Consider the following 72,089-nt stretch of genomic DNA (forward strand, 5'->3'; position numbering starts at 1 on the left):
TATTTAAAAAGCCGAATGAGAAATAGCAGATCCACCCTTTTGCTTGCCTTTTATTGACATTCATTTCCAGTAATTGATATTGAATTTATGGGAAAAAAAAACATTTTAAATGTTTGTTTATTCCATTGCATGTAAAAGCTTTCTTTGCTTCAGGCTGACTTATCAAAATTGTTTTCAAGCTCAAATAAAATAAGATAAACTGGGGTTGTTTAAAATTGAGTTTAAAAAGTGAAAAGCTTGTTCTCTGCAAACCACTCCCCAATTATATTAAATGAAAGAAACATGCTTGGATTCCTAGGGATGAGTTTAAGAATAGTCAAAAGTAAAATCTAAGCATATTCTACACAAGGTTCAGCCTGAAGTTAGATTTTCATAAACAGTAGGAAGTAGCAGAAGCAGGGAGGTTTAGGTAATCTTTGGTTTCAACATTTATTGACCCAGGACTGAAAGTAAATAAGTCAAGTTTAACTGGAAGTAGGGACTAAATAAATAGAATTAAGCATGAGACTGGGCCAAAAATCTAAGGAGAGCCAAGCTAATTCACAGTATCGTTTTCTGAAGAAGGAATTAATGCCTGTACTTTACAAGCTAGCATAGTTACTACATTTGTGATGATGCCCGATTCCTAGTAGTGTAGTGGGGATGATAGCTGACCTTGTGGTAGTAGACAGGGAATAAGTAGCAATAAGGTAATGATGCACTCAATTCATTTATGGCAACTAGTAAAACACAGCAATGCATTTTACTCACAAACTTTGCTGTAGATGAGGGCATTCTGGAACACCTCCAGAAAATTAACTTATACTAAAATCATTTAAATCAATCCCAGTTTTCTTTGCACAATGTAACATTAAAATTTGAACTTTGGTTATTGTCATGGAGGCCCTAGAAATGGAGGGCTGGATTTAATCAGCCCACCGCTAGGACCGTCGCCCCATTGCGATCACATAACGGGCGGCCATTTTACATAGGGAGACACGGAGCCCCCCAATCATATGGCAGTGGGGTTGGGGGGGTGGGTGGGGGGAGGTAGGTGAGTTGCTGATTATGACATCAGATGACTCTAGGGCAGGTGCTGGTGCCATATTTAAAAGCCTGCCAGCCTTGCATTCACTCCTGCCTTAGAGTCATTGCCAGCTTTGTGCGGCTGATAATGTTGCTGGACTGATTCCTGGACCCACCAACCCCTCGAAGAGGACAGCACAGGATGGCTGAGGCAAGACACAGGGTGGCCCCATGGTTCAGTGATGCCTCCCTGCAGATTCTCCTCCAGGCTGCAAGGGAAAGGCGGGAGGTTCTCTTCCCCGTGATGGCAAGAAGAGGTCCTCCTGCCTGGCCAAGCAAGCCTGGGTGGAGATCGCAGACGAGGTCAGCAGCCATGGGGTCACCCACTGGAACTGGGTGCAGTGCAGGAAGAGGGTCAACAACCTCCTGTGTTCAGCCAAGGTGGGAGCTCCATCCTACTCGCCTTTTTAGGGATTGCATGTGACTACGCAGAACGGTGCGCAACAGGGGGAGGGTGGCACTACCTCAGGGATGGTAGGGGGCTAAGGCATCACCTCATCCTGACTGATGCATGTCTGCATCTCAGCCCAGGCCACCTCCTTTCATAGCTCAGCATCACTAATTCCCCTGTCAGTGTGGGCAAGCATGAGAAACATCAGATCCCCCAGTAGGGGACGAGGGGCTGTCATTAGTAGAACTGTCATGTTGATCTCTCTGCAAATTGTTACTTTCTCCATCCTTCCTCTTGCAGGACAAGAGGACCCACAACAGGAGGGAGATACCCGGATTTGTGTCCTCTCACCCAGAGCGAGGAAGAGGCCTTGGAATTGGTGGGGATCCAGGGCGGCCACGCAATGTCACATGGAAGGACTGGAGTCTCTAAGCAAGAGAGTGAGAATTGTCTTCCAGTAACATACACATCACTTCTGGAGACCCCCATTATGTATGGTGGACATGACAACACAGCCTGACAAGGACATCCGAACCCCCCTCTTCCCATATGTAGCAATGCTCAGTCCTGCCTCCCCATTGCAGCACTGAAGCCTCTCGTCCCAGTACCGCCAGGTTTTAACAGTCGTGAGCCCAAAGGCAGGTGAGTGTCACCCACTATCCTCTAAATCAAGAGGTAACCATAAAATCAAGGACAATTAGTTGTAAATGCATTAAAAACAACTGCTCAGCAATTTAAAAAACTTCCCGTTATGTCGGGGCAGCAATGCAGACTTGGTGCTTTCCTGTCATTGACAAAATCCGGAACCAAGGTGAGGAGACACAGGATTTTCAGGCAGATGGCTCCGATTCAATTCTCCATGCCTCCGACACCACCATTCCCGCTTTAAACGGCTGCATTAAATTCTGCCTGGAATTTCTATAGCTTCAACATAATTCAAATATCAATAATTAACAACAGTGTAATTCAAAAGGAAATGCCAGCGCTGTACTTTGAAAGGTCCACTTGCACTTTTAAGGTTATATTGTATATAACATTCAGAATGTATTGGGATGAATGGAGAATTAGGGCGACATTAGTCTACTTTATTACCATTAATCTCAGTGAATTATTATTTACAGTTTGAGAAGCCCTGATTTTAACTCCAAATCAATTTTAGGCAGGTTGGCAGTGGTGCAACTGAGGAAGTCCCCCTCCCCTCTAGAAATGAGGCCTGGACTATTTTAATTCCTGCTATCCAATGGGGTCTCACGATTGGGATAGTGAGGAGTGGTGGTGGGAGAGAAACGAGTCGGAGCGAAGGGAGGCCTAAGATTTCCTTGCGGGCACAGAGCAGCACTTTTGCTCTTCTTGACCCCACAAGGAAAGTCTAAAAAAAAAATGAAAATTTGCTCTTTGGGACCATGTTTGGTCTCATTCCGCTTCCATTTAGGGCTGGCCTGGTGATAAACTCAGGTTGCCATGTTAAAATTAGTCTGGTCCGGATAACATCATTGAAGCCTAATATGAACATGTTAAAAAAGGACCCTTGTGATTTTGAAAGGGAGCCCTTGTCGCTTGCTCATTTGAACAGGTTAGTTACAGAATCATAAAATGATAGACTGCAAAATGAGGCTATTCATCCCATTGTGCCTGTGCTGACACTTTAAAAGAGCTAGTCAACTGGTTCCACTCCCCTGCTCATTCCACATAACCTTACAAATTTTCCACCTAAAAGTATTTATACAATTTTCTTTGAAAGTTATTATTGAATCTGCTTCCACCACACTGGCAAGCAGTACATTTCAGATCTAACAATGCACTGCAGAAAACAACTTTTCCTCATGTTGCCTATGGTTCTTTTGCCAATTACCTTAAATCAATGTATATCTAGTTACTGACCCTTCTGCAAACAATTTATCTTTATTTACTCTATCAAACCCTTTATGATTTTGAACACCTCTCTCAAATCTCCCCTTAATTTTAATACAAAAGCAAAATACTGCAGATGCTAGAAATCTGAATTAAAAACAGAAAAAAATGGAAATACTCAGCAGGCCTGGCAGCATCTGTGGACAGACAAACAGAATTAATGCTTTCGGTCAGTGACCTTTCATCAGATCCCTGATCAGTTCTGATGGAAGGTCACTGACATGAAATATTGGGTTGGATTTTTTATTCTGGCGGTGGTGTTCCTGGTGACGAGCCAGAAAGCCAGGGGGCAACCCCACTTCGGCCACTTGTTGGACACCCTGGCCACATTCAACGGTGGGCAGGCAATTCACTGCCCACCATCGGGCTGCCATCACTTTCAAGGATAGCCGCCTGCCTCGTAGAGCTGCCGGCCAATCAGAGGGCCGGCAGCTCCTCAATCCCAGCAGAGTCAATGGGAGTGCTGGCCACTGCTGGGACTGCAGATGGCAATACGGATACCAACTACCACAAAAGGTGAGTGGGGTCAGGGCTCACCAGGGCCAATCGGGCAGGCAGGTCTCAGCAACTGGGGAGGGTTGTTGGTGAGAGCGGGGTATTGCACTGTGGGGGCAGCCATTGCCACAGGGTCCCTTCTGTGGGACACGGAGCGGCCGAGCAGGAGGCCTCCACCAACCCTGAGCCCACTTGGAGGCAGCCATGCGGTGATGGGCCCCTCCGACGTTGGCTAAATGACGCCCTTAATGGGCCAATTAAGTGGCTCAATTGGCCTCGCAGGGGACTTCCCATCTGCCACAGTGACTTCTGCAGACAAAATGGCATGGGGCAGGACATCATTGGGCAAGCCGTCAACATGATCACACTTCCCGGTCCGTCGCCACACACTCCTTAAAATTCCAGCCATTAACTCTGTTTCTCGCTCCACAGATGCTGCCAGACCTGCTGAGTAGTTCCAGCATTTTCTCTTTTCGAATCATAGAATAGAATCATAAAATGTTTACAGCACAGAAGGAGGCCATTTGGCCCATCGTGCCCTTGCCGGCTCTCTGGAAAGGCAACTCGCCTCGTCCCACTCCCCCACCTTTCCCCCATAGCCCTGCAATTTTATTTCTCTTTAGATAATTATCCAGTTCTTTTTTGAAGGCCTCGATCGAATCTGTCTCCACCACACCCTTAGGTAGTGAACTCTAGATCCTAACCACTCCCTGCATAAAAAGTTTTCTTTATGTCGCTGTTGCTTGTTTTGTCAATCATAAGTTGGTGTCCTCTGGTTCTGGATCCTTCTGCCTATCTACACTGTCCAGACCCTTCATGATCTAGAAAACCTCTATCAAATCTCCTCTGAATTTTCTCTTCTCCAAGAAGAACAGACACAGCTTCTCCAACCTATCCATGTAACTGAGATTCCTCATCCTTGGAACCATTCTTGTGAATGTCTCTAGTGCCTTAACATCCTCCTGAAAGTTACTCTCCTTAACTTTCTCTGCTCTAAGAAGAATCCCCAATTTCTCCTCTCTCCACATAACTGACATCCTTTATCCCTGGTATCATTCTGGTAAATCTCTTCTGCACTCTCTCTAAATCCTTGACATCCTTCCTAAAGTGCGGTGCCCAGAACTGGCCTCAACTTGAGTTTAATTAGTGTTTTATAAATGTTTGGTGGAACCTCCTTGTTTTAGTACTCTAGGGGAGCAATTTTAACCCCTAAGAACCTGTGGGATTGGACGGGACAAGAAGATAAAACTTAAAACATTTCTAGTTCGATCCTCAAACCACCACCGACCCACCCATTTTTAATGGGCATGGTTCTGGGGGTAGGTGATCAATCTGAGGTGTGGAGGCAGGTTGGTTGGTAAAATCATTTAAGGAGTCTGTATGATTCCATTTTTACTTGCTTTTTAAAATTTTTAATCCATTTTGGCAAGGTTTCCTGACGTTCAATTAGGTAAAAGTAGGTGAGAAGGGCCAGATCTATAACTTAAGTGCCTTTACAGTACGGCTTGCGGGCTCATAAGAACTCGCATGTTTCCTCTAGGACCAAGAAGTGTACCTGTTTTCCCATAATTGCTGATTCACTCAATCTCCTCCCTGCAATCACCCCACCTCCACCCACTCCCCCCACTCCACTATCTCTCTCCTGCCGACAATGATCTTTCCACCCACAATCCCACCCCTCAACCGTGTTCTGTTCCTCTGACCACGGTCTCCTGCACATGGCCACACTCTCCTCTGACCACAATCTCCCCCATCTCCATGATCTCTCCTTCTCTCCCTCTTTCCCTCCCTGCTCTTTGCTCCTCACCCATACTTCTGGGTTTCCCATCTGGAACTCCTGACCCTGGCTTCCTCCCAGTGCCCCTGTAAAGATCAGGGCCCATAACTCTATTTATAAAATCAAAGACCCCTTATGCTTTTTTAGCAGTCTTCTCAACTTGTTCTGCTACATTTAAAGATTTGTGTATGTACACCCCTGGTCTCTCTCTGTTCCTGCACCCCTTTAGAATTATACCATATAGTTTACATTCTCTCTGAATCTTTCTACCAAAATGAACCACTTTATTCAAAAAATGAAATAAAGTTCTAATCGGTCAACTTCAGGGCAGGTATGTAGCCTGCGCGATCTTAACTGCGCACACAACCAGTTTCCACAGGAGGAGGTAGAGTTAAAGGCAACTCATGCATTTGGACATTTCATATTTTTACAGAACACGATGGCGCAACTCTTGTGTTTCCACCATGCACATGAAGCTTGGGTTTAAGCAATAGCAATTTTTGAGGTGCTGATTCAGTTTAAACATTATAGAAGACTAGAAGTCTAATCGTCATAATTCATCCACATCGACATAGGCCTGGAATATACTATTCCCAAGGTCTGCATGGCTCTGGACTAAATTGAATGAATGTATCAAATAAGTATTTCCTTTGTGGCCTGCCAAATTGAACAGGTTTGCAGTGTGCTGTTACTTCTTAGAGGATAGGCTTTGTAAAACAGAGAAGTTGATGGTTGTCCAAATAGGGCGGAGTTTTATTTCTAACTGAAGCTGGATGGATGAATGGACCAAGTCAGAGTGCATCCTGCTTAATCAAGTCATTATGGCTTAAATTGTGGATTACAAAAATATTTGAAACACTTTACCATTTGTGTGTAGAATTCCTCTGTATGCAGTCATTAGTCTGCTTACAATGAAACTTAGAACTCCCAAGGAAATAATTAGGGATGCTCTAGTTGATAATTTTAGGAGCTCCAGAGGTACCGGAGTATTGCCTGAGGGCTGTAGGATAGAAAATTACATTTCCCACATAAAAAGAGGACTAAGGATGAATTTGTACTTCCTTATCAGATCTCTCTCAGAAACATTCCAGAGCACCTCACACACTACTGTTACATAAGCAAACAAAGAGACTATTTTGCATACAGTAAATTCCCACAAACTACAATGAAATGAATGATAAGTCATTCACTTTTGATCTGTTATTTAGGGGAATATTATTGGACAGAATAATAATCTGCTCTTTAACTTGTGCCATGGAATTTTTAACATCCACGTGAGCCAACAGACATTTAATGCAAAGGACAGCACCTCCAACAATATAGCATTCCCTCCATACTGCACTGAAGTGCTAACCTAGATTATAAATTTAATTATGGAGTGAAGCTGGAACCCATATAATCGGAGTCAGAGTTGAGAGTGCTATCAACTGAGCCAAACTGACACTGAATAAAGCATGGACCAGATAACAAAAGGCCAATTTGTTTGACATCCATAGTGGGGAAAATGTTTGAAGGTATTATTTAAGATGCTGCCAATAATCATCTAAACAGCACAAATGTCTTAACTATAGTCAACATGGCTTTAGAAGTTATAGCTCATGTGTAACAAACTTACTGAATGCTTGAAAGAAATAGCAAATGGATGAGAAGAATCCACTGGTGTTTGACAAAATTCCTCACCTGATGCTATAACCTAACAGATTAAAACTCATAGAAAAGATTGCAGATTATATTGGATGGATTAAAAATGTATTTTTAAAGAAAATAAAGACATGCATTTGTATAGCACCGTTCATGACCTCAGGATGTCCAAAGGCACGTCATAGTCAATTAAATACTTGAAGTGTAGTCATTGCTGTAATGTAAGAAATGTGGCAGCCAATTTGCGCACAGAATGGTCCCACAAAAAACAATGAGATAATGACCAGATGATCCGTTTTAGTGATGCTGGTTGTGTGATACATATTGGCCAGGACATCAGGGCTCATGCTCGTCTTCGAAATAGTATCATAGGATCTTTTACATCCACCTGACTGAGCAGATGGGCTCATGGTTTAACACCTCATTCAAAAAAATTACACCCCCAGTACTTCAGTGTCAGCCTGGACTTTGTACTGGAGCAGTACTTGAATCCACAACCTTCTTACTCAAAGATGAGAGCATTAGAATTGAGCCATAATTAACCCATAACTTTCTGCTTAAGCAAGAGAGGGTGCTGTTAAATGGAAGATGTCCTGCCAGGGCACAGTAATCATTGTTGTTCCACAGGAGTCTTTTTTTGGATCTACTGTTGCTCACACTGATGTGACGTCGATAGTGCAGATACCAGTAGTGCAGCATCAAAAAAAAAATTGCTGATGACACAATGATATATAAGCAGGTAATTGGTAGAAAGGAGACTGATATTATTCGGAAGGATTTGGACACTGATGGACTGAGAAGTGGACTGAGAGGGATTTTAATGTGGCTGAATCTAGGACAAGGCATGTAAGAATAGAAAACAATAAGGATGTGTATAACATGAAAGAGAGTCTATTAGCAGGGGTGCATTCAGTGTCGTTGTGCCTCCCATTGCAGCACTGCCTCTGAGTACCGAACAGAATTGACAATGGAGGCAGAGGTACCCAGAAAGTAACCACTAGCTGGTTGAGTGGCTGAAGCACTCTCACTGTTTCAGCAATTTCACTGTTGCTTGCCTGTACAGACTTTTACCAGCCATTTGGGAAGGTGCCGATGAGGCAAACTGCCATGTAGACTGCTTAAATTGGGAGGATTGAAGTGAAAAGTAATCGTATTTAATGACTAACAATAAAGATTTCAAACAACACAACAAAAATATTAAACCTGAAGTCTGACAATGGCAATGTTGTTTTTTATGCCCAGCGGTGTTGTCTGGCTGCATACCATCATTATAAATGGGGCAACTTAAATGGCCTGGGATATGAAGCAGGAGAACTAGTTCTGGCAACAGATTTCAGGGAAGAAGATAAATGATCCTGTGGTCATCAAATTAAAACACCTTTTCAATCATTGTGGTTATGCACCTTAGCTAGCTGAAAACAAAGCTTGTATAAATTAACCGAGGGTAATATCACCGTGACAATGCTGTGCACATAGCCCTCAAGCTAAAAGAGCTTGGAAGCCAAGATTTGAAGATGGATGGAGTCTGAATTGATGCTGAAAGTGCAGAGGAGGTGAATTTCCATCACTCGAGCCAGCATAACCCTACCACAGCCAGAAACCTATGGAAGAGTCTAGAAAGCAATGGTTGAGTTGTTCAATAAGAATCTACCAGAATAACAGAAATGCAGGAAGAATGTCAGAAAATCATTCAAATATGGTAAGAATGGCATGGGGAAAATCACATTTAACTGCCCTTAATAAATAGCTTCCCTGATAATTTACCTGTTGAGCATCAATATATTCTGACTGCCAGTTAATTAACTATTGAAAGTGAGATTGTGGTAATTACACCAAAAGTATGATAGGAGGGATAACTTCAAAATAACACTCGTAGCATAAATGCTAAACAGGTGTTAATATTAACAGACTGCATTCAACCCTTATGTCCTTTGCTGCTTATGACAAAGCATATTTATAAATAGAAGCAATAATGGAACATAAGAGGATAAGCAAGCCTGCTTCATCATTCAATAAGATTATGGCTGATCTTCCAACTCAACTCCACATTCTCACACAATTTCACTATCCCTTAATTCACTTAGGACACCAAAATCTATCGACCTCAGGCTTGAATATGCTCAATGACAGAGCATCCACAGCTCTTCCAAAGATTCACAACCCTTTGAGTGAAGAAATTTCTCCACATGTCAGCCCTGAATGGCCGATCCCTTATTTTGAGACTGTGACCCCCGTGTTCTAGATTCCCCAGCCAGGGGAAACATTTTCTCAGCATCTACCCTGTCAAGCCACTAAAGAATTTTATATGTTTCAATTAGATCACCTCTCACTCTTCTAAACTCAAGGGAATACAGGCCTAGTCTGCTTAATCTCTCCTCAGGGGACAATCCCTTCATCCCAGGAATCAGTATAGTAAACCTTTGTTGCACTTCCTCTAGGCAAGTATGTACTTCCTTAGGTAAGGAGACCAAACTGTACACAGTACTTTAGGTGTGGTCTCACTAATGCCCTGTTTAATTGTAGTAAGACTTCTTTACTCTTTACTCTTATACTTCACTTACCTTGTAATAAAAGCTAACATACCATTTGCCTTCCTAATTGCTTGCTGTACCTGTATGTTAACTTCCTGTGATTCATGTACAATGACACGCAGATCCGTCTGAATGCAAACATTTCCCAGTCTCTCACCATTTAAAAAATATTCTGCTTTTTTATTTTTCCTACCAAAGTGGATAACTTCATACTTCACCACATTGCATTTCACTTGTATATATCCCTCTGCCACCTCTTTGCAACCTCTTTACCATTTACTTTCCCACCTAACTTAGTATCGTCGGCAAACTTGGTATGTTACACATGATCCCCTCATCTAAGTCATTAATATAAATTGTAAGTAGTTGAGGCCCAAGATGTTTCAGGTACAGGCTAGGTACATTCCAACAAGAGAAATAGGCAGGGGAACCAAAGCCAGGGCTCCTTGGATGGCGAGAGAGATAGAAAATACGATGACACAAAAAGAGAGTTAATGATGCATATCAGGTGAATTCTTCAAGTGAGAACTGAGGAAAATACAATAAGTTGAGAGGGGAAGTGAAGAGGAAAATAAGACTGGCAAACAGTGAATACAAGAAAAGAATGGCAATTAACAGAAAAGGTAATTCAAAAATCTTTGACCGGTATGTAAATAGTAAGTGGGTAGTAAGAGGTGGGTGGAGCCTATTAGGGATAAAGAAGGTGACATTTGTTTAGAGGCTAGAATACTTAATTAATGAATACTTTGAATCATTGTTTACTAAGGAAAATGATGTTGAAAAAATATCAGTAGAAGCAGGGATGGTAGAGGCAATGGATGGGGTGAAAATTGCCAGGCAGGATGTACAGCAGCAGAATTGTATTCAACCACAATTTGTAACCTCAAGGCCTTGCATCACAATCAAGCCAGGGGATCAACCCTGTTTAAATGAGGAGTGCAAGACAGCATGTCAGAAGTAGCACCAGGCAGACCTAAAAATGAAGCTATAACACAGGACTACATGCATGTTAAACAACGGAAGCAGCATATGATAGTCAGCGCGAAGCGATCCCACAACCAACAGATCAGATCAAAGCTTTGCAGTCGTGCCACATCCAATTGCGAATGGTGGTGGTCAAGTAAACAACTAACTGAAGGAGGAGGCTCCACAAATATCCCCCTCCTCAATGATGTGGGAGACCAGTACATCAGCGTAAAAGACAAGGCTGAAGCATTTGCAACCATTTTCAGCCAGAAGTGCCGAGTGGATGATCCATTTCAGCCTCCTCCTGAGGTCCCCAGTCACAGACGGCAGTCTTCAACCAATTCAGTTCATTGCACATGATATCAAGAAACAGCTGAAGGTACTGACAACATCCCGACAGTAGTACTGAAGACTTGTGCTCTAGAACTAGCCGCACCCCTAGCCAAGCTGTTGCAGAATAGCTACAGCACTGGCATCTACCCGACAATGTGGAAAATTGCCCAGATATGTTCTGTCCACAAAAAGCAGGACATGCCTAATCCAGCCAATTACTGCCCCATCAGCTTCGTCCAATTATTAGCAAAGTGATGGAAGGTGTCATTGACAGTGCTATCAAGCAGCACTTAAGCAGCAATAATCTTCTCATTGATGCTCAGTTTGGATTTCACCAGGGCCACTCATCTCCAGACCGCATTACAGCCTTTGTCCAAACATGAACAAAAGAGCTGAATTCAAGAAGTGACTGCCTTTGACAACAGGGCAGCATTTGACTGAGTGTGGCATCAAGGAACCCTAGCAAAATTGAAGTAAATGGGTATCAGGGGGTAAACTCTCTGCTGGTTGGAGTCATACTTAATACAAAGGAAGGTGGATGTGGTTGTTGGAGACCAATCATCTAAGATAAAAGCAAAATACTGCGGATGCTGGAAATCTGAAATAAAAACAAGAAATGCTGGAACCACTCAGCAGGTCTGGTAGCATCTGTGGAAAGAGAAGTAGAGTTAATGTTTCAGGTCAGTGACCCTTCTTCGGAACTCAATCTAAGCTCCAGGACATCACTGCAGGAGTTCTTCAGGGTAGTGTCCTCGGCCCAACCATCTTCAGCTGCTTTATCAGTGACCTTCCCTCCATCATAAGGTCAGAAGTGGAGATGTTCACTGATGATTGCACAATGTTCAGCACCATTTGAGACTCCTCAGATAATGAAGCAGTCCGTGTCCAGGCTTTGGCTGATAAGTCGCAAATAACATTCATGCCACACAAGTGCCAGGCAATGATCATCTCCAACAAGAGAGAACCTAACCATGCCCCGTTGACACATTCAATGGCATTACCATCGCTGAATCCCCCACCATCAACATCCTGGGGGTTACCATTGACCAGAAACTGAACTGGAACAGCCATATAAATACTGTGGCTACAAAAGCAGATCAGAGGCTGGGAATTCTGTGGCGAGTAGTTTAGTTTAGAGATACAGCACTGAAACAGGCCCTTCGGCCCACCGAGTCTGTGCCGACCATCAACCACCCATTTATACTAATCCTACACTAATCCCATATTCCTACCAAACATCCCCACCTGTCCCTATATTTCCCTACCACCTACCTATACTAGTGGCAATTTATAATGACCAATTTACCTACCAACCTGCAAGTCTTTTGGCTTGTGGGAGGAAACCGGAGCACCCGGAGAAAACCCACGCAGACACAGGGAGAACTTGCAAACTCCACACAGGCAGTACCCGGAACTGTGAGGCTGCAGTGCTAACCACTGTGCCACTGTGCCGCCCCAAAGTAACTCACCTCCTGACTCCCCAAAGCCTGTCCACCATCTACAAGACACAAGTCAGGAGTGTGATGGAATACTCTCCACTTGCCTGGATGGGTGCAGCTCCAACAACACTCAAGAACCTCGACACCATCCAGGACAAAACAGCCAGCTTGATTGGCACACCATCTACAACCTTAAATATTCAATTCCTCCAGCACTGGTGCACAGTGGCAGCAGTGTGTATCATCTACAAAATGCACTGCAGCAATTCACCAAGCCTCCTTCGACAGCACCTTTCAAACCGGCGACATCTACCACCTAGAAGAAGAAGTACAGCAGCTGCATGGGAACACCAGCACCTGCAAGTTCCCCTCCAAGTCACATATCATCCTGACTTTCAACTAGATCGCTGTTCCTTCGCTGTCACTGGGTCAAAAACTTGGAACATCCTAACAGCACTGTGGGTGTACCGACACCCCATGGACTGCAACAGTTCAAGAAGGTGGCTCACTACCACCTTCTCAAGGGCAATTAGGGATGGGAAACAATGATGCCAATGCCAATGATGCTCACATCCAATGACATTATAAAAAAACCTAGAAAGGCTGGCTATGCTTAGATTAGATAAGTCTAAATGGCTTGCATTCCAGGTTGCTAATGAAATGAGGGTGGAGATAGTGAAGGGCTTGCCATAGCCTTTCAATCTTCCCTAGATATGGGATTGAAAAGTGGCAAATTTGGCACCCTTGTTCATGAAAGGGTGTAAGGACATTCCTAGTAACCACAGGCCGATTAGTTTGATAATGGTGGTGGGTAAGGTTTTAGAAACAATAATCAGGGAAAATATTAACAGGCACTTGGAGACGTTTGAGTTGATTAACGAGAGCCAGCATGGATTTGTAAAAGGCAGATCAAGTTTGATGAATCTAATTGAATTTTTTTGATGAATAACAGAGAAGGTTGATGAGGGAATGCAATGGATGTTGTCCATATGGATTTAAAGAAAGCCTTTGACAAAGTACCACATAAAAGGCTGCTTAAGAAAATTGAGACTCATGGAATAAGAGGGTCAATATTAGTTTGGATAAAAAAATTGGCTTAAGGACAGAAAACAGAAAGTTGTGGTAAATGGTTATTTTTCAGACTGGAGGATGGTGGACACTGGTGTTCCCTAAGATTTAGTGCTCGGACCAATGCTTTTGTGATATTTGTAAATGACTTGGATATTGGAATACAGAATAAAATTTCAAAATTTGCTGATGATACCAAACTTGGAGGAGTGGCGAACATTGAGGATGATGCAAATCGACTGCAACAGGACATAGTTAGGCTAGCATAATGGGCAGACAAAGGGAAGATGGAATTTAATACAGAGAAGTGTGTGGTAATGTATTTTGGCAGAAGTGATTGGGAGAGGCAATATATGCTTAATAGCACAGTTCTAAGGAATGTGCAGGAACAGAGAAACCTTGGGGTTCATGTATCTTTGAAGATGGCAGGACATATTGGGAGAGATGTTAGAAAAGCATATGGGATCTTGGGCTTTATGAATAGAGATATTATGTACAAAAACAAGTTATGCTAAACCTTTATAAAGCTGTGGTTGGGCCACAACTAGACTATTGCATCCAATTCTGGTCACCACAGTTTAGGAAGAATGTGAAGGTCCTTGAGAAGGTGAAGAGGAGATTTACCACTATGGCTGTAGGGATGAGGGATTTTCGTTATGAGGTTAGATTGGAGAAGTTGGGGTTGTTTTCCTTGGAACAAAGGAGTTTGCTGGGAGACCTGGTCGAAATGTACAAGATTATGACAGGTTTAGATGAGGTAGAGAAAGAAAAGATGTTCCCATTAGTTGATGGTACAAGAACTTGGGGACACAGATTGAAGGTTTTGGACAAGAAATACAGGGGAGACATGAGATGTGTTATTGTTTCTTAACACAAATATACCAAACACTATGACAATGATTGGTAAACTAAACAAAGGGTTCTTGATGAATGAATAGCAGAATTCCAGGAGAGTTCTTCATCACACGTGAACTGCTAACATTGCTCCAACTACCGTGTCACATGTTAGCCTGCATCACTTCCTGTGATGATGTACACTAAACTATTTACATATTCAGTAGTATGTTAACTAGTATTAAAGCAGTTAAAGCAATATCACAACATCCCCTTTCCTTAAATAGAAAAATTACATAAGTTATGAGCTATATACATAATGAAATAGGATAATTGTGAACAGTATTTACACATGTATGGACTCTTGCATTAATTATTCAAGTGTCTCTGAAATGTACAAGTGGTCTACTGACTCGACCTGATCTGGTAACAGTGAAACTTTGCTGAGATCTGAAATTGTCAATTCTTTTGTCTTGACTCATAGGTCTAGACCGACAATTATTTTGTACTTGAGTGCTATACATGTTATCTTCCTTTACCCCACTCTCAGACATTGAATGTGAGCGTGTTCTTGACACTAGAGGAGTGTTAGGTATGATGCTTTTTAATAAGTCTCTCAGCTGACATCTATTCCTCCTCACCATTGCTCCATTCGGGGTAGATACCTTGTATGACCATGGCTTTTTACAGATCTTTGACACGTCCCCAGAGAACCATGTCTTCTCCTGCGGTGGATCATTCTGACCTTCTGTCCTATCTGCAGAGGAGGTAACTCTCATGCCTGCATGTTTGTCTGCGTGATTTTCATTTTCCTTTGTTTTGCCAAAAATGTAGCTTGGACTGATGGCAATCTGACCAGATGATGACTCTGAACAGTTGTCCCGACTTGCCTTCTGAACTTGATCTCTGCTGGGGATGGCAGTCGCATGTCTACTGGTGTTATTCGTACGTGCAACATTGCTATTTGAATATCCTGATTGGTCTCCTTACATTTCACGTTTAGTGACTTCACTGTCTGCAGAATCTTTTCTGCTAGTCCATTTGACCTTGGATAATGTGGTGATGTAATGTGATCCACAGACCACTTAGTGCACTTATCTTGAAATGGCTTACCGGTGGACGCTTATCCAACACTACCTCCTCAGAGGAACCAAAAAGACTGAAAATTGCACTCATCATGTTTTTTACATGCACTTGATCTATCCCTCAGTTCGTGAATGGTAGGAAATTTGGGGAAGTAGACAGAAATAAGCAAGAAGTCATCACCTCTGACTTTAAGTAAGTCAGTAGCTATTCTTGATCATGGATGTGATGGAACATCAAGCGAATGAAGTGGCTTTTTGCATTGACTCAGCTGATGCTCTTGACATGCATCACATATCCTTACTGCTCGTAATATGCTCGTAATTGATCCCTGGCCAATAAACTGTCTCACATGCAAGACATCTTGATCTTTCAAAGTCCATGTGACCTTGATGTAGTTGAGTAAGGATATCTTGATGAAATGTTTTTGGTATCAACACTTGTCTCCCCTTGAAAATTACTCCATTTGATATCCCTAATTTATCACGATATGGCCGAAAGGTTCTGAAGTCTGTGGGAACCTCTTGCATTGTATCCGACCATGCACTGATGATGAGCTGCCATAATGCCCTGAACACAGGATGTCAGGAAGTCTCTATTCAGAGCTCTTCACATTTGTTCTGTCCAAATTGCATTAGGTCAATGTTGAATACATCTTCTAGTTCCACATCTACTTTGTCCACTATATATTCTGACTTCTTGGGTTTGGGTAGCCTGCTCAATGTGTCAGATGTAATCATAATGTTTCCAGGTTTGTATCAGATCTCCCAATTGTACCCCTGTATTTTGATTAGCAATCTTTGGAGTCGAGGTGGCACACTGGTGAGTGGTTTTTGCCAAATCATTGCCAACGGCTTGTGATCTGTCTCGGCAACAAAGTGTTTGCCAAATAGCTACATATGGAATTTGGTGATACCGAACAGTAATGCCAATATTTCTTGTTCAATGTTTGAATAGTTCACCTGAGTGGATGAGAAACATTTAAATCTGGACACAAGTGGTATACCGTCCTCCAGTAGACATATTCTGAGACCCATCTGTGAAGCCTCTACTTTCAGCGTAGTTTCTTTCCTTGAGTCATAATATTGTAAATGATCTTCAGCAGCAAGTAACTGTTTTAATGAATAGGATGCGTTCTGATGATTTTCATGCCACAAGAATGACATATCTTTCCTGAGAAGTTCGCGCAGTGATGATGCTTTCTCACAGCAATTCGAGATATAAGGTGCTAAGATGTTAAACAGGCCCAGACACCTCTGTAAATCTTCTTTGTCTTGAGGAGTAGGCATTGATTGTACATTCTCAACTTTACTGGGGTCTGGTCTCATTCCAGTATCAGAATAGATTGAACAGAAAAAATTAATATGGCTCACATTCATAGCACATTTTTTGCTATTAAACACAAGACCTTTTCTTCCAGCCGTCTCCATTAGAATGTGAAGATTCTTTTCATGCTCTTGCTTGGTACTTCCCATGATTGCTATGTCATCCGCAATGCAAACATAGCCAGGAACACTCTTGGTATTGCGAACCATATGCTTTTGGAACAGATCTTGACTCACTGATAGACTGAATGGTAACTGTAGAAAGCAATACCTCCCAAATGGTGCTCTAACTGTTGTTAGTTACTGTGAATCCTCAGAAATGTGCACTGTCCATGTTCCGCATCCAACTTTAAGAACTTGGCTCTAGCAAACCTTGGGTTGAGCTCCTCGAAGTAGGAATCTTGTGAAGACATACTTTGAGTGCTCGATTTAATTTTCTGGGATCCAAACATATTCTAAAGATATCATCTTTCTTAATTACAATGTTATAGAGCTACACCATCAGTGTGTTGCTGAGCATGGTGAATAATCCCTTGTCATTCCATCGTGTTAAATTCAGCCTTTAATTTGTCCCTTATGTGGACACTGCAACTCTGTAGTGGATCTATGGAGGGAACTGTGTTGTCTTTCAAGTGAAGAACGGCATCTCCTGTAAAACTGCCCATGGTGTCAAATCTATCTGGGTATTTCTGTTGCAGATTTTGAATAGATTCAATAGGATCACACTTGTCTTGGCTATCTAGCATTGACACTTTACCAACCTCGTGAATCTTCATGATCAAGATTTCACTGCATGCTGGCAGTCTGGCTACTGCTGGACCATTGGTGTCAACAACATAGAAGACTTGTGGTGACCATGCAAACCTTCCATTCTGCACTTAAAAGGCAATGTTCCCACACAATAGATTGGGAACCCTTATCTGTGTTGAGTCTAGCTCTTGTTGCCTATAACATAGACTCCCACTTCGCCAGGTACATGTCTTTGAGTATCTGCAGTGGTAAAATATTGGTGCTTGCCCTAGTATTTATCTTCATTCATAGCTTGTGTTAGGACATACAATTTCAACAGTGGCGAAGTCTTCCAGTTGTGTGATTGCATCCATGTGCTGTGTCACCGTATGGAAACCTTGTTCACTTTCAGTGCTTTCTTTCCTATCCAGGTCTCCATCTCATGCATATGCCTGTGCTTGAAGTGGTACTTGGTGAGCTTATTTTTATTCTTGCCACTAGGCGGTGTCTATTTTTTGTTAATCTGTGGCTTGCTGTGGCTTCTGACCATTTCTGCGTTGCCAGATTTTCTGCACAGTTTTACCCAGTGTCTCCTATGACCACATGCCTTACAGGTACCTCTGAATACAGGACAGTTATGTGGCTGATTTAATAGACCATGCTTGCCACATGTCTTGCCCTGTTGAGGAGCCTTGGCTACTTCACCTATGGTTGTTGCTGCTCCAAGCGCTTGTATATATTACCTGCTCACAGTTTTGTATTTTCTGCCATCTTTGAGTAGACTGTCAATGTCATAGCCTTTTTCTTATCAAGCAGTTACTTTTGGAACACCTCCATTGGAGTCAATGTGATCATTATTCTCTTGGAAAGTTCTGCGACTGAGAAATCACAATCTTTGCCTTTGTCACAAAATCTGCTGATGAACTGGTAAATAATTTCTATGGGCTGTTGTCTATAAGCCATCAGCTCAAGGCGATGGATTCTGAAGTTGACCTTGAATCTTATTTGATCTTCCAGCATTGCCCAGAGTTTGGATGGAACTTTCTGGTCTGCTACTGACAGTCCAGAAGTGTTGATGTGATGGAGACATTCATTGCCAATCGCAATCTTTATTTTTATTGTTTGCCTGTTGGGTAGAATCATGGAAGGCTTACAGCACAGAAAAAGGCCATTCAGCCCATTGTGACTGTGCCAGCCGAACAAAAAGTAAAAAAAAGAGCTACCCAGCCTCATCCCACTTTCCAGCATTTGGTCCGCAGCCCTGCAGGTTACGGCACTTCAGGTGCACATCCAGACACCTTTTAAATGAGATGAGGTTTTCTGCCTCTACTGCCCTTGCAGGCAGTGAGTTCCAGACCCCCACCACTCTCTGAGGAGTGAAGAGGAGCGGACCTGTGGGGAGAACACCCATCAAGAGAGGAGCGGATAAATTGAGCCTGAGGATCGAGGCCCAGTCACTTACCTTCCAGGAGCGGAGCAGAGAGGAGTCGGACCTGTGTGAGAGCAGTCCAGGTGTGCCGGAGTCTCCTCCATGCAGGAGTCTCCTGTGGCCATCCCCCTCTCAAACAGATATTCCACTTTGGATACTGTTGGGGGGGGGCATGGCCTCCCAGGGGAAAGCAGCAACAGCCAAGTTCGTGGCACCACAGATGGCTCTCCTGCACAGCAGCTGGGGGTGGGGGGAGGAAGACTGGCAGAGCCATAGTGATAGGAGATTCAATTGTAAGGGGAACAGACAGGCATTTCTGTGGTTGCAAATGAGACTCCAGGATGGTATGTTGCCTCCCTGGTGCTAGGGTCTAGGATTTCTCGGACTGGCTACAGGACATTCTAAAGGGGGAGGGTGAACAACCAGTGGTTGTGGTACATGTCGGTACCAAAGACTTTGGTAGAAAAAGGGATGAGGTCCTGCAAGATGAATTTAAGGAGTTAGGAGCTAAATTAAAAAGCAGGACCTCAAAGGTAGTAACCTCAGTATTACTTCCTGTGCCACTTGTTAGTGAGATTAGGAACAGGAGAATAGACCAAATGAATGTGTGGCTAGAGCGAGGGATTTAGATTCCTGGGACATCAGGACTGGTTCTGAGGAAGGTGGGACCTGCACAAGCGGGATGAGGCAGGACCAGAACTGATGTCCTCGCAGGGGCATTTGCTAGTGCTGTTGGGGAGGATTTAAACTAGAATGGCAGGGGGATGGGAACCTGAGCGGGGAGATTGAGGAGGAAGACACAAGGATAGAAACAAAAGACAGGAAACAAAAAGGCAAAATTAGAAGGCATAGAAATCAAGGGCAAGAAACAAATAGGGCCATTGTGTGAAATAATGCTGAAATGACTAAGAATGTTGAAAAGACAAGCCTAAAGGCATTGTGTCTCAATGCGTGCAGTATTCGCAATAAGGTAGGCGAATTAACCATGCAAATAGATGTAAATTGATATGGTATAGTTGCGATTATGGAGACATGGCTGCAGGGTGGCCAAGGATGGGAACTGAACATCCAAGGGTATTCAATATTTAGGAAGGACAGGCAAAAAGGGAAAGGAGGTGGAGTAACGTTATTAGTAAAAGAGGAAATCAATACAATAGTGAGGAAGGATATTAGCTCAGAGAATCCTGATGTGGAATCTGTATGGGTGGAGCTAAGAAACACCAAGGGGCAGAAAACGTTGGTGGGGGTTGTATATAGACACCCAAACAGCAGTGGTGATGTAGAGGATGGCATTAAACAGGAAGTTAGAGACACATGCAATAAGGGTGCAACTCTAATTATAGATGATTTTAATCTACATATAGATTGGGAAATCAAATTAGCAATAATACTATAGAGGAGGAATTCCTGGAGTGCATACGTGATTTTTTTGGACCAATACATTGAGGAACCAGCTAGAGAACAGGCCATCCTAGACTGGGTATTATGTAATGAGAAAGGATTAGTTAACAATCTTGTTGTGTGGGGTCCCTTGGGGAAGAGCGACCATAACATGTAGGAATTCTTCATTAAGATAGAGAGTGAGACAGTTGATTCCGAGACTAGGGTCCTGAATCTAAATAAAGGAAACTGTGAAGGTATGAGGTGCGAGTTGGCTATGATAGATTGGGGAAAGTTATTTAAAGGGTTGACAGTGGAAAGGCAATGGCTAGCATTTAAAGAGCGCATGTATGAATTACAACAATTGCTTATTCATGTCTGGCGCAAAAATAAAACAGGAAGGGTGGCTCAACCATGGCTTACAAAAGAAATTAGAGATAGTATTAGATCCAAGGAGGAGAAATATAAAATGGCCAGAACAAGCAGCAAACTTGAGGATTGGGAGCAGTTTAGAATTCAGCAAAGGAGGACAAAGGGATTGATTAAGAAAGGGAAAATAGAGTATGAGAGTGAGCTTGCAGAGAACATAAAAACTGACTGTAAAAGCTTCTACAGATATGTGAAGAGAAAAAGATTAGTGAAGACAAATGTGGGTCCCTTGCAGTCAGAAACGGGGGAATTTATAATGGGGAACAAAGAAATGGCAGAGCAATTAAATACATACTTTGGTTCTGTCTTCACAAAGGAGGACACAAATTACCTCCCAAAAATGTTGGGGAACATAGGGTCGAGTGAGAAGGAGGAACTATACGAAATCAGTATTAGTAGGGAAATGATGTTAGGGAAATTGATGGGATTGAAGGCCGATAAATCCCCAAGGCCTTCAGAGTACTTAAGGAAGTGGCCCCTAGAAATAGTAGTTGCATTGTTGATCATTTTTCAAAATTCTATAGACTCTGGAACAGTTCCAATGGATTGGAGGGTAGGTAATGTAACCCCACTATTTAAAAAAGGAGGTAGAGAGAAAACAGGGAATTATAGACCGGTTAGCCTGAAATCAGTAGTGGGAAAAATGCTGGAGTCCGTTATGAAAGATGTAATAGCAGAGCACTTGGAAAACAATGACAGGATCGGACAAAGTCAACATGGATTTACGAAAGGGAAATCATGCTTTACAAATCTACTGGAATTTTTTTAGCATGTAACTAGTAGAATAGATAAGGGAGAACCAGTGGATGTGGTGTATTTGAACTTTCAGAAGGCTTTCGATAAGGTCCCACATAAAAGATTAGCGTGCAAAATTAAAGCACATTGCAATGGGGGTAAGGTACTGACATGGATAGAGAACTGGTTGGCAGATAGGAAACAAAGAGTAGGAATCAACGGGTCTTTTTCTGAGTGGCAGGCAGTGACTAGTGGGGTACCGCAGGGATAAGTACTAGGACCCCAGCTAGTCACAATATATATTAATGATATAGATGAGGGAATTAAATGTAATATATCTAAGTTTACAGATGACCCAAAGCTGGGTGGGAGTGTGAGCTGTGGGGCGGATGCAGGGAAGCTACAGTGTGATTTGGACAGGTTGAGTGAGTGGGCAAATACATGGCAGATGCAGTATAATGTGGATAAATGTGAGGTTATCTACTTTGGTTGTAAAAACAGAAAGGCAGATTATTATCTGAACAGTGATAAATTGGGAAAGGGGGAGGTGCAGCAAGATCTGGATGTTCTTGTGCACCAGTCGCTGAAAGTAAGCATGCAGGTGCAGCAGGCAGTTAAGAAGGCAAATGGTATGTTGGCCTTCATAGCAAGATGATTCGAGTACAGGAGCAAGGATGTTTTGCTCCAATTATACAAGACCTTGGTGAGACCACATCTGGAGTATTGTGTGCAGTTTTGGCCTCCTTATCTGAGGAAGGATGTTCTTGCTATGGAGGGAGTGCAGCGAAGGTTCACCAGACTTATTCCTAGAATGATAGGACTTATGTATGAAGAGAGATTGGGTCAAAGAACAAAGAACAAAGAAAAATTACAGCACAGGAACAGGCTCTTCGGCCCTCCAAGCCTACGCCGATCCAAATCCTCTATCTAAACCTGTCGCCTATTTTCTAAGGGTCTGTATCTCTTTACTTCCTGCCCATTCATGTATCTGTCTAGATACATCTTAAAAGATGCTATCATGCCCGCGTCTACCGCCTCCACTGGCAATGCGTTCCAGGCACCCACCACCCTCTGCGTAAAGAACTTTCCACGCATATCCCCCCTTAACTTTTCCCCTTTCACTTTGAACTCGTGTCCCCTTGTAATTGAATCCCCCACTCTGGGAAAAAGCTTCTTGCTATCCACCCTGTCTATACCTCTCATGATTTTGTATACCTCAATCAGGTCCCCACTCAACCTCCGTCTTTCTAATGAAAATAATCCTAATCTACTCAACCTCTCTTCATAGCTGATGCCCTCCATACCAGGCAACATCCTGGTGAACCTCCTCTGCACCCTCTCCAAAGCATCTACATCCTTTTGGTAATGTGGCGACCAGAACTGCACGCAGTATTCCAAATGTGACCGAACCAAAGTCCTATACAACTGTAACATGACCTGCCAACTCTTGTACTCAATACCCCGTCCGATGAAGGAAAGCAAGCCGTATGCCTTCTTGACCACTCTATTGACCTGCGTTGCCACCTTCAGGGAACAATGGACCTGAACACCCAAATCTCTCTGTACATCAATTTTCCCCAGGACTTTTCCATTTACTGTATAGTTCACTCTTGAATTGGATCTTCCAAAATGCATCACCTCGCATTTGCCCTGATTGAACTCCATCTGCCATTTCTCTGCCCAACTCTCCAGTCTATCTATATTCTGCTGTATTCTCTGACAGTCCCCTTCACTATCTGCTACTCCACCAATCTTAGTGTCGTCTGCAAACTTGCTAATCAGACCACCTATACTTTCCTCCAAATCATTTATGTATATCACAAACAACAGTGGTCCCAGCACGGATCCCTGTGGAACACCACTGGTCACACGTCTCCATTTTGAGAAACACCCTTCCACTGCTACTCTCTGTCTCCTGTTGCCCAGCCAGTTCTTTATCCATCTAGCTAGTACACCTTGGACCCCATGCGCCTTCGCTTTCTCCATCAGCCTACCATGGAGAACCTTATCAAACGCCTTACTGAAGTCCATGTATATGACATCTACAGCCCTTCCCTCATCAATCAACTTTGTCACTTCCTCAAAGAATTCTATTAAGTTGGTAAGACATGACCTTCCCTGCACAAAACCATGTTGCCTATCACTGATAAGCCCATTTTCTTCCAAATGGGAATAGATCCTATCCCTCAGTATCTTCTCCAGCAGCTTCCCTACCACTGACGTCAGGCTCACCGGTCTATAATTACCTGGATTATCCCTGCTACCCTTCTTAAACAAGGGGACAACATTAGCAATTCTCCAGTCCTCCGGGACCTCACCCGTGTTTAAGGATGTTGAAAAGATATCTGTTAAGGCCCCAGCTATTTCCTCTCTCGCTTCCCACAGTAACCTGGGATAGATCCCATCCAGACCTGGGGACTTGTCCACCTTAATGCCTTTTAGAATACCCAACACTTCCTCCCTCCTTATGCCGACTTGACCTAGAGTAATCAAACATCTGTCCCTAACCTCAACATCCGTCATGTCCCTCTCCTCGGTGAATACTGATGCAAAGTACTCGTTTAGAATCTCACCCATTTTCTCTGACTCCACGCATAATTTTCCTCCTTTGTCCTTGAGTGGGCGAATCCTTTCTCTAGTTACCCTCTTGCTCCTTATATATGAATAAAAGCCTTTGGGATTTTCCTTAACCCTGTTTGCTAAAGATATTTCATGACCTCTTTTAGCCCTCTTAATTCCTCATTTCAGATTGCGCCTACAATCCCAATATTCTTTCAAAGCTTTGTCTTTCTTCAGCCGCCTAGACTTTATGTATGCTTCCTTTTTCCTCTTAGCTCGTCTCACAATTTCACCTGTCATCCATGGTTCCCTAATCTTGCCATTTCTATCCCTCATTTTCACAGGAACATGTCTCTCCTGCACGCTAATCAACCTCTCTTTAAAAGCCTCCCACATATCAAATGTGGATTTACCTTCAAACAGCTGCTCCCAATCTACATTCCCCAGCTCCTGCCGAATTTTGGTATAGTTGGCCTTCCCCCAATTTAGCACTCTTCCTTTAGGACCACTCTCGTCTTTGTCCATGAGTATTCTAAAACTTACGGAATTGTGATCACTATTCCCAAAGTAGTCCCCTACTGAAACTTCGACCACCTGGCCCGGCTCATTCCCCAACACCAGGTCCAGTATGGCCCCTTCCCGAGTAGAACTATTTACATACTGTTCGAGAAAACCCTCCTGGATGCTCCTTACAAATTCTGCTCCATCTAGACCTCTAACACTAAGTGAACCCCAGTCAATGTTGGGAAAATTAAAATCTCCTATCACCACCACCCTGTTGCTCCTACATCTTTCCATAATCTGTTTACATATTTGTACCTCTATCTCACACTCGCTGTTGGGAGGCCTGTAGTACAGCCCCAACATTGTTACCGCACCCTTCCTATTTCTGAGTTCTGCCCATATTGCCTCACAGCTCGAGCCCTCCATAGTGCCTTCCTTCAGCACAGCTGTGATATCCTCTTTGACCAGTAATGCAACTCCTCCACCCCTTTTACCGCCCTCTCTATCCCGCCTGAAGCATCGGTATCCTGGGATATTTAGTTGCCAATCATGCCCTTCCCTTAACCAAGTCTCAGTAATAGCAATAACATCATACTCCCAGGTACTAATCCAAGCCCTACGTTCATCTGCCTTACCTACTACACCTCTTGCATTAAAACAAATACACCTCAGACCACCAGTCCCTTTGCTTTCATCATCTGCTCCCTACCTACTCTATCCCTTCGTCACGCTGACTTCATTATCTAGTTCCTTACAGGCTTTAGTTACTACCTCCTTCCTCTCCACTGACCTCATTCGGCTTGTATTTGCTTGAGTTTGGAAGAATGAGAGGGGATCTCATAGAAACCTACAAATTTCTAACAGGACTGGACAGACTAGATGTAGGAAGGATGTTCCCGAAGGTGGGGAATCCAGGACCAGGGGTCACAGTCTAAGGATAAGGGGCATGCCATTTAGGACTGAAATGAGGAGAAATTTCTTCACCCAGAGAGTGGTGGTGTGGAATTCTCTACCACAGAAAGCAGTTGAGGCCAAATCATTAAATATATTCAAGAAAGAGTTAGATATAGTTCTTAGGACTAATGGGATCAAGGGATGGGGAGAAAACGGGAACAGGTTACTGAGTTTGGATGATCAGCCATGATCGCATTGAATGGCAAAGCAGGCTGAGAAGGGCCGAATGGCTGACTCCTGTTCCTATTTTTCTATGTTTCCATGTTTCTAAAAACAAGTCCTCATTTCCCCTCTAATCCTTCGATCAATCACTTTATATCTATGCGCCCTAGTCACTGACCTTTCTGCTAAAGTGGAAGGCCCTTACCTTCCACTTTATCTACGTCCCTCATAATTTTGTCCACCTCAATCAAATCTCCCCTCAGCCTCCTCTGTTACAAGGAGAACAACCCCAGCCTATCCAAGCTTTCCTCATAACTGCAATTTTCCAGTTCTGGCAACATCCTCGTAAATCTCCTCTGTAACCTCTCCGGTGCAATTACATCCTTTCTGTAATGAGGTGACCAGAACTGTTAACATATAGCACAACTCAAGTTGTGGCCTAACTAATGTTTCATATAGTTCCAGCATAACCTCCCTGCTCTTGTGTTCTATGCCTCGGCTGATAAAGAAAAGGACTCCATATGCCTTCTGAAACACCTTATCGACCTGTCCTGCTCCCTTCAGGAATCTGTGGACATGCACTCCAAGGTCCCTCACTTCCTCTCAGTATCCTCCCATTTATTGTGTATTCCTTTGCCTTATTTGACCTCCCAAATGCATCACCTTACACTTCTCTGGGTTAAATTTGCCACTTTTCTTTGCAACTTTTCTGCCCACCTGACCAGTCCATTGATATCTTCCTGCATTCTGCAGCTATCCTCCTCGCTATCAACCAGGCAGCCAATTTTTGTGCCATCTGCAAACATCTTGATCATTCCCACTATATTTACATGCAAATTGTTAACATGTAGCACAAAAATCAGGGAACTTAGTACTCAGCCCGGTGGAACCCCGCTGGAAACAGCCTTCCAGCTGCAAAAACACCCATCAAAAATTACCCTTTGTTTCCTGCCACTGAGACAAATTTGTATCCAGCTTGCTACATTCACCTGGATCCCATGGGCTTTTTTTTTCACCAGTCTGCCACGTGGGATCTTGTCAAAAGCCTTGCTAAAATCCATGTAGATATCATCAACTGCACTATTCTTATCAATCCTCCTTGTTACTTCCTCAGAAAATTCAATCAAGTTAGTCAGACACGACCTTCCCTTAACAAATCCACGCGGACTATCCTTGACTAATCTGTGCCTTTCGAAGTGACAGTTTATTCTGTCTCTCAGAATTGATCCCAATAATTTGTCCACTACTGAGGTTAGACTGACTGGCCTGTAATTATTCAGTCTATCCCTCGCTCCCTTTTTAAACAAAGGTACAACGTTAGCAGACCTCCAATCCTCTGGTACATATGAACATAAGAACATAAGAAATAGGAGCAGGACTGGGCCATTCAGTCCCTTAAGCCTGTCCTGCCATTCAATAAGATCATGGCTGATCTGTTGCAGGCCTCAGCTCCTCTTTTGGGCCTGCTCCACTTAACCCTTGACTCCCCGAGATTTCAAAAATCTATCTACCTCCTCCTTAAATACATGTAGTGATCTAGCCTCCACTGCTCTCTTGATGTAGAGAATTCCAGAGATTCACCACTCTCTGAGAGATGAAATTCCTTCACATCTCAGTTTTAAATGTGTTTCCCCTTGTTCTGTAACTATGTGCTCTAGTTCAAGATTCCCCCACCAGTGGAAACATGTTCTCAACATCTACCCTGTCAAGCCCCCTTAAAATCTTATATGTTTCAATAAGATCACCCCTCATTCTTCTAAACTCCAATGAATAAAGGCCTAACCTGTTTAGCCATTCTTGATAAGACAACTCCTTCATCCCAGGAATCGGCCAAGTGAACCTTTTCTGAACTGCCTCCATTGTTAGTATATCCTTCCTTAAATACGGGGTCCAAAACTGTACGCAGTACTATAGGTGTGGCCTCACCAACACCCTGTACAGTTGTAACAAGACTTCCCTATCTTTAAACTTTAACTCCCGAGCAATAAAGGTCAAAATTCCATTTGCCCTCCTATTTACTTGCTGCACCTACATGCTAACTTTTTGTGTTTCATGTACAAGAACACCCAGATTCCTCTGCATCGCAGTATTTTATAGTCTTTCTCCATCAAAACAATATTATTCTTCCTACCAAAGTGGGTGACCTCACACTTTCCCACATTGAACTCCATCTACCAAGTTTTTGCCCACTCACTTAACTTATCTATATACCTTTGCAGATTCTTTGTGTCCTCATCACAACATGCCTTCCCACCTATTTTTGTATCATCAGCAAATCTGGATACACTACACTCTGATGCTTCCTCAAAGTCATTAATATAGATAGTAAATAAGTACACCTTCTTCTGGCAGGGCAGGGATCCTGAAGAACCAAGACAGCATGGAGTGGGCTTCGCCATCAGAAACTCCTTGCTCAGCATGATAGAGCCTCCCTCAAATGGCTCGGAACGCATACTGTCCATCCGACTGCTCACCACCTCTGGTCCAGTACACCTACTCAGCATCTATGCTCCAACACTCTGCTCCCCACCTGAAGCTAAAGACCAGTTCTATGAACAACTCCATAACATCATGAGCAGCATCCCCAACACCGAACACCTATTCCTGCTGGGGGACTTTAATGCCAGGGTTGGGGCCGACCATGACTCATGGCCCTCCTGCCTTGGGCGCTATGGCGTTGGAAGGATGAATGAGAACGGGCAGAGACTGCTTGAGTTGTGTACCTATCATAACCTCTGCATCACCAACTCGTTCTTTCACACTAAACCCTGTCACCAGGTTTCATGGAGGCACCCAAGATCGTGTCGTTGGCACCAGCTAGACCTCATTGTCACAAGGCGAGCCGCCTTAAACAGTGTTCAAATCACACGCAGCTTCCACAGTGCGGACTGCGACACCGACCACTCCCTGGTGTGCAGCAAGGTTAGACTCAAACCAAAGAAGTTGCATCATTCCAAGCAGAACGGCCACCCGCGCATCAACACGAGCAGAATTTCTCACCCACAGCTGTTACAAAAATTTCTAAATTCACTTGTAACAGCCCTTCAAAACACTCCCACAGGGGATGCTGAGACCAAGTGGGCCCACATCAGAGACGCCATCTATGAGTCAGCTTTGACCACTTACGGCAAAAGTGCGAAGAGAAATGCAGACTGGTTTCAATCTCATAATGAAGAGCTGGAACCTGTCATAGCCGCTAAGCGCATTGCACTGTTGAACTACAAGAAAGCCCCCAGCGATTTAACATCCGCAGCACTTAAAGCAGCCAGAAGTACTGCACAAAGAACAGCTAGGCGTTGCGCAAACGACTACTGGCAACACCTATGCAGTCATATTCAGCTGGCCTCAGACACCGGAAACATCAGAGGAATGTATGATGGCATGAAGAGAGCTCTTGGGCCAACCATCAAGAAGATCGACCCCCTCAAATCTAAATCGGGGGACATAATCACTGACCAACGCAAACAGATGGACCGCTGGGTTGAGCACTACCTAGAACTGTACTCCAGGGAGAATGCTGTCACTGAGACTGCCCTCAATGCAGCCCAGCCTCTACCAGTCATGGATGAGCTGGACATACAGCCAACCAAATCGGAAATCAGTGATGCCATTGATTCTCTAGCCAGCGGAAAAGCCCCTGGGAAGGACAGCATTACCCCTGAAATAATCAAGAGTGCCAAGCCTGCTATACTCTCAGCACTACATGAACTGCTATGCCTGTGCTGGGACGAGGGAGCAGTACCCCAGGACATGCGCGATGCCAACATCATCACCCTCTATAAAAACAAAGGTGACCGCGGTGACTGCAACAACTACCGTGGAATCTCCCTGCTCAGCATAGTGGGGAAAGTCTTTGCTCGAGTCGCTCTGAACAGGCTCCAGAAGCTGGCCGAGCGCGTCTACCCTGAGGCACAGTGTGGCTTTCGTGCAGAGAGATCGACCATTGACATGCTGTTCTCCCTTCGTCAGATACAGGAGAAATGCCGTGAACAACAGATGCCCCTCTACATTGCTTTCATTGATCTCACCAAAGCCTATGACCTCGTCAGCAGACGTGGTCTCTTCAGACTACTAGAAAAGATCGGATGTCCACCAAAGCTACTAAGTATCATCACCTCATTCCATGACAATATGAAAGGCACAATTCAACATGGTGGCTCCTCATCAGAGCCCTTTCCTATCCTGAGTGGTGTGAAACAGGGCTGTGTTCTCGCACCCACACTTTTTGGGATTTTCTTCTCCCTGCTGCTTTCACATGCATTCAAATCCTCTGAAGAAGGAATTTTCCTCCACACAAGATCAGGGGGCAGGTTGTTCAACCTTGCCCGTCTAAGAGCGAAGTCCAAAGTGCGGAAAGTCCTCATCAGAGAACTCCTCTTTGCTGACGATGCTGCTTTAACATCTCACACTGAAGAGTGCCTGCAGAGTCTCATCGACAGGTTTACGTCTGCCTGCAATGAATTTGGCCTAACCATCAGCCTCAAGAAAACGAACATCATGGGGCAGGACGTCAGAAATGCTCCATCCATCAATATTGGCGACCACGCTCTGGAAGTGGTTCAAGAGTTCACCTACCTAGGCTCAACTATCACCAGTAACCTGTCTCTAGATGCAGAAATCAACAAGCGCATGGGTAAGGCTTCCACTGCTATGTCCAGACTGGCCAAGAGAGTGTGGGAAAATGGCGCACTGACACGGAACACAAATGTCCGAGTGTATCAGGCCTGTGTCCTCAGTACCTTGCTCTACGGCAGCGAGGCCTGGACAACGTATGCCAGCCAAGAGCGACGTCTCAATTCATTCCATCTTCGCTGCCTTCGGAGAATACTTAGCATCAGGTGGCAGGACTATATCTCCAACACAGAAGTCCTTGAAGCAGCCAACACCCCCAGCTTATACACACTACCGAGTCAGCGGCGCTTGAGATGGCTCGGCCATGTGAGCCGCATGGAAGATGGCAGGATCCCCAAAGACACATTGTACAGCGAGCTTGCCACTGGTATCAGACCCACCGGCCGTCCATGTCTCCGCTATAAAGACGTCTGCAAACGCAACATGAAATCGTGTGACATTGATCACAAGTCGTGGGAGTCAGTTGCCAGCATTCGCCAGAGCTGGCGGGCAGCCATAAAGACAGGGCTAAATTGTGGCGAGTCGAAGAGACTTAGTAGTTGGCAGGAAAAAAGACAGAGGCGCAACGGGAGAGCCAACTGTGCAACAGCCCCGACAAACAAATTTCTCTGCAGCACCTGTGGAAGAGCCTGTCACTCCAGAATTGGCCTTTATAGCCACTCCAGGCGCTGCTTCACAAACCACTGACCACCTCCAGGCGCATATCCATTGTCTCTCGAGATAAGGAGGCCCAAAGAAGAAATAAGTATGTACCTGTCAGGCAGGGAGGAAGTTGTCGAGCGAGGGAGCCGTGGTTTACTAAAGAAGTTGAAGCGCTTGTCAAGAGGAAGAAGAAGGCTTATGTTAGGATGAGACGTGAAGGCTCAGTTAGGGCGCTTGAGAGTTACAAGCTAGCCAGGAAGGATCGAAAGGGAGAGCTAAGAAGAGCAAGGAGAGGACACGAGAAGTCATTGGCGGATCGGATCAAGGAAAACCCTAAGGCTTTCTATAGGTATATCAGGAATAAAAGAATGACTAGAGTTAGATTAGGGCCAATCAAGGATAGTAGTGGGAAGTTGTGTGTGGAATCAGAGGAGATAGGGGAAGCATTAAATGAATATTTTTCGTCAGTATTTACAGTAGAGAAAGAAAATGTTGTCGAGGAGAATACTGAGATTCAGACTACTAGGCTAGATGGGATTGAGGTTCACAAGGAGGAGGTGTTAGCAATTTTAGAAAGTGTGAAAATAGATAAGTCCCCTGGGCCTGATGGGATTTATCCTAGGATTCTCTGGGAAGCCAGGGAGGAGATTGCAGAGCCTTTGACCTTGATCTTTATGTCGTCATTGTCGACAGGAATAGTGCCGGAAGACTGGAGGATAGCAAATGTTGTCCCCTTGTTCAAGAAGGGGAGTAGAGACAGCCCTGGTAATTATAGACCTGTGAGCCTTACTTCGATTGTGGGTAAAATGTTGGAAAAGGTTATAAGAGATAGGATTTATAATCATCTTGAAAAGAATAAGTTCATTAGCGATAGTCAGCACGGTTTTGTGAAGGGTAGGTCGTGCCTCACAAACCTTATTGAGTTTTTCGAGAAGGTGACCAAACAGGTGGATGAGGGTAAAGCAGTGGATGTGGTGTATATGGATTTCAGTAAGGCGTTTGATAAGGTTCCCCACGGTAGGCTATTGCAGAAAATACGGAAGTATGGGGTTGAAGGTGATTTAGTGCTTTGGATCAGAAACTGGCTAGCTGAAAGAAGACAGAGGGTGGTGGTTGATGGCAAATGCTCATCCTGGAGTTTAGTTACTAGTGGTGTACCGCAAGGATCTGTTTTGGGGCCACTGCTGTTTGTCATTTTTATAAATGACCTGGAAGAGGGTGTAGAAGGGTGGGTTAGTAAATTTGCGGATGACACGAAGGTCAGTGGAGTTGTGGATAGTGCCGAAGGATGTTGTAGGGTACAGAGGGACATAGATAGGCTGCAGAGCTGGGCTGAGAGATGGCAAATGGAGTTTAATGCGGTAAAGTGTGAGGTGATTCACTTTGGAAGGAGTAACAGCAATGCAGAGTACTGGGCTAATGGGAAGATTCTTGGTAGTGTAGATGAACAGAGAGATTTTGGTGTCCAGGTGCATAAATCCCTGAAAGTTGCTACCCAGGTTAATAGGGCTGTTAAGAAGGCATATGGTGTGTTAGCTTTTATTAGTAGGGGAATCGAGTTTCGGAGCCATGAGGTCATGCTGTACAACACTCTGGTGAGAACGCACCTGGAGTATTGCGTGCAGTTCTGGTCACCGCATTAAAGGAAGGATGTGGAAGCTTTGGAAAGAGTGCAGAGGAGATTTACTCGGATGTTGCCTGGTATGGAGGGAAGGTCTTACGAGGAAAGGCTGAGGGACTTGAGGTTGTTTTCATTGGAGAGAAGGAGGAGGAGAGGTGACTTTGGGCGGCACAGTGGCGCAGTGGTTAGCACCGCAGCCTCACAGCTCCAGGGACCCGGGTTCGATTCTGGGTACTGCCTGTGCGGAGTTTGCAAGTTCTCCCTGTGTCTGCGTGGGTTTCCTCCGGGTGCTCCGGTTTCCTCCCACATGCCAAAGACTTGCAGGTTGATAGGTTAATTGGCCATTATAAATTGCCCCTAGTATAGGTAGGTGGCAGGGAAATATATAGGGACAGGTGGGGATGTGGTAGGAATATGGGATTAGTGTAGGATTAGTATAAATGGGTGGCTGATGGTCGGGACAGACTCGGTGGGCCGAAGGGCCTGTTTCAGTGCTGTATCTCTAAAAAACTTAACAGAGACATATAAGATAATCAGAGGGTTAGATAGGGTGGATAGTGAGAGTCTTTTTCCTCGGATGGTGATGGCAAACACGAGGGGACATAGCTTTAAGTTGAGGGGTGATAGATATAGGACAGATGTGAGAGGTAGTTTCTTTACTCAGAGAGTAGTAGGGGCGTGGAACGCCCTGCCTGCAACAGTAGTAGACTCGCCAACTTTAAGGGCATTTAAGTGGTCATTGGATAGACATGTGGATGAAAATGGAACAGTTTAGGTCAGATGGTTTCACAGTTCGGTGCAACATCGAGGGCCGAAGGGCCTGTACTGCGCTATAATGTTCTAATTCTAAATAGTTGAGGCCCTAGGACCGATCCCTGTGGCACCCCACTAGTTATGGCTTTCCAAACTGAAAAATACCCATAATCCCGACTCTTTGCCTTCTGTGTGTTAGCCAATCCTCAATCCATGCCAACACATTACCCCCAATACCCTGAGCTCTTATTTTGTGCCATAACCTTTTATGTGGCACCTTATCGAATGCCTTCTGAAAATCCATCGTCCATCTTTATCCACTCTGCTTGTTATATCCTCAAAGTACTCTGAAAAATTTGTCAAACATGATTTCCTTTTCATAAAACCATGTTGACTCTTTGATTGCATTATGTTTTTTTTAAATGTCCTGCTATTTCTTCCTTAATACTGGACTCTAACATTTTCCCAATGACAGATGTTAAGCTAACTGGTCTATAGTTTCCTGCTTTCTGTCTCCCTCCTTTCTTGAAAAGGGGCATCACATTAATGGTTTTCCAATCCGCTGGTACCCTACCAGAATCCAGTGAGTTTTGGTATATTATGACGAATGCCTCCACTATCTCTGCAGCCACTTCTTTTAAAACACTTGGATGCAGGCCATCAGGTCCTGGCGACTTGTCTGCCTTTCGTCCCATCAGTTTGTCAAGCACCTTTTCCCTCGTGATAGAGATTGTTACAAGTTCCTCCCTCCCATTTACACCTTGCTCATCTATTACTTTTGGGATGCTTATAGTGTCCTCCACAGTGAAGACCGATGTAAAATATTGGTTTAAATTATCTGCCATTTCCCTGTTCCCTGTTATTAATTCCCCAGTCTCATCCTCAAAGGGTCCCACACTTACTTTAGCTACTCTCTTCCTTTTTATATACCTGTAAAAGCTCTTGCTGTTTGTTTTTATATTTCTTGCCAATTTACTCTCATGATCAATTTTCTCCCTCTTTATTAGTTTTTTAGTCATCCGCTAGTAGTTTCTAAAAAATTCCCAATCTTCTGGCCTACCACTAGCTTTTGCCGCTTTGTATGCCTTTGTTTTTGATTTGATACTCTCCTTAACTTCCTTTGTTATCCACGGGTGGTTCATCGTTCTTATTGAGTCCTTCCTTCTGACCGGAATAAATGTTTGCTGAGTGTTATGAAATATCTGCTTAAAAGTCTGCCACTGTTCATCTACTGACTTTCCCTGTAGTCTATTTTCCCAGCCCGCTTTAGACAACTCTTTCTTCATACCTCTGTAATTGCCCTTGTTTAAGTTGAAGACGCTGGTTTGAGACCCAAGTTGCTCACCCTCAAACTGAATTTGAAATTCTACCATGTTATGATCGCTTCCCCCGAGAGGATCCTTAACTACGAGATCTCTTATTAATCCTACCTCATTACACATTACCAAATCTAAAATAGCCTGTTCCCAGGTAGGTTCTGCAATGTATTGTTCTAAGAAACAATCCCTGATGCACTCTACAAATTCGTCTTTCATGCTACCCTTGCCAATTTGATTGGTCCAGTCTATATGCAGATTAAAATCACCCATGATAATTGTAGTGCCCTTCTTACATGCCTTCATTATTTCCTGATTAATACTTTGTCCTACAGAGAGGCAACTCCTCAGGAGTCTATAGACCACTCCCACCCATGATTTCTTTCTCTTGCTCTTCCTTATTTCCACACAAACTGATTCTACATCATGATTTATTACACCTCTATCATAACTCTCAACTGCACTGATCCCTTCCTTTAATAACATAGCTACCCCACCTCCTTTTCCCTTCTGCCTATTCTTCCAGAATGTCGAATATCCTTGAATATTGAGTTCCCAGTTCTGGTTATCCTGCAACCATGTCTTTGTGATAGCTATCAAATCATATTCATTTATTTCTAACTGTGCTGTCCGGTCATCTCACTTGTTACAAATTGGTACCACACCTGCATCCAAGGAGGATTGGAAAATGATTGTCAGACCTTCCACTATTTCCTCCCTGGCTTCTTTTAAAGCGTGGGGTACATTTCATCCAGCCCTGGTGATTTATTCACTTTCAAGGATGCTAATCCCCTTAATACTTCCTCCCTCCCTATGTTTGTTGCATCCTCACACTCCTCCTCCTTAACCACAATGTCTGCAATCTCCCCCTCTTTTGTGAAGATAGACGCAAAGTATTCATTAAGAATCATACCCACATCTTCTGCCTCCACACTTTGGTTACCTTTTTAGTCTTTTATGGGCCCTACTCTTTCCTTAGTTACCCTTAATGTATTGCTTTCATACTTTCCTTTTTGATTTCACCCTCCCACTTTCTATACTCTGCTCGGCTTTCTGTAGTATTGAGCTATCGGTGTCTGACTTAAGCTTTCCTTTTCTGCCTTATCATACCCTGTAAGCTCCTTGACATCCAGGGGATTCTAGATTTGGCCTTTCTCCCACCCTTTTTCTTTGTGAGAAAATGTTTACTCTGAACCCCCTGAATCTCCTCTTTGAATTCCTTCCACTGCTTTGACATTCATTTATCTTCAAGAAGTTGTTTCCTGTTTCCAGTCCACTTACGACTGCAAGGCCCAAAAAGCATAACACCATACTCTGTCAAAATAGTGGGAATTCATGAAGGATGCCCAGAACCTTCCAATTCATAGCTGAATATTTGTTGTCATGTCATCAAAATTTCTTGCACACAAGAATTCTTTCACCAGAGCTTTCACCTTAAATTATTTTCTTTATAATAACTTTGCTTCAAGAAAAAAATCTTGCAGGCCTACTGTGCCTGCATTACTGGACCTCTGCCAAGCCCTGAGAGCTCTGTGGCTGCAGCCCGGATGGGGAGACTCTGCCCACGGAGCTCTTTTCAGTGGGAAAACTCACAATGCTTAATGGCGGTGCAGTCTCGCAGCCCCGATTTGAATCAACTCTTTTTTCTTTTTTGAGATACAGAACACTGCCTTTCTGGCCAACCACCATTTGATAAAATTCCCCCTTTTGATTACTCACTCTCTCGGAGTACTGATTCTCGAGGGTGGTTTTTGAATCCAATCCTACGTCACCCTGCTGCTGCTTCTTCCAGCTATTTTCTGTGTTGTCCCAGGCTTTTATGGCTTTATATGGGAGAAGCTGTTATCCATAATATCACACTTGTGATCTCTGTCACTGTTTCGAACACCATTGCTAACACATTGTGCACCTCCACATTGCTGCTACCATATTGTGTTCTGTTGCTATCATATTGTGTTATTGCTTCTTAACACAAACGTACCAAACACTATGACAATGATTGGTAAACTAAACAAAGGTTCTTTATTTAAGAATAGCAGAATTCCAGGAGAGCTCTTCACGTGCTACCTGCTGACTAACACTGCTCCAATTACTGTATCACATGTTAGCTTGCATCACTTCCTATGATGATGTATACTAAACTATTTACATATTCAGTAGTATGTTAACCAGTATTAAAGCAGTTAAAGCAATATCACAACATGAGGAAGAACTTTTTTACTCAGTAAGTGGAGCGAGGGGTAATAACCTGAAATTTGCTACCTTTGAGGGTAGTGGAAGGGGAGATGATTAATAAATTTAAAAGGAAATTGAATAGGCACATGAGGGAAATATACATGCAGGGCTACAGGGATAGTAGGGGAATGGGACTGACTGGATCGCTCTACAGAGAGCCAGCATGGACTTGATGGACCGAATGGTCTCCTGTGCCGCAATAACCCGATAGCTTGAATTTCCATTGTGGTGTCAGGAACCCAACACCCAGAACATTTCCATGTCCATAACCCCCACGCCGTGTCAGCTGATGCAATGCTATTTTTAAATGCAAACCTCCTAATCGGTCAGGGGATGAGTGTGGGACTCCATTAGTGGTGCTGGGACTGTCATGGAGGCAGGATGTGCAAAATGAGGGCCCTTTGAAAAGGCAAAAGGCGCAATGGCTGGATTTGTCGTTCACTGAAGAGATGGATCTGCAATGAACTGAAAGGGCCAGTGCTAACACAGGTAGGCATTCATCGGCAGTTCCAAGCTCCTCTGATGCCTCCCTTGAGGCATTACCTGGGGACAGGCAACATATTTATTCCTGGTATCTGGGAAAAGGAATGCTCCTAGAGACATAAAGATGGCCTGGATGAAGGTGGTGATGGAGATCAACAGCTGGGCAGTGACCCAAAGAACCTGGGTGCAGTGTTGAAAGAGATTCAATGACCTGATAAGATCTGGAAAGGTGAGTGGCAAGCGACACTTGGATGGCAGATCACCAACTCTGTGTATACCAGCATGCAGACATACTGAACTCACAGAATGTCCATAGTTCTCCCTAACATTGTCAGATTAAGTGTCCAGTTGCATCACTGAGACGGCAGCTACCCTCACATAATGGGTGCTATTCAGACGGGGTACCACTGAGGGGCACAACAGTTCATGTGAATATCATGTTGGAAGAGGTGAGGGAAGGCAGTCTACTCATGAATCATTCTCTACTCATCCTGCGGAAAAACAGACCCCACAACACACAGGAAATCAGGTGGTGGTGTGGCTGACCTCCACACTCTTACCCCAATGGAGGAGGTGGCACTGATTACCACGTCAGTCTGTTGGCAATGGCGAGATGTGAAGCCGTGAACAGCAGGGTCATTTGTTAGCTCTATCCTGAGATGAAAGGCATGGAGGAGACTCCTGCCCAATGCATGCTGTGGCTCTTTCATTGTTGTCATCTAAGGGGTTGGTTGTCCTGGGCACTTCTCATCACCACCTTCTTGTGTTTCCCTCTGGCCTAGTTGTGAAGGGGGAGGAAAGTTTAGTTTAGTTTAGTTTAGAGATACAGCACTGAAACAGGCCCTTCGGCCCACCGAGTCTGTGCCGACCATCAGCCACCCATTTATACTAATCCTACACTAATTCCATATTCCTACCACATCCCCACCTGTCCCTATATTTCCCTACCACCTACCTATACTAGGGGCAATTGATAATGGCCAATTTACCTATCAACCTGCAAGTCTTTGGCATGTGGGAGGAAACCGGAGCACCCGGAGGAAACCCACGCAGACACAGGGAGAACTTGCAAACTCCACACAGGCAGTACCCAGAATTGAACCCGGGTCGCTGGAGCTGTGAGGCTGCGGTGCTAACCACTGCGCCACTGTGCCGCCCTGAAGTGTCCAAGCACAATTGTCACTGCCCCCCTTGGCGAAGGGAGACTTAACGGACCCTGCACATCACGTCATACCTCGGCACCTTCCACCAGTGCAGACACACTCTCCTCGGTTGGGCTCCAAAGTAGCTTTGAAAGGAGAGCAGTGGGTGAACCTCACATCACGCACAGAGTCAGATGTGGGCAGTTCCCCTTATTGGACAGAGGATGGATGCTCTGCTAAGCTAAGATGCTGGGCCTCAGGTGTCACAAACAAGGAAGATCTTCCTCGAGAACCAGAGGCAGATAAGTTCCCATTTGTTGGTGTTCCCTGAGGTGCCCTGGGCAGGCAAAGAAGGAGACCATGCAGGGCATGTGCGTCATCATGACTTAGAGTTTCGATTGCATGAGCTCCTCCATTGAGAGATTGGGCAGCCTCTTTAGAACATTACAGCGCTGTACAGGCCCTTCGGCCCTCGATGTTGCGCCGACCATCTGACCTACACTATTCCATTTTCATCCATATGTCTATCCAATGACCACTTAAATGCCCTTAAAGTTGGCGAGTCTACTACTGTTGCAGGCAGGGCGTTCCACGCCCCTACTACTCTCTGCGTAAAGAAACTACCTCTGACATCTGTCCTATATCTTTCACCCCTCAACTTAAAGCTATGTTCCCTCGTGTTTGCCATCATCATCCGAGGAAAAAGACTCTCACTATCCACCCTATCTAACCCTCTGATTATCTTGTATGTCTCTATTAAGTCACCTCTCCTCCTCCTTCTCTCTAACGAAAACAACCCCAAGTCCCTCAGCCTTTCCTCGTAAGACCTTCCTTCCATACCAGGCAACATCCTAGTAAATCTCCTCTGCACCCTTTCCAAAGCTTCCACATCCTTCCTATAATGCGGTGACCAGAACTGCACGCAATACTCAAGGTGCGGCCTCACCAGAGTTTTGTACAGCTGCATCATGACCTCGTGGCTCCGAAACTCGATCCCCCTACTAATAAAAGCTAACACACCATATGCCTTCTTAACAGCCCTATTAACCTGGGTAGCAACTTTCAGGGATTTATGTACCTGGACACCAAGATCTCTCTGCTCATCTACACTACCAAGAATCTTCCCATTAGCCCAGTACTCTGCATTGCTGTTACTCCTTCCAAAGTGAATCACCTCACACTTCTCCGCATTAAACTCCATTTGCCATCTCTCAGCCCAGCTCTGCAGCCTATCTATGTCCCTCTGTACCCTACAACACCCTTCGACACTATCCACAACTCCACCGACCTTCGTGTCATCCGCAAATTTACTAACCCACCCTTCTACACCCTCATCCAGGTCATTTATAAAAATGACAAACAGCAGTGGCCCCAAAACAGAACCTTGCGGTACACCACTAGTAACTAAACTCCAGGATGAACATTTGCCATCAACCACCACCCTCTGTCTTCTTTCAGCTAGCCATATAGCTCTTGGAGAGCTATATGCAACACCATTCTGAGTGGGTGCAGGAGCAGAGCACTGATAGGCACATACTATCGCTAGCATTGACTGCTCAGTGTCGCTGATGGCACAAAGGTGCATGGAGTGAATGCCAGCTGCGTTCCAGTCAGTGGCCTCTTCCAGAATCCAAGTGCGCCAGGAAAGGGCAGAGGCAGTCAAAGTGGCAGATGAAGGGGCCACCACTCAGGGGGCACTGGCATCATCCTTTGGCCCCTCGTCCCTCTAACTCAGAGACCATATGCGCCACAAGGCCCTGTGACAGAGGTGGCCACTGCATTGACGCAGGTGCAGCAGCCTGTGGAGGATTCCCCACGGGCACCTTCAAGACGAGAATGGATGCCATGGGTATCTCAGCTGGAGGCAGAGAGTAGGGAGCAGGCTGCGTCCACCTCGTCCTCTGTCACAGGGGGAGCACTTTATAGAAGTGTTAAGGAGAGGAAAGTGCCACATCATTGATTTCACTTAATAGGTCACCTGGGTGCTGTTGTCCACATTTGTCTGCTCTTTTGTTTTCATTTCAATATTAGTTGTTTATGTATTCAAACTGATATGTGTGTTATTGATGCTTCATTTCAAAGGGGGATTGAGCTTCGGTGGGGCATCTAGGTGTGCTGGGGGAGCCAGGAGGGCCTGGGAATGCTGTATTTCTATGCATTGTGATGTTGGAGAAAGTTGGAGGTGGAAATCTCATTTTCTATCCCCGGTTGCCCCTCTGGCTCTCCCGCAGGTCTGCTCTCGGGCCTTGTTTTATTCCCGGTTGCTTCTCTTGTTTCCCCAAGGTTGGGTCCATTAAATTAATGATTCTTGACCATATTTTCAGTAACAACAACAACAAGTTACATTTATATAGCGACTTTAATGTAGTAAAACATTCCAAGGTGCTTCACAGGAGCATTATCAAACAACATTTCACACTGAGCCACATAAGGAGATATTAGGGGCAGATGACCTAAAGCTTTGTCAAAGAGGTAGGTTTTAAGGAACATCTTAAAGGAGGAGAGAGAGGTAGAGAGGTGGAGAAGTTTAGTGAGGGAATTTCAGGTACTTTAATTTAGTGCAAATCCGAGCAGATTAATAAAACTGTTCACTTAGGCAGTCCGATCCTTGTGCTGCTAATGTTTATCAGAAAGCCTTTTTGAAAAAAAAATGCTAAATACTTGTTCTCAATCAGGCAGTTTCAAATGGATCAGTGCTGACCTCTAACAGAAGTATTTACATTCTGTACCACATATTATTTGGCATGCTGTGTTTCCTCCACTCCCTTGCTCACTGTTTACACAGGAAAACATTCCATGATCTTCAAAATATGGTACTTTTAACCGAGTTGCTTTTTGCCCCTCCCTCTTTTCATTTAACCTACTCCAAGTAGTAGCAAGGCTCCAACTATTAAGTAGCCTGTTTGAACTCATCTAAGCTATTTTGCATCAGTCTATATATTATATATATATATAAATAGTTAGCGCTAGCCAACAATCTACAGTGATACTATTTTGGAAAGGTATTAGTGCTCAATTTGTGGTCACCCAGATTTTTAATTAACATAAATAAAAAGTTGAACAAACTGCAGCATTTGTTGGTCTTGTAAACAACATTGGCTGCACAATCAGCATTCCTGTAATGTTTGTTGTAACTGTGTTTCCTTCCTTGTGTAACTCTGCCTCTGTCTATTCATTACTTCTAGAGGTAGGTGAGCCAGAGATTTTCAAGGTCAAGCTGAGCCCAAGCCCGCCAAGGGCCTGGCTTATCTCCCAGAGGGATCATTTGAGCCAAGTACATAAAAAAAAAAGGAAAAATGTATTTTTTAGGGATGCAATATCATAGTAAAAGCAGAGTATGTTGTTAAATAGGAAATGAACCATAAAAGTGTCCTACTAAAACAAAATGTAATTTTACATAAACATCTTTTCCAATACATTTACTTCTTGTAACATAAAAAAATCTGTTTTGTTGTGATATTTTAATCATTATCGATATTCAACTTTATTCTACCTTTTAAATCTTTTTTCACATTTTAAAGGCATAATGTTTAGTTTACAAATGGAAGTGTTTGCAACAATGTGCGGTGCCAAAACGCCACAATTACCTCTATACCGAATTTTCCAAAAAATGAAAGGTAAACAAAAACAACAAACAGATCGGTCGAGAAGTAAATGGAATCACAGAATTACCTGGCAGGAAACAGAGTAGACTTTGAGTGATTTTTGAAGCCTTTTGCAGGAAACAAGTCTGCCCCCTAAACTCTCCCAGTGAGACAACAATGTTCCTTGAACCAAGTGCAATGATGCAAATGATGGGATTGCTGTAAAGACTATTAACTGCTTACTTAGCAGCCATTAAGTGCCCAATCTTATTACAGTTACAGTGCTTAGTGTATTTTGTGCTAAATGAGCATTGTGCCAGAACCCATGAGACTCGGTCTGGCAACAAGATTTGCGGAGGGTTGGCACTCCCAGTGCCATTGCCAGGTGGATTGGCACTCTAAGCTATTGCTAAACTGCTAGCCTTTATTTTCCGATGATCTTAAAATGAGCTATTCTGTGACAGGGTAGCCACTTGCTGCACCACAGATGTGTTTTAATTTCCAATCAAAAGAATATAATTTCTCTTTTTAAAAAATGCTATCTATCCCATGTACGCTGACAACACCCAGCTTTACCTCACCACCACCTCTCTTGATTCCTTGACTGTTGCTAAATTATCGGGCTGCCTATTCGATATCCAGTACTGGATGAACAGAAATTTCCTCCAATTAAATATTGGGAAGACTGAAGCCATTGTTTTAGGTCCCTGCTCCAAACTCTATTCCCTTGCTACCAATTCCATCTCTCTCCCTGGGAACTGTCTAAGATTAAACCAGTCTGTTCACAACTTTGTTGTCATATTTGACCCTGAGATGAGCTTCCAAACTCACATCCATGCCATCACTAAAACCGCCTATTTCCACCTCTGCAACATTGCCCAACTTCACCCCTGTCTCAGCTCATCTGCTGCTGAAAGCCTCATTTGTGCCTTTGTTACCTCTAGACTTGACTATTCCAATGGACTCCTGGCTGGTCTCCCACATTCTGCCCTCCATAAATTTAGGTCATCCAAAATTCTGCTGCCCATGATTTAACTCACACAAAGTCCCATTCACCTATCACCCCAGTGCTCACTGGCCTACATTTACTCATGGTCAAGCAACATCTTGATTTCAAAATTCTCATCTTGTTTTCAAATTCCTTGCCCCTCCCTATCTCTGAGATCACCTCCAGTCCCACAACCAAGATATCTGCACTCCTCTAATTCTGGCTTCTTGAGCATCCCTCATTTTAATCGCTCCACCATTGGTGGTCGTGCTTTCAGGTGCCTCGGTCTAAGCTCTGGAATACCCTCCCTACACCTCTCTGCCTCTCCACCTCGCTTTCCTCCTTTAAAACTAAAATCCTTAAAATCTATCTCTTTGACGAAGCTTTTTGTCATCTGACCTATGTCTTCTTATGTGGCTCGGTGCCATATTTTGTTTTATAATGCTCCTGTGAAGTGCCTTGGGATGTTTTATTACATTTTAGGTGCTATATAAATATATAGTTGTTGTTGTTATCCCCAAAGAGCCCTATCAGTACAACTAAGGAAATATATCATCAAACAACTGCCCTGCATTTATGGTTTACCCTGATGCCAATTCCAATTTTTCAGTACTTGTGAGCAAAATAATGTTAAGAATAAAGAAAGAAATTGTCAGAAAAATATCAGAATTTTCAGTTGCCAGTAGATTTGTGATATTCTGCAGTAAGAAACATTATTATGAGTTTGTCAACAGTACTTATTTTTAACCTCAGGTATGAAATCTCTAGGGCCTATTAAATGTACTTGTTTAATTTCTTTGCATGCTTTAACCACATTGGGCTGAATTTTACTGGCGAGCTTCAAAGATGGTAGGCACTGGCGCCATTTTTAAAGGGCTTAAGCCCTTACACATCATTTACATTTTTAAAGTCATCGCAGTATTAATTTAAAGTGAAAAACATGATAAAAGTTTCAAGACCCTTTTCCCAACCCCCCCAATGACTCAACAAATTATTACTTGCCCTCCCCCCCAAAAAAAACCTTACCTCGTGATCCTGACCTTCAGCCCCCAAAGTTTATAAACTTTGAACTTTACCACTTCCCACCACCCTCTAGACCAACCAAAAAGGTTTGATGTCGCTCCCTCCGCCCTGAAAATTTACCTCCTCCCCCCTCCCCACCAGTATTCTGCCACACTTCACTTGCCGGTGGATTAGATGGCCGGCCACCAACCGTAATATGGAAGCGGGAGGGCCGGTGTGACAAGGTAAGTAATTATTCATTCATTCGCATCCATTAAAATATTTAAATTTCGGCCATGTTGTGAGCGGCGGCGGGGGGGTGGGGGAAGTGCCGCCATGCGGCCTCGCTGCCAGATGTAAGATGAGGTGGGCCCTTCCCAGCGTCGAGGCCCGTGGCAGCCCTCTCCCAGAGGCATTTTCTGGCCCCCGACCCTCCACCCCCCCACCCGCCATGACCCCCAATGTCTGGGGGCCGGTAAAATTCAGCCCTATATGATTCTGAGCTGCTCTTTCTACAGGAGGCAGTAGCATGGATTTTCGTCCATAAAACTACCCATTTTTGGATGGGTCCGGGTGGAGAGTGAAGGAAAATGGGGCAGGAAGGTTTTCTGCTGAATACATAACCTCAGAAATGTCTACCAGTATTTTCCTCTACACATTTAATGACAACTGCAGCCACCCACCTATTTACCACACCAGCCTTAGGTTCACCAGTGGATTTTCCTGGTTTCGACCTCTGCCAGTCAGAAAGATGGCCTGCGAGGTAAAGGTCTTAGAGTTATCATGGTAATGGGATGCAGGCAGAATGAACACTAACGGAACTACTGGAGGTCACTTGAATACTTCTACTTCTTCCCATCCCTCTAACCTCTGAGCTCTGACTTGAGACTGGGCTCATGAAGAGACAGTGACTAAACTTTACTCTGCATTTTTTGGAGGGTGCTGCTCCCTTTAAAAAAATGATAGAAGGTTGATTTGAATGTTTATTGGTGGCAGAAAATAGGCCATACTGAATTAACTACCTTTTATACACCCTGCCCAATATTCTGCCACCATCACCAAAGCTTAAAATTAGCCTTGGAATATGTGACTGCAAAATGGAAAGCAAATTATGTGTAACATCCTGGTTGTAGTAATCCTCCACTCTCTAACCCCACTTTACCCGAAGATTATACTTAGTTTTGACTCCCTGCATACAATACCAAGGGACACTGACTAATAGGGGGAATCATCCTTCATGATCCTCTCAAAATCAAATCTCAATTATAGCACAGTGGTCAGTGATGTCATTAGTGTTGACTTACAGTGATACTGAATTTTTGCCTTTGCAACCTCTGTTCCTCCTCTTGTTAAGTAATTCTGTCTATTTATTGTTTCTTACTCAAATTGTAGATGACCTCACCACAGCAATTTACGTCTATTAACTGCTTAGTTTAGCCAATGTGTAGCTTTACATTGTGATTTCACATTCAGTAAGTCATTGAATGCATGACTTCTTCCTTGATTTAGCAAGACATGGTTAATTCTCTCACTCAGTGTCTTATGAGTATCCGAACGGAATGTTGGTAAGTTGAGCTCAATTTAATTGGAACTGGGTGATGTATGATATTTTGTGAACAACGTTAGGCATTACTCACTCCTGGACGTAAACTGGGCAGTAAATAACCCCCCCCCCCTACCAAACTCAATCCCTGTTAACTCCTTAAGGGGTTAAGGATTCATCTGGCGGAGGGAGAGGGATTGCCTGGGGGAGAGGCTAGTTGGTCGGAATGGGAGAGTGAAGTGGGGTCAAACCTGGGGGGGGGGGAGGGTGTTGCTTGTGGGTGGGAAGGGGATTGATTGGATGGGTTGCCTATCGGGTTTGGGAGGGTAGGAAAGTTGGAGGCCTTGGTAGAAGGAGATCTGGAGCTTGAGGTGGAGCTGTGGTGGGGGTGGTTCAGAGGCCTTATACGAGGCCATGGGAGGTAGGGGCCTGAGGTGTAGAGTCGGAGGCCTCTAGGAAGGTGGGTTTGAAGGCCTTGGGGGTGGGTGGGTGCGAATTCTGAGGCTTGGAAGGGAGGTCAAGGCCTGATGAGTGGGAACAGAGGCCTGGTGGGATGGATTGTAGATCTGGTGGGAAAGGTAGGGGCAAGGTGCTTGATTGTGGAGGTTGCTCATGTGGTCATGCTGGATCCAGAGGGTGAGTGTAAAGGCACTCACCTCCTGGATCAGCAGCCCCGCCTAGATTTTACAGTGGGTTCTCTGAGGCTCGGGAAACCCGGCCGACCACAATTAAAGTTGGAAAGCTAAATAACAATGAGGCTTACAGCCTCATTATCAAATTTAAAGTACCGCCCACTTCCTTGGATTGGGTTGCCAACCCATCCATTATAGCCTGAGTTAAAGCTGGAAGTGGTTGGATTGGAGGTGGGTTTGGGTCGGGAATCTTATTTTTAAGACTTTGACACCCGCCCTCCCCCACCTGAGCTAAACCCATCTGTTATCATAGAGCTGGATTTTAACAAGCTCTCAATGGGCTCCGTGGTGGGGGGGGGGGTGCTGCTGAAGATGGGTCCGGAAGAGGCCTGCCACGGATCTCGACTCTGGGAGGGCCTGACCCAATCCTCCCGGCAGCGGTGAGGCTCCGTGGCAGCCCCCCACCCCCCCTACCCCCGCCACTGGGACCTCAATTACAATATTCAAATGAACAACATGAATAAATTTACATAGACTTATCTGCAATCTTGAAGGCCCGCCGTGTTCTTCGGCGCAGCAGCCGGAGGAGTTCATATTTTCAGTGTGGGGGTGGGTGGGGGGACAGGGTCAAAAACACGTAATGGGTGTAGGGGATGATGGGAAGGGTGGAACTTCAAAATTTGTGCAGTCGGGGGGCAGGTGGAGAGGGAGCTGAGGGGTGGGGAAGGTCACATTTAAAAGGTATGTGTTTTGGGGGGGAAGGGCAAATAGTTATTATAATTGTTATTGGGGGGAGGGTGGGAAAGGAGAGTTAGAAAATTATTTATATAATTTTGGAGGTATGTCTTTAAAAAATTAAGTTTTCTGGCAGGGATGGCTGTCCTTTAAAAATGGCACCAGCACCTGATGCCATTGCTGGGGACAGCCAGCCCGCCTCCTCCATGAGAGTGGGGGGTGGACCACCTCGGCTATTTAAATGAGTCAAGGTGCTTGAGATCGCTGTGGCTCTTTGGAGTGCGGCCCGCCATTTTTGAGCTTACCGGAGCTCTTAAAATCCAGCCCAGAGAGTCTTAGAATCATTCAGTCATTTACTGCACAGAAGGAGGCCATTCAGCCCATTGAATCCATGCCAGCTTTCCATAGAGCTATTCAGTCAGTCCCATTTCCCTGTCAATCCCCTTGGCCCTGCAAGTCTATTTCCTTCAAGTGGCTATCTAACTCCTTTTTGAAAAAGATGATTGTCTCCGCTTCCACCACCCTTGTAGGCAGTGTGTTCCAGGCCATTCCCACAGTTCTGCGTCATTACCACCTGTTCATTTAGGTTAAAATTCTGTCCAGTGACTTCTGAAATAACTTTGTTTCACTGACACTTGTCAATCCAACTACTTACCATTCAGTCATAGAGAAATACAGCACTGAAACAGGCCCTTCAGCCCACTGAGTCTGTGCCGACCATCAACCACCCATTTATATTAATCCCATATTCCCTACCACATCCCCACCTTCCCCTATTATTTACCAACACTAGGAGCAATTTATAATGAACAACTTACCTATCAACCTGCATCTCTTTGGCTGCGGGAGGAAACCTGAGCATCCAGCAGAAACCCATGTGGCCATAGGGAAAACTTGCAAACTCCACACAGGCAGTACCTAGAACCGAACCCGGGTCGCTGGAGCTGTGAGGTTGCAGTGCTAACCACTGCACCACCCATTATGACCTCTATGGCTCCCAAATAATACAGCAATCTCAGTGCAGCCTACATCTTTGCCAACTGTACTTGAAAATGATTTAAACTTGAAAAAAATTGCTGCATGATTAGTTATGAGATTAGATGATTGGATTTATGTGACTGCTGGAAACCATTTGCAGCTGCTTTAGGGAACTGTGTGATGCTGACTTTCAGCTGGGATGAGTGGGAGGGGGTTAAGGGGCAAGTCTTTTGAAATCTCTTTTTTGATCCTTTTGTTCTTTTGTGCGTTACTAGCAGTGCTGCCTACTAAAATAGAACTACTTCATAGCTGCAGGAGATCTTAGGAAACAGCTAACTTTTAATAACAGAATGGTTTTTAAACACAGTTAAGCAATGGATCTGTTAACTATGTATGAAAATACAATTAGAAATTTGTTGAGTGAGATACAGCTCTTACTGATGTCTGAAAATTTAGTACCCTCAGCAATATTCCTTGAAGGATCAGTTATGAGCATTGTAACAGCAGATTATTTCAATTTAAAAATGCTCCTCTCCCAATAGCTGAAGGCATCTTCTTAACAGGGTACAATCTAATATTGAGCGAGGCGAGGTCTTCAATACATAGTTTCAGTTTTTTCGCATCTGTGATGCAAATTGCCTATGAGCCAGATGTCAGTCCGTTTCCATTAGCATTCTTTTTTTTGTGTTAGAATGGTGGATTATTGCTGGCAAAATACTTGATAAGCAAATTAAATCCATGCATGAAAGTAGTCTACAAGGAGATATCATTAATAGTACTTACTGGAAGATTATCCAGCTATACAAAACACAGGTTAGTCAACATTAACAAAATCCAATCTGTTTTTTCACTAATCAAGATGCTGATGACCATCAAACATATTAATATTGATGTCTTGATTTAACGTTAAAAAGTTTTCATGTTATTTAGCTCCTGGGTTTAAATCCAGTCCTAAATAATGGGATGAAGTGAGTTTGATCAATCTCAATGCAGTTCCACGGGAGCAGGAGACCACAGAACAAAGTGTTCCTAATTCAGCATTGTCCACATACCCCAGGTGTACACCATTATTTGCTTGTAGTTTTCCAGTGGTAACCCATGGGCCTGTTGAATGAGCAAATACATTTGAAAAATCTAACTTGGGTCCCAAAAGGCAGGAGTAGCTGAACAACAGTTGATCACTTTTGTATGATAATCAGCCTATGACATTTTTATACTCCCATATAATCACACATTTACAGAACATCACATAAATTGACACAGAATGCAGGTCTACATTTTGTTCAGTAGAGTTGGTCAGAAGAAATGAATGTTCTGTGCTGGAGGGATGCAAATAAAATTCTGCATTTTTTAATGATCCATATAAACATAATTTAGCAGTTAGCAGGATTGAAAGCATGGATATCCAGTTTGAAAGCAAATCAATCTAAGAGTAAGTCCTTCACTGACAAGTTAAATAGTTGCAGGGTATAATTTTGGATTGAACGGAGGGGGCCTTCGGTGAAACTTTCTGAAGTCCTTGTATGTAATGAACAGTTTAAAGACAATGGATAAAAAAACACATGCAAAGCCGGCACGATTTACCAAGAAGTCACCCACTGCATATTAGGCCTACTGGTGTTATGAGGCCTTGAAAAGTTCTGCCCCTTCAATGCACCAGGGCGTGTGATGCCACTAATGAAAGATCTGTAAAGGTTCAGGGTATCAGCAAGTTTTAAACCCAATACTAAGTCGTCAAACTTTTGACAATAGAGCTGTGTAAAACATGAGTGCTTTCAAAGAATTACATAGAATGTACAGTGCCGAAACAGGCCATTCGGCACAGCAGGTGTTTATGTTCCACATGAGCCTCCTCCCACCCTTCTTCATCTAACCCTATCAACATAACCTTCTGTTCAGCGGACAGAGGTGAATAGAACAGTTGGAGAAATCATAAAATGACATCTGAGCACAAGGAGAGCCACCAGGGTAAGGCAACGGGTAAACATTTAAGTCAACTTACCTAAAACTTAATCTAGATCAAGAAATCAGTTTTAATACTAAAAAGAATAAGCAAAGTTGAATGATACAGTTTGGAGTTAAGGGAGCATGAGCATTAGGGAGAGAGGAAAAAATACCTAAAATGTCTGCACAAGGGAAGGAACGGTATGATGAACAGCCGATGAGTATTTTTTTAAGTCTTAATTTTATTTCTTTTAAGGTAATTCTTCTTCTTTGGCCTCCTTGTCTCGAGAGACAACGGGTAAGTGCCTGGAGGTTGTCAGTGGTTTGTGAAGTAGCGCCTGGAGTGGCTAGAAAGGCCAATTCTAGAGTGACAGACTCTTCCACAGGTGCTGCAGATAAAATTGGTTGTCGGGGCTGTTACACAGTTGGCTCTCCCCTTGCGCTTCTGTCTTATTTCCTGCCAACTGCTAAGTCTCTTTGACTCGCCACACTTTAGCCCCGCCTTTATGGCTGTCTGCCAGCTCTGGCAATCACTGGCAACTGACTCCCATGACTTGTGATCAATGTCACAGGACTTCATGTCGCGTTTGCAGATGTCTTTAAAGCGGAGACATGGACGGCCGGTGGGTCTGATACCAGTGACGAGCTCGCTGTACAATGTGTCCTTGGGGATCCTGCCATCTTCCACGCGGCTCACATGGCCAAGCCATCTCAAGCGCCGCTGGCTCAGTAGGGTGTATATGCTGGGGATGTTGGCCGCCTTGAGGACTTCTGTGTTGGAGATACAGTCCTGCCACCTGATGCCAAGGATTCTCCGGAGACAGCGAAGATGGAATGTATTGAGACGTCGCTCTTGGCTGACATACGTTATCCAGGCCTCGCTGCCATAGAGCAAGGTACTGAGGACACAGGCTTGATACACTCGGACTTTTGTGTTCTGTGTCAGTGCACCATTTTCCCACACTCTCTTGGCCAGTCTGGACATAGCAGTCGAAGCCTTTCCCATGGGCTTGTTGATTTCTGCATCGAGAGACAGGTTATTGGTGATAGTTGAACCTAGGTAGGTGAACTCTTGAACCACTTCCAGAGCGTGGTCGCCGATATTGATAGATGGAGCATTTCTGACGTCCTGTCCCATGATGTTCATTTTCTTGAGGCTGATGTTTAGGCCAAATTCGTTGCAGGCAGCCGAAATCCTGTCAATGAGTCTCTGCAGACACTCTTCAGTGTGGGATGTTAATGCAGCATCGTTAGCAAAGAGGAGTTCCCTGATGAGGACTTTCCATACTTTGGTCTTCGCTCTAAGATGGGCAAGGTTGAACAACTTGCCATCTGATCTTGTGTGGAGGAAAATTACTTCTTCTGAAGACTTAAACGCAGATGAGAGCAGCAGGGAGAAGAAGATCCCAAACAGTGCTGCTGTGAGAACACAGCCCTGTTTCATGCCACTCAGGATAGGAAAGGGGTCTGATGAGGTGCCGCTATGCTGAATTGTGCCTTTCATATTGTCATGGAATGAGGTGATGATACTTAGTAGCTTTGGTGGACATCTGATCTTTGCTAGTAGTCTCAAGAGACCATGTCTGCTGACGAGGTCAAAGGCTTTGGTGAGATCATTGAAAGCAACGTAGAGGGGCATCTGTTGTTCGCGGCATTTCTCCTGTAGCTGGCGAAGGGAGAACAGCATGTCAATGGTGGATCTCTCTGCTCGAAAGCCACACTGTGCCTCAGGGTAGACACACTTAGCCAGCTTCTGGAGTCTGTTCAAAGTGACTCGAGCGAAGACTTTCCCCACTATGCTGAGCAGGGAGATTCCATGGCAGTTGTTGCAGTCACCGCGGTCACCCTTGTTCTTTTCGATGGTGATGATATTGGCATCGCGCATGTCCTGTGGTACTGCTCCCTCGTCCCAGCACAGGCAAAGCAGTTCATAGAGTGCTGAAAGTATAGCAGGCTTGGCACTCTTGATTATTTCAGGGGTAATGCCGTCCTTCCCAGGGGCTTTTCCACTGGCTAGAGAATCAATGGCATCACTGAGTTCCGATTTTGTTGGCTGTTCGTCCAGCTCATCCATGACTGGTAGAGACTGGGCTGCATTGAGGGCGGTCTCAGTGACAACATTTTCCCTGGAGTACAGTTCTTGGTCGTGCTCCACCCAGCGGTCCATTTGCTTGTGTTGGTCAGTGATTGTGTTCCCTGATTTAGACTTGAGGGGGGCGATCTTCCTGATGGTTGGCCCAAAAGCTCTCTTAATGCCATCATACATTCCTCTGATGTTTCCGGTGTCAGAGGCCAGCTGAATATGACTGCATAGGTGTTGTCAGTAGTCATTTGCACAGCGCCTGGCTGTTCTTTGTGCAGCGCTTCTGGCTGCTTTAAGTGCGACGGATGTTAACTCGCTGAGGGCTTTCTTGTCGTTCAACAGTGCAATGCGCTTAGCGGCTATGACAGGTTCCAGCTCTTCAAAGTGAGATTGAAACCAGTCTGCATTCTGCTTCACACGTTTGCCATAGGTGGTCATTGCTGAGTCATAGATGGCGTCTCTGATGTGGGCCCACTTGGTCTCTGCATCCCCTGTAGGAGTGTTTTGAAGGGCTTTTTCAAGTGAATTTAGAAACTTATGTAACAGCTGTAGATAAGAAATTCTGTTAGTGTTGATGGGCGGGCGGCCCTTCTGCTTGGAGTGATGCGGCTTCTTTGGTTTGAGTCTAACCTTGCTGCACACCAGGGAGTGGTCGGTGTCACAGTCCACACTATGGAAGCTGCGTGTGATATGAACGCTATTTAAAGAGGCTCGCCTTGTGACGATGAGGTCCAGTTGGTGCCAACAACGTGATCTTGGGTGCCTCCAAGAAACCTGGTGACAGGGTTTAGTGTGAAAGAATGAGTTGGTGATGCAGAGGTTGTGATAGGTACACAAATCAAGCAGTCTCTGTCCATTCTCATTCATCCTACCAATGCCATAGAGCCCAAGGCAGGAGGGCCATGAGTCATGGTCAGCCCCAACCCTGGCATTAAAGTCCCCCAGCAGGAACAGATGTTCGGTATTGGGGATGCTACTAATGATATTATGGAGTTCCTCGTAGAACTGGTCTTTAACTTCAGGTGAGGAACAGAGTGCTGGAGCATAGATGCTGAGTAGGTGTACTGGACCAGAGGTGGTGAGCAGTCGGATGGACAGTATGTGTTCCAAGCGATTTGAAGGTGGCTCTATCATACTGAGCAAGGGGTTTCTGATGGCGAAGCCCACTCCATACTGTCTTGGTTCTTCAGGATCCCTACCCTGCCAGTTGTAGGTGTAGTCTTGCTTTCTTAGAGATCCGCTCGCAAGGAGGCTTGACTCCTGAAGTGCTGCAATGCCCACATTGAGTCTACTGAGCTCATTGTTAATGATGGCGGTCTTCCAAGAACCATTTTTTTGTGTAAGGTCTTCCGACAGGCCAGGACACATAGTTCTGACATTCCGGCTTGCAAAACGAAGGGCTGATACCTTCTTTCCTTTTTTTGTCGTGCTGTTTGGTGCGGTGTTCCAGTCCACTTGTCGGGCAATGACCCTGAGCTCCAAGCACCCATTGAAGCAGGTGGACAGTGGCGGGACCGGAGACTGCCCAGTTTGAGGCGGGCAGTAGCTGTCCAGTGAGATGTGATGACCTGTCCTAATGACAAAGGCAATCTGTGGCGCCCAATCTCTATGCCAATTGAGCTGGACTTATAACCCGTAACTGCTGCCTTCCATGTTGTTTTGCTCACTGTGAGGCGACTATGGAGTGACCTCTCCATGGCGCATGCCTGGGCGGATGTATGGAGGTTGTGAGTTGCCCAAGCGTCAAAACCCCCCTCTCAGCCTTCCTGGTGGGGTCCAAAGGAGTGCAGAGCACAACATTTGGCACCGGTATGGCTGCAGGAACTGCCGGAAACATGCCAAAGGTGACACATGACCGCCTTTGGGGTTCCGCTCTGGATTTTCTGTTAGAGTTTACTCCCTTAGCCTTGGTCTCTTCCGAGACACCCACAAGGCAGTGGGGTTGTTAGAGCACCTGCTCAGGGATAGGTGGATGCCAGTGGGAGGAGATGGGGAGAAGGAGGTGCGGGGGGGAGGGGGTGCGAGGGGGAGGGGTGTGGGGGGAGGGGGTGGAGGGAAGGGGGTGTGAGGGGGAGCTGGGAAGGGGGCTGCAGGGGGGTAGGGGAGGGGGTGCAAGGGAAGGGGGTGTGAGGGGAAGATGGTGCAAGGGGGAGGGGGTGCAGGGGAAGGGGGTGTGAGGAGGGAGCTGGGAAGGGGGTGTGAAGAGCTGGGGGGAAGGGGGTGCGAGGGCGGGGTGAGCTGGGAGTGGGGCATGAGGGGGGAGCTGGGAAGGGGGTCCGGGAAGGGAGGGAGTGGGGGAAGGGGGTGCAGGTAATAAAACATTTCATCAGCTCCCACACAATGCGGTCCGCATGTAAAGTTGGGGTTGCCTTGTGTAGTTTCAACCTTGACATAAAATTTTGCCGGTCTACTTTAAAAAAAAAATTAAAGCTTCCGTGATTTATTTGCAATATTTTCTTCTAGGATTCTTGGGATGAAATCAATCCTACCAGTCTAATAAATGGCAGGTACCTTAATCCATTCAAATGCACATCTTGTGCCATGTGGGAATTTCAGGATGCTTCTCGTGTCCTGAACAATCACATGTACAGGAAGTGCCATCAGCTGGAGAAGCAGGAACCCCATCTTTCTGAGCTTCAGCAGCAGCTGGTGTCACTGCAGTGCATCCATGAGGCTGAAAGCTATGTGAATAGCATGTTTCTAGAGGTGGTAATCCCACAGTTTAAGAGTGTGAAGGGAATAGGTGATTGCCAGACAGTAAAGAAGGACCCTGAGTGTATCTTGCTCTCTAATTGGTATTCATTATGATGAGGCTGATGGTTCCTCTGTGTTGTGCAACCAGAATCAAGTCCATGGCACCACGGGTGGCTCAGCTGTACAGGGAAGGAGAAGGAAGATCGGAAAGAATTCGTGATAGGGAATTCAGTAGTTAGGGGAACAGACAGTCTTCCCTGTGGCCACAGTTGTGATTCCAGAATGATATGTTGCCTCCCTGATGCCATGGTCCAGGATGTCATTGAGTGGGGCTGCGGAACATTCAAAGGGGGGAGGGTGAACGCCAGTGGTTGTGGTCCATATTAGTACCAAAAACATTGGTAGAAAGAGGGATGAGGTTCTGCAGGCAGAGTTTAGGGATCTAGGAAAGAGACTAATAAACAGGACCTCAAAGGTAGTAATCTCTGGACTGCTGCCAGTGTCACACACCAGTGCGTATTTATAGGAGGATAGAGCAGATGAATGTGTGGCTGGAGAGATGATACTGGCAGGAGGGCTTTAGGTTCCTGGCACATTGAGACTGGTTCTGGGGGAGGTGGAACCTGTGCAGGCTGGACTGGATGCATCTCAAAAGTGTTGGGACCAATGGTTTGCTCGTGCTGATGGAGAGGGTTTAAATTAACTTGGCAGCGGGGATGGGTGGCAGGATGTAGCATTAGAAAGGAGAAACAAGGTGCACAAAGGATTGCAAGAGACAGAGAGCACTAGAGTAAGAAATAGTGAAGCATTAGGTGGGGTCAGACTAAAAGAATATAAGAAGGTCTAAATTATGTTACAATGCATGTGTGTAAACACATGAAGTATGGTGAATAAGGTTGGTGAGCTGCAGGTGCAAATTGCCACATGGGAATATGGTGTCATGGTGATAACAGAGACCTGGTTCAAAAAAAGTCAGGTACTAAATATTCCTGGATACAAAGTATTCAGAAAAGTTAGAGAAGGAAAGAAAGGAGGAGAATGACAGTATTGATGCAGCAGAATATTACATTGTTGGAGAGAGAGGATGTTCTGGAGGCGACAGGGACTGAATTTATTTGGTTAGAGTTAAGAAACAATATAAGTGCCACCCTAGGGGAGCTGGTGGTGTTGTGGTAATGTCATTAGACTAATAATCGATGGCAGCTGGCAGCTGGGTTCGATTCTGGGTACTGCCTGTGCGGAGTTTGCAAGTTCTCCCTGTGTCTGCGTGGGTTTCCTCCGGGTGCTCCGGTTTCCTCCCACATGCCAAAGACTTGCAGGTTGATAGGTTAATTGGCCATTATAAATTGCCCCTAGTATAGGTAGGTGGTAGGGAAATATCTAGGGACAGGTGGGGATGTGGTAGGAATATGGGCTTAGTGTAGGATTAGTATAAATGGGTGGTTGATGGTCGGCACAGACTCGGTGGGCCGAAGGGCCTGTTTCAGTGCTGTATCTCTAAACTAAACTAAACTAAACTAAAAATCTGGAATTGAAAACTAGTCTTAGTAATGGTGCCATGAAACCATCATTGATTGTCATAAAAACCCATCTGGTTCACTAATGTCCTTTAGGGAATGAAATCTGCTGTCCTTACCCAGTCTGGACTGCATGTGACTCCAGACCCACAGCAATGTGGTTGACTCTTAACTGTCCTCTGAAATGGCCTTGCAAGCCACTCAGTTCAAGGACACTTAGGGATGGTCAACAAATGCTGGTCTTGCCAGTGATGCCCACATAGCATGAAAAAATAAGAAAAAACACTGCTGGATGTATTCTACAGGCCACCAATTTATAGAAAAAATATAGAGGAGAAAATTTGCAGGAAAATTACTGAGAAGTCAAGAACTTGTCTTCGTAATAATAGGGGATTTTAATTATCCTAATATATACTGGGATAGTAATAGTGTAAAAATCAGAGAGGAGGAAGATTTTCTGAAATCTGTTCAGTAGAATTTTCTCGATCAGCATGTTTCTGCCCAGTGAAAAAGGAGCCATTGCTGGATCTGGTTCTGGGGAATGAGGTGGCTCAAGTAGATCAAGTGGCATCATAGAATCTTAAGATTTAGATTAACTATGGAAAGGGACAAGGAGAAATCTAGAGTATAAGTGCTTAATTGGAAGAGGGCCAAATTCAGTGGGTTGAGAACAGATCTGGCCCAGGGAAATTGGAATCAAACATTGGCAGCCAAAACTGCAATGGAACAATGAGCTACCTTTAAAGAGAGATATTTTGGGAACAGTCAGGTTACATTCCCATGACGGGGAAAGGTAGGCCAAACAAAGCCAGAACTCCCTGGATGGTGAACAAGATAAGGAATAAGATGAAGCAAAGAAAGGCCGCGTATGACAGATGTCAGGTTGATTAATACAAGTGTGAACCAGGCTGAATATAGAATGTTCAAAGGGGAAGTGAAAAAAGAAATAAGAGGGGCAAAGAGAGATGGAGTATGAGAAGCTAACGTAAAAGGGAATCAAAAATCTTCTATAGACATATAAATAGTAAAAGGGTAGTAAAAGGAGAGGTGGGACCAATTAGGGACCAAAAAGGAAACCTATGCATGGAGGCAGAGGGCATAGCTGAGGTACTAAATCAATACTTTGCATCTGTCTTTACCAAGGAAGGAAATGCTGCCAAAGTTATAGTGAAATAGGAGGTAGTTGAGATACTGGATAGGCAAAAAGTTGATAAAGAGATGGTACTAGAAAGGCTGGCTGTACTTAAAGTTGTTAAGTCACCAGGTCCAGATGGGATGCATCCGAGGATGCTGGGGAAGGTGGAAATTGCAGAGGTACGAGCCCTAATCTGCCGATCCTCCTTAGATACAGGGATGGTGCCAAAGGACTGGTGAATTGTAAATGTTACACCCTTGTTCAAAAAAGGGTGTAAGGAGAAACACAGCAACTACAGGCCAATCAGTTTATCCTCGGTAGTGGAAAGCTTTTAGAAATGATAATCCAGGACAAAATTAACAGTCAGTTGAACAAATGTGGATTAATTAAGGAAAGCCAGCATGAATTTGTTAAAGACAAATTGTGTTTAGCTAAATTGGTTAAGTTTTTTGATGAGGTAACAGAGAGGGTTAATAAAGCAGCTGATGTGGTGCATATGGAGTTTCAAAAGACATTTGATCAAGCGCCACATAATAGACTTGCCAGCAAAGTTGAAGCCCATGGAATAAAAGGGAAAATGGCAGCATGGATATAAGGTTGGCTGAGTGACAGGAAACTTAGAATAGTGTTGAATGGTTGTTTTTCAAACTGGAGGAAGGGATGCAGTGGTGTTCTCCAGGAATCTGTTGCTTTTCTTGATATATATTAATGACTTAGACTGGGTCTACAGGGCACAATTTCAAAATGTGCAGGTGAACAAAACTTGGAAGTATAGGGAACTGTGAGGAGGATAGTGATAGACTTTAAGAGGACATAGAGGGGCTGGTGGAATGGATGGACACGTGATAGATGAAATTTGATGCAGAGAAGTGTGAAGCGGTATATGTTGGTGGGAAGAATGAGGAAAGGCAATATTAAATAAAGGACACAATTCTAAAGAGGGTGCAGGAACAGAAAGACCCGAGGGTACATGTGCACAAATTGTTGAAGGTGGCAGAGCAGGTCTTGAAGGTGGTTAAAAAGGGATATGGGTTCCTGAGCTTTATTAAAAGAGGTATAGAGTACAGAAGCAAGGAAGTTATGATGAACATTTATAAACCACTGGTTAAATCTCAACTGGAGTATTGTGTCCAAATCTGGGCACTGCACTTTAGGAAGGATGTGAAGTCTTTAGAGAGGGTTCAGAAAAAATTTACAAGAATGATGAGTGTTAGGACCAGGTGAGAAAGGTGTCTAGGAGTCTCTTTCAGCCTTCACCTGTCCCTATTGTAACAGTATTTAATTTTTTTAAACACACTGTGTTTTGAGCTCCCCCTTGGTGAATCCTTGTTCATTGCTTTCCAATTATAAGGCAAAGAAATGAGCACAAACAGGGTTTCTTAGGTTTAAAGAATAAAAGTGAAATTTATTAAAACTTAAACTTAAACTCTAATTCGGATAGTGCTTACGGATACACACCGCATCCCATGCTGGCATGCATATGCGATAAGCACATGCAAATAGAGACAGAAAGAGCGGAAGAAAAATAGTGGAGAGGTTTGAGGCAATCTCTGAAGTGGGGTTTTTGTTACTGTGCTTTGAGCTCGCTATAGTCCTTGCTTGTAGGTAGATCTTGCTTTACGTTGGGGATCAGTATTCTTCTTAAACCTTGTTCACTGTAGGAGACTTTTTTTACTTGGGGTTCCTATGTCTTCAATGGGTCTTCAGTTCCGTGAGAAAGAGATGAGAGCAGACAGGAGAGGCTACAGTAAGCCAGCCACGAGAGGTCTTTTCAGTCCAGGAGGAAACAGCTTTCTGTCTTCAAACACTGTTTCTCCAATTTAAAACTCACCTAGTTGGCCAGCAGGTGGTCACGTGAGCGACTGGTTTGACCAGGTCTCTTCTGTGTAATGGGGCAGGGTCTGGTCCCTTTGTTCCAACACTGTCTGCTGGTATGAAATAAATGTCTTTCCAGCCAGGGCCTGGCAACTTCTTGTAATAGGCCTTCTTTTCTTCCAAGTAACAATTTTAAAATTTAATGTCCATGCGGCGAAATATATGTGCCTCATTCTTGGCAGATGGGAGATTTGCACGGCAAAGGGTCAAGAAGTCGAGGACACAGATTTAAAGTGATTGGTAAAAGAGGAATTTTTTTTATGCAGCGAGTGATAATGATCTGGAATACACTGTCTGTAAGTGTGGTGGAGGCAGATTCAATTGTGACTTTCGAAAGGGAATTTGCTAAGCACCCAAACAGAAAAAAAAGCAGGGCTCCAGGGAAAGGGCAGGGGAATGGGACTAGCTGAGTTGCTCTTGCAGAGTCGGCATGGGCTCGACAGGCTGAATAGCCTCCTTCTGAGCTGTAACCATTCTATGATTCCTTTCTCCCTCCTGTGTTTATCCAGCTTCCCTTTAAATATATCTCTGCTAGTTGCCTCAACTACTGCTTGTAGTAGCAATATCCACATTCTAACCACTATTTGGCTGAAGACATTTCTACTGAATTCTCTACTGCATTTATTAGTGACTATCTTATATTTAACATCTGCTGTTTTTTTACTCTATGTTTCTATTTTTAACTTGTTTCTTGGTGGAGGAACAGTACACATTTGACGCATCATTTTCCATGTACTCTTTAACTGGAAATTTTTACACAATATATTCGGCTTCATGAACAGTTCATTCATGAATCCGACATATATATTTATTTCACCAGCTACAGAAAAATGAATATGTGTAAGTAGACAAAATACATTTCATTGAAGAGGAAAGAATGCAATCTCACTTCAGTTACAAATCCTGGAGGCTGTATGAAATTTCTTTTTAATTTCCTGGTTTACATATTTCTCGGTTTTTGTCCTTAGTTTATTGCAAGTGGAATAAAATACAGTATTCACCAACAGAGGAAAATGTCTGCACTGGAAGTGGTAGTAAACATACTGACATAATTCATCTCTTAGCTATTTACTTTTGTTCTAAAAGCCATAAATGCATTTTTAGTTGTCCTCTAAACCTCAGAGTTCAAGTAAACAGCAGCTGGTTGTACTTGAAGTGAACCATGTCACATGATATTTGTGTAGTAGCAGCTCTGAATAAAGGTCCTTCAGTGTCTCTGTTCACATCACTTTGCACACAGCACCAAACTCGCAAAAGAATGATCCCTTATGAAATTAAGTCAAAGTGGTTAAAGTAATAGCTATCAAAATATCAGGAGAAAATTAGTAATGCTGAAAATGTAGCCAAATTACTTCCTGTTGAATGAAACTGGATGATTGGATGAAACTAGCAGGTTTCTCAGGAACTGAGAGTTGAATGTTATTTGTTTACATTTTTCCATTCCATTCTACATAACTGGAAAGATGTGGAGGCTTGGTTATGGATCCAGAAGAGGAAAAAGATAATGGGCTGCATTCTAAAAGCCCGCCGCCGAAATAGGTAGCGGACGTAAAAATTTATGGCCCGCATGCACAGGGCCCACATCACAGTCTCTGCGATTCCAAATGCGGCAGCTCATTACCATCTTCGGGGCGCCTGGCCCTCCCCCGATGATGTGGAAGGGGCGGGTGAGCTGTCACTGGCAATGGCATGCAGCACCAATGCACAGGTGCCAGTGACATTTTTAAAGGGCTTAGAGCTCCAAATGAAATGTTAAATATTTAAAGGGCCAGTTAGTGTACATTGTAAAAAATGTATTTAAAAGTCTTCCCATGCCCTCTCCCACTCCTTCCCCCATCCTCCATGGCATTAAACTTCATTTCAGCCCTTCCGCCCCTGGAATACCAGCCGTCATTAAATGATCTTCACTCCCCAATCCCCGCGCTGAAAAAGTTCCTCCTCCCCCCTCCCCACAGGAGTCGCGCCTTGTTTCCCCGAAAGGGGATTTGAAGGTGCGGCATTGCCGGCCACCCGAATGAAGATCGGTGCGGAGATTAAGGAGGTGACGGGACCTTCATTAAATCAGGCATGTAAGTTAATTTACATATGGAAATCGTGGTCCCGTCACTGAGCGGCGGGGCAGTCCACTTCGCCGCCGAGATGCCACTTAAGGGCCTTGTCCTGCCGCTGCTGCCATTTTTCCAGTGGCGGGTGAGCCCTCCGCCATGGGAGGACGGGGAGGATACCACCAGGTAAACCCTGGCGGCCTCTTTGTGGGTCCGGCAGGAGGCCCTCTTGATCGGGCACCCTGTTCCCCATAGAGAGCTCTCCCAGTAGCACCAGCTGTGCCCGCTGAAGCACCTCCCCCACCCTCTTGATTTACCCCCCCCCACCTCGCCGGGGCCCAGCCAATTGTCCCCGATGAGGGTCCATACACTTACTTTAATTCTGGGGCCTCCTTCATTGCTGCTCCTCTCACTGAATGCAGCCCCAGCAATGGCCACCGCTCCCGGAGGCGCTACTGGGACTGAAGAACTGCTGGCCCTCTGATTGGTCGGCAGCTCTTGGAGGCGGGATCCCCATTCTTAAAGGGACGGCGATCCCGGCACTGGGCACTTAAGTGCCAGAGCGCTGTTGAATCGTGCCGGGGGGCTTCAAAAGGTCGAGGCGGGGTACCCACCACCTTTTTGGCCCGGCATTGGGAGCCCTGCCAGCGCGACTAAATCCAGCTGTATGTAACGTCAATTTTCAGCTGTTGTGTAATTTATTTTTACAAATTTTATGCTTAAAGAATATTTTTGAAAAAAAATCTTCCCAGTCTCTCCCTTTCTCGGATGGCCCCACACTGCTGATCATACGCCATACCCCTCCACCCCCCAACCCCAACCTCACCCACCCACCCTTTGCACACCTACCTGCATTGCTGGTAGTGACTTTAAACCAAAATGATATTCGTCAGCAAACTGTTCAAGGGCACTCAGGAGGCACCAACATTTCGAAGTAAGTGAGGCTTGTGGCCCAATATCAGTTGGGTCCCAGGCCTACTTGTTCTGGTATCAATTCCTCTGCCCAGTTCACCAGCTCATGCCAATTTCTAGGCAACTGGCACGATCTGCTATTCCCAGTGAAATCATAAAAAGCATGATAACAGAACCTATTTATAATTTTAGTAGAAATCTGAGGATATTTTACTGTCATAGTTATGTGGGGAGGGTGAACAGCCAGTTGGCGTTGTGCACATAGGCACCAATGATATAGGTAAAAAACGGGATGAGGTCCTACAAGCAGAATTTAGGGAGTTAGGAGCCAAGTTAAAAAGTAGGACCTCAGAGGTAGTAATCTCAGGATTGCTACCAGTGCCACGTGATAGTCAGAGTAGAAATGAAAGAATAGTCAGGATGAATGCGTGGCTTGAGAGATGGTGCAGGAGGGAGGGGTTCAGATTTTTGGGACATTGGGACCGGTTCTGGGGGAGGTGGGACTATTACAAATTGGACGGGCTACACCTGGGCCGGACTGGAACTAATGTCCTTGGGGGTGCTTTTGCTAACGCTGTTGGGGAGGGTTTAACCTAATGTGGCAGGGGGTTGGGAACCAAATGAGGAGGACAGTGGACAGTAAGGAGGTAGTAACTAAAGCCTGTATGGAACTAGATAATGAAGTCAGTGTGACTAAGGGAAAGAGTAGGCAGGGAGCAGATGATGAAAGCAAAGGGACTGGTGGTCTGAGGTGCATTTGTTTTAATGCAAGAAGTGTAGTAGGTAAGGCAGATGAACTTAGGGCTTGGATTAGTACCTGGGAGTATGATGTTATTGCTATTACTGAGACTTGGTTAAGGGAAGGGCGTGATTGGCAACTAAATATCCCAGGATATCGATGCTTCAGGCGGGATAGAGAGGGAGGTAAAAGGGGTGGAGGAGTTGCATTACTGGTCAAAGAGGATATCACAGCTGTGCTGAAGGAAGGCACTATGGAGGACTCGAGTTGTGAGGCAATATGGGCAGAACTCAGAAATAGTAAGGGTGCGGTAACAATGTTGGGGCTGTACTACAGGCCTCCCAACAGTGAGCGTGAGATAGAGGTAAAATATGTAAACAGATTATGGAAGGATGTAAGAGCAACAGGGTGGTGGTGATAGGGGATTATAATTTTCCCAACATTGACTGGGATTCACTTAGTGTTAGAGGTCTAGATGGAGCAGAATTTGTAAGGAGCATCCAGGAGGGTTTTCGAGAGCAGTATGTAAATAGTCCAACTCGGGAAGGGGCCATACTGGACCTGGTGTTGGGGAATGAGCCCGGCCAGGTGGTTGAAGTTTCAGTAGGGGACTACTTTGGGAATAGTGATCACAATTCCGTAGGTTTTAGAATACTCATGGACAAAGACGAGAGTGGTCCTAAAGGAAGAGTGCTAAATTGGGTGAAGGCCAACTATACCAAAATTCGGCAGGAGCTGGGGAATGTAGATTGGGAGCAGCTGTTTGAAGGTAAATCCACATTTGATATGTGGGAGGCTTTTAAAGAGAGGTTGATTAGCATGCAGGAGAGACATGTTCCTGTGAAAATGAGGGATAGAAATGGCAAGATTAGGGAACCATGGATGACAGGTGAAATTGTGAGACTAGCTAAGAGGAAAAAGGAAGCATACATAAGGTCTAGGCGGCTGAAGAAAGACGAAGCTTTGGAAGAATATCGGGAATTTAGGACCAATCTGAAACGAGGAATTAAGAGGGCTAAAAGGGGTCATGAAATATCTTTAGCAAACAGGGTTAAGGAAAATCCCAAAGCCTTTTATTCATATATAAGGAGCAAGAGGGTAACTAGAGAAAGGATTGGCCCACTCGAGGACAAAGGAGGAAAGTTATGCGTGGAGTCAGAGAAAATGGGTGAGATTCTAAACGAGTACTTTGCATCGGTATTCACCGAGGAGAGGGACATGACGGATGTTGAGGTTAGGAACAGATGTTTGATTACTCTAGGTCAAAAAGGCATAAGGAGGGAGGAAGTGTTGGGTATTCTAAAAGGCATTAAGGTGGACAAGTCCCCAGGTCCAGATGGGATCTATCCCAGGTTACTGAGGGAAGCGAGAGAGGAAATAGCTGGGGCCTTAACAGATATCTTTGCAGCATCCTTAAACACGGGTGAGGTCCCGGAGGACTGGAGAATTGCTAATGTTGTCCCCTTGTTTAAGAAGGGTAGCATGGATAATCCAGGTAATTATAGACCGGTGAGCCTGACGTCAGTGGTAGGGAAGCTGCTGGAGAAGATACCGAGGGATAGGATCTATTCCCATTTGGAAGAAAATGGGCTTATCAGTGATAGGCAACATGGCTTTGTGCAGGGAAGGTCATGTCTTACCAACTTAATAGAATTCTTTGAGGAAGTGACAAAGTTGATTGATGAGATAAGGGCTGTAGATGTCATATACATGGACTTCAGTAAGGCGTTTGATAAGGTTCCCCATGGTAGGCTGATGGAGAAAGTGAAGTCGCATGGGGTCCAGGGTGTACTAGCTAGATGGAAAAAGAACTGGCTGGGCAACAGGAGACAGAGAGTAGCAGTGGAAGGGAGTTTCTCAAAATGGAGACGTGTGACCAGTGGTGTTCCACAGGGATCCGTGCTGGGACCACTGTTGTTTGTGATATACATAAATGATTTGGATGAAAGTATAGGTGGTCTGATTAGCAAGTTTGCAGACGACACTAAGATTGGTGGAGTAGCAGATAGTGACGGGGACTGTCAGAGAATACAGCAGAATATAGATAGATTGGAGAGTTGGGCAGAGAAATGGCAGATGGAGTTCAATCAGGGTAAATGTGAGGTGATGCATTTTGGAAGATCCAATTCAAGAGTGAACTATACAGTAAATGGAAAAGTCCTGGGGAAAATTGATGTACAGAGAGATTTGGGTGTTCAGGTCCATTGTTCCCTGAAGGTGGCAACGCAGGTAAATAGAATGGTCAAGAAGGCATACGGCATGCTTTCCTTCATCGGACGGGGTATTGAGTACAAGAGTTGGCAGGTCATGTTACAGTTGTATAGGACTTTGGTTCGGCCACATTTGGAATACTGCGTGCAGTTCTGGTCGCCACATTACCAAAAGGATGTGGATGCTTTGGAGAGGGTGCAGAGGAGGTTCACCAGGATGTTGCCTGGTATGGAGGGCGCTAGCTATCAAGAGAGGTTGAGTAGATTAGGATTATTTTCATTAGAAAGGCGGAGGTTGAGGGGGGACCTGATTGAGGTGTACAAAATCATGAGAGGTATAGACAGGGTGGATAGCAAGAAGCTTTTTCCCAGAGTGGGGGATTCAAATACTAGGGGTCACGAGTTCAAAGTGAGAGGGGAAAGGTTTAGGGGGGATATGCGTGGAAAGTTCTTTACGCAGAGGGTGGTGGGTGCCTGGAACGCGTTGCCAGCAGACGTGGTAGATGCGAACATGATAGCGTCTTTTAAGATGTATCTAGACAGATACATGAATGGGCAGGAAGCAAAGAGATACAGACCCTTAGAAAATAGGTGACATGTTTCGGTAGAGGATTTGGATCAGCGCAGGCTTGGAGGGCCGAAGGGCCTGTTCCTGTGCTGTAATTTTCTTTGTTCTTTGTTGTTGCTAATACACAGGAGTTGATTCTAATTGACATTTATGAAGCTTAAAACTTAGCATTAACATTAATGACATTAACATGGGGTCGATAGACTTATAGGTGCCACATGTTTCAGGCAGTCAGCCCCTTTAAATATACAAATCAGTGTTTTATGATGTTGTCGGGCAAGCCCCCACCTGCCAAGACTGAGGCACACATTATTTCACCACATGAACATTAAAACTTAAAATTGCAAGCCCCTGATTGGAAAGACATTTGCATCGTAACCAACAGTGTTGGAACAATGGGGACCCAGTCATTGCTTCCCCAATACACAGAAGAAGTGATCAGACCAGTTTTAGTCACATGACTAACTGGCTGTTGCAGAGAATTTGAACTTCCAAAAGGGGATTTTAACTGAGAAAACCATGTGCTCCCAGTTGGAACAGAATCTCTCCAGTCCTGCCTGCCTCTAGCTCTTTCCCACAGAACTGAATCTTGTGAAAACATGTGAATCTCAAAGAGAGAAAAGTCTCCTATGTAACAATGTTTAAATGGAACACTGGGACTCAATGAACAGCAAGACTACCTACAATCAAGTGAGCTAGAAGCACAGTAAACAAGAAACTCTTCTGATATTGCCTCAAACCTCTCTCTACTATATTTTCCTCTCCTCTTTTCTGTCCCTATTTCCATGTGTATATCTTGTATGCATGCTAGCATGGGTGCCTCGTATATTCGTAGGCGTTAACCGTATTGAGTTTAAGTTTAAGGTTTAATAAATTTCATCTTTCTCCTTTAAACCTGAGAAAACTTGGTGTGTTGGTTTCTTTGCCTTATAATTGGAAAGTTATGAACAAGGATTCACAAAAGGGGGGAACTCAAAACACAGCATGTTTAAAAATAAAACCCTGTCACAAGAAGACTAAGTAAAGACCACAAAAGACCCCTGGACATATTTCTCACCTATTGGGCCCCAATTGCCTTTTTAGGATTAAACCACTCTGACCAGTTGTACTGGTGACACCTTGAAGTTTTAAATTACCTCGTGGGACCAGAAGGAGCAGGGGTGATCTTCCAGCGCACTCCACTGGTCAGGCACCTAAAAATTAAAATCAATTCCATAAAGACCAGAGGAAATCTCTTCCTCCTCCAAATTAACCTTTAGGCTACTATTGGACTTATGAGGCAGAATCCTCTTTTTCTATCTTTGAAATTTAATTTTGAATCTTTTGTTTAATTAATGAGATGAGTTTGCACAATATCTACAGTCTCTTCAGCAACATAACATTGTTTACCCTGTGGTGCTTTTGGTCATTGATTGTCAACTGATGTGCAGTATGATTGACTTTCAATTGGGAAAATTCTGCTTCAATTTATCGTCCTCCATATATCTCAGGATAGAACAATCATACACTAATGGAAATTACAGGGCTCATATCTCTCTCCATTTATGTGATCTTCCTTCACTCATATACGGCATAATTGACTAAGTCCTGCTTCTGTTTGCTCCTGCCATTCAATAGGAGGCTCGAGGGACATTGTTAATTCAGCCTGCTTCGCTTAAACTAGGCAGGTGGGTAGTTAAAATTTCCCATGGGGCTCACCCACTAACGTTCCACTCAGAACCCAAGGCTTTGATTTTAACCTTTTAACCTGTGCCTCTGAGCAGTTGAGAAGGCCACCTGGTAGAAACCAGCTGGGTCCTTCTTTAAATATATAGTTTGGACTCAATGGTGTTGGACCTACTCCACTCAGGTTTTCCAGGTGGGGTGTGGCTGGCTAGCAAAAAGGAAAATCATTTTTTTACTGTTAGTGTGGAACGAGGAGGATCACAAGTGCTCCTTCTGAGCTCCACATCAGTCCTGAGGGCAGCTGCCGACCCACAATTGACCTCTTCAGCCAACACCGTGCACCCCCCGCAGCACCACCAACCCCCAACCCCATTGTCCGCTCCTTCTCTGGGACTTTGCTGGTCACTGCAGTAGTAGGCAAGGTCACCACAGCAGTGACCTTTGGTGCCCCAGATCTACCAATCTACCAATCTCTGTGGTGTGGGCTTCCCCTTTCCAAAAGGTAGTTTAAATTTGGCACCAAATCAAGGGGATCTCCTGGAACGCAGCAGCAGTGATGCCAGCAAGCAGGTTAAGCAGCCAATCACATTGAAGTATTCTCATAGACAGGAAACCAGGAAGTTAAAAACACTTTATCCTATACTTTTAATTTAAATTTTCAGATAGCAAAATACATATTATAATTGGATTACGATAAAAGCTAAAATAAAGGTAAACAAATTTTTTTGAAACAAAAACCGGAATTCTAAAATATAAAATTAGCTTTTTGGGTGCAGTGCGGATGTTTGGTAGTAATGATGAAGTTAGTACACCGTTAAAACCCAATTACACTTCATTCAACAAGGTGTAACTTTTTCAAGGGTTTTTACAGTGAGACTAACAGCGTAAGAGTGTAAGTTGTCATTAATTCACAGATTTCCCATTGATTGCAGTCTTGGGGGGACCTCAACAGCACACCGTCTGGAGAAGCATAGAATAACTGACAGCAGCTTCTGGATTTTCACATTATTCTGCACATGTGCAGGCTCCTAAAGTTGCTGTTTGATTCAGTGGAGTAATGATGGTGAATGCTAATAGTTTTGCTGTCATTGCCATCACAAAATCTGGCCCAATAAGTGTTGTTCAGCAGGACAAACAGCTTTATCATTGTCTCCAACAACAAGATTGGAGAACACTGCAGTTTGTCACTTTGAAGGATTCTCTAAATCACAAAACATTATTGATGACAGCCATGTGATCATTCTGGCCTTTTGCAAATAATCTCATGGCCTTCATGATCTGAAAGGAATTCCACTTCATCAATATCTAAGTGGTTAGTGGCAACAACACAGGATCATGCAGGTCAATGCCCATTTCCCAGACAGTCTTTAAAGACACAGGGCAGAATTTTAAAATGATAGCCCCAGCTGAAATGGTGGGATCTGTAACAGGTCAGGAACCCGTTGAAATATGCAACAGGCTTTGTTGTGACTCTTTAGCTGAGTTCAATCCATCAAAGGAAAGATTTATAATTAAGGGGACCCCGGCATGGGGCAGAATGCCTGAACTGGATCTGGATTCCTGAGGTTTCAGCAACAACAGGAATGGAGAGGAGACCTGGGAAGGCTTCCCCCCAGGTCTTTTATTCTTACCAGGAGGCCCTGCTGTGGGATCTGCGGGACTGAAGTGAGGTGATTTTTTTTCCAAGGAGGGGAAGAAGAGGCCAGCCTCTCAAATCAAGTAGGCATGGATGGAAGAGGCCGAGGAAGTATGCAGCAGAAGAGTGGCCCCTCCAACCAGGAGAGAGTGCACCAATGCCTTTCTCAGCATTTTCCTACACAGCACTCCTCAGAACACACCTTGCAGCTCCACTCATTCCTCTCTCTCCAGGCAACTCCTTACATTTCCATCTGAACAGCCAACACTCACACTCATCCTCATTCTATTGCCCTCTCGCACCTATGCTTCACAGTCACCCTCCACAAATGTTTTCCTTCCCTCCTTTCCACACAATTCATCCCTCACACATCGCAACTGTCTGTTTCTCTCCTTGCAGTAGAAGAGAGTGGAGGACTCCCAGGAGAGGCAGAGAACCAAGGTGTGGGGGGAGGGGGGTGGGGTGATTTTGTCCTCCAGTGATAGCCACCTTGATGATCACTGGCAGTGCTTGCTCACCAGGCCCACTGGGAGGCAGGTCTTGTTCCGGGAGGTTGCAGATATCAGCAATGGCGTGCTGTGAAAATCTGAGCTCCCTGAAAGTGACAACTGATCCTCTGCCTGTAGATCCTGTGTTGGGGGTTTTGTCTCCTTGGAGCTGAATCTCCGTGACCATCCCCTGTCACTTGTGGAGCAGCATGTGACTGAGGGGAAGTCAGCTGGTGCTGTTGCTAGTGTTATTCCTGCTGCTGCTGAAGCAGTTGGTGTTGCTGGCAGCAGGAAAGTGCAGATCAAGGTGAGTGAACTGATAGATAGATGAACTGACTTCCAAGAAGTTGGCAATCACCTGTCAAGCAGTGAAAAGACTCTCTTGGAAGAAGTGCTGTGAGCAGCAGCCTCTCACCTGGCCAAGGCTGGAGTTCTTCAGTTTCACTGTTCAAAGCCTTTCCAGCCTGTCAGTTTCACTGAAGAAACTCTTCCCACTGTGTTGTCACCTGATTGGCGAGTTGCTGACAACTTGAAAAACCCATGTGCTGGCTGTTAAAGCCAGCAGGTTTGGTTAAAACAGCAGTTTATTACCTATTTGCATATTACAATTACTTACCCGAAAGCTCCAAGGGGGTGTCCTGCTCACCTGCAAGTCCACCTGGTAAAACCTGGAAGTTGGCAGGATCTTGTCAGAATTCTAAACAGTTGTCACTTTCAGGGGATTTAACTCACCTGAACCCAGATCTTCTTGGCAACTAAGATTCTGTCCACAGAATCTTTGAAGAAGGCAGAGTGCAAGAATGGTTTCTAAGGGACTGAGACTATCCTGTTCAGCAATCAAGTCAGATCTGGAGCGAAGGTACATTGATGTTGTTATGCTAATGTGTTTTGTTGAATGATAATTTTCTTTGGTTCACTGACTGGAGATCTGAATTTATAATTTTTTGAAGAAATTTTAAAAAAACATTTAAAAAAGACAATCTGCCAGCTAAGTCATACTTTCAGCTTAAGATGATCATCTAGTTTGGGATACTGTATACTACATTGCAAAAGACTGTGTTGAGGGAGACAAAATGTTTGAGCATTTCCCAGCAAGAACCAAGACCCAGGAAGTTTAAAGGAACTACCTGTTCTCTCAGCAAGAAGAAGAATTATTGCTAACTGTTATGTTTAAATGACTGAGTGACTGTCATGTGACAAGCACCTCCCCATCTATGGTTTTAAGCTTTTTTTTTCTCTGCAGCAGAGGAGAAGCAACTGAACTCTGAAATGAGCAGACCCTAAGTGGGGGTCACTCTCTCTCTCCCTCTCTCTCCATTTCAGCTTGAAAGCTTTCAAATCCTGCTTGTTGACTGACCACCTTTGCATACTCCAGCTACAATCAGAAACCCCGTTGGAGGAGATCATCCACATTGCTATCTCCTAGAGTCTCACCAAACTAGTCATCTACCTCTTCAAACTAAAAGCCTCAGGACTGCTGAATTCATCTAGAAGCCAGCCAAATCACCAAACTTCACAGACTGTATAGATTTTTTATGGCCTCTAACTCCACCAATCTATCTTTCCCCACTATTTGTGTGTGTGTAAACCTCCATAGTGTGTGTTTGAGTGAAAGTTGGCACATTGTTTATTATTTTTATTAGTTCGGTTTAGGTACAATAAAGTTAACCTCTTACTTTGTTAACTCAAGAAAACCTGTCCAATTGTTTCTTGTTATGATCATAGCAAGCAAGTAATCAAACACCTACTGAATTGGCCAGTGCATCCACCTTAAGAAAGAATTAAACCTGTTGTAGTCTAACAAGGGGAGGGAAAAGAGGGAAGCCCTTCGACCCCTCCTCACTTGACCGTAGCAATCTCCATGATCATTATCGACATATTATAGGTATCTTGAACCAACACTTCAGATGCTTGGACACATCTGGAGATGTCTTATAATATATCCTCTTCAGGGTCTACAGGACTAGTAGTCTGCAAATTGTATAGTCTGCTGCATGCTGTACAGTTTTGCCACTCAGAGACACCGATGGAGCAGGTGGAGATGGAGGAAGATGTGTCCATCCACAACTAAGGGCTACATCCACTCAATATACTAACAGTCTTCTCCAAACATATTCACAATACAGTCCCCAAACATTATCAGCAGCAATAGCCTCATGGGTGCTGTTATTTTTTTTAAAAACTCATGTTGTTCACTTTAGTAATTGAAAAGTCATCCTGTGGTTACAATCACTTTATTCTTTATTTCAGCGTAAAAAGCAAACTACTTGCAGAGTATTACTTCTTCAGCTTACAATGCAATTTACAATCGGAGTATTGTCAGCAGATAGAGCACAATTGAATGTAGGCATGCATTCATCTACTTGTACTAATAAAAAGAAAATGCTTATACTTATATACTGCTTTCCCTGATAAGCTCATTTTTTTTCTTTCTCTCTCCCGATTGGTCCTTTTACTGCACTTTAACTTATATGGTAATCTTGTGCTTATTTCTAAGTACACTTCATTACATAGTTATCTGCACTGTTGATATTCATCTGCTCAGTGTAACT

Source organism: Heterodontus francisci, chromosome 2 (assembly GCF_036365525.1).
Source record: "Heterodontus francisci isolate sHetFra1 chromosome 2, sHetFra1.hap1, whole genome shotgun sequence".
In the NCBI taxonomy this organism is placed as follows: Eukaryota; Metazoa; Chordata; class Chondrichthyes; order Heterodontiformes; family Heterodontidae; genus Heterodontus; species Heterodontus francisci.